General features: G+C 39.8%; 2 protein-coding genes across 3 annotated transcripts; one reads left to right on the forward strand and one right to left on the reverse strand.

The window, feature by feature from the left end:
* The first annotated feature begins 8,558 nt into the window (after positions 1–8,558).
* LOC308094233 (ceramide synthase 2-like) lies at positions 8,559–42,651 on the forward strand. 2 transcript variants are annotated; one of them, XM_080440755.1, is made up of 11 exons: positions 8,559–8,715; positions 11,164–11,352; positions 22,588–22,705; positions 26,769–26,887; positions 28,890–28,947; positions 34,313–34,363; positions 34,481–34,573; positions 35,534–35,662; positions 37,459–37,568; positions 38,897–39,053; positions 40,361–42,651. In XM_080440755.1, exons 1-11 carry the CDS (start codon positions 8,699–8,701, stop codon positions 40,586–40,588), a joined length of 1,269 nt encoding a protein of 422 aa, XP_080296881.1. In that variant the 5' UTR covers positions 8,559–8,698; the 3' UTR covers positions 40,589–42,651. The 2 variants fall into 2 exon arrangements, with proteins under 2 accessions (XP_080296881.1, XP_080296882.1); XM_080440756.1 differs by having other exon boundaries at positions 8,559–8,705.
* Positions 42,652–46,153: 3,502 nt separating this feature from the next.
* Positions 46,154–57,789, reverse strand: LOC308094234 (C-C chemokine receptor type 3-like). The gene is made up of 8 exons (XM_080440757.1): positions 57,717–57,789; positions 53,188–53,318; positions 52,439–52,667; positions 51,310–51,493; positions 50,572–50,674; positions 48,389–48,514; positions 47,010–47,214; positions 46,154–46,351 (listed from the first exon to the last, which is right to left on the reverse strand). The coding sequence occupies exons 2-8, from the start codon at positions 53,296–53,298 to the stop codon at positions 46,218–46,220; spliced, it is 1,092 nt and encodes a 363-aa protein (XP_080296883.1). The 5' UTR covers positions 53,299–53,318; positions 57,717–57,789; the 3' UTR covers positions 46,154–46,217.
* Between the last annotated feature and the right edge of the window lie 14,300 nt (positions 57,790–72,089).

Here is a 72,089-nt window from a genome sequence, read left to right on the forward strand (position 1 = left end):
CTACAGTTACTAACAACAACTTACATTAATCGTTTTGACACAAGCGATGTCTTAAGCCATGGGAACTGTGTTTGCATTCAAGATAAGGACGGAATGCAAAGAAGCTCTGCGCTCACACGCGCACAACCTTTCACTATGTCTTTTCCTACATGGTATAATGGTGGTTTTGTGGGCACACATCTGTCGTCAGGGCGCTGTGTCTTTGGTTCCATGTCACTGATGGAAACAGACATTGATTGATTTTTTTTGGGTTTGTTATTTACCCAGGGTAGTAGCTGAGCACAAGTGCTCATTTTCAGCAACGCCCCTGCACATAGAAACACACAGACAGACAAACAGACAGACAGACAGACAGACAGACAGACAGACAGACAGACAGACACATTAAAACCTGGGAGCTGACTAGTACAACCACAGTCTTATGCTGTTGGCCACTAAGCAGCTCCACTGGAGCAGTTGGGGTTCAGTGCCTTGCTCAAGGGCACTTCAGCGGTGTTGGGGAAGTGGTGAACATTCACTTCCCCACCCAGATTTTTCCTGGGAGTCCGGGGATTCGAACCGGCAACCTTCCGGCAACGAGGGCGCTCCTCTAACGTTTAGGCCACCACTGCCCGATTGATTGAATACTTTATTTGACAGAAATGCAAACAGCACGAGTACAGTCATACACTTGGTCTTTTGATTGATTGATTGATTGATTGATTGAATACTTGATTAGCAGTCTGCAAAAAAAAAGCACAGGAAAGTATAGTTCAATACAAGGTCTGCTAAGAGGATTTTAAACCCAAGAAAGCCTATGGCTAATTTCCTTTATACTCCTTTAGACAGAGCAACTGTAATGTAATGTACTCAATTCATAGAAACATTTAATGACAGACAAATATACACTACTATGCAAAAACATCATATAGACAGTTTGAAAACAAAAATAAAAATATGTCCAGTAAACAGTTTGAGGGGGGTGGGGGGCGTTGACTTTTACAGGGGCCAGTTTCGAATTGTAGCTACCTGTAAGTGCTCTTTTAAAGTGGTTTTGAAGGAGAGTAAGGATTCACACTCCTTTACGACTGTTGGTAAGGTGTTCCATTTGTGTGGCATAGTAGGAGAACAAATTTAACCCCTTGTTAGAGCCACATCTGTGTTGGAGGTGATTAGTGGAGCTCCCTCTGGTGTTGTGATTGTGGACTTGATTGGGGTTTGTAAAGTATTGGGTGTCTTTGTGGTGTAGTGTATCGTGTAGACCAGCTAGGGCCTAGCTGGTCTACACGATACACTACACCACAAAGAGGCAATGGGCCTAGCTGCTAGGCCCATTGCAAGTCTAAAGGGATGACACCAAAACAATCCTGTGGACTTGTTTCCATTGAGGTCAGCCAGGGATTAAGAGGTTAAAACAGATACGAGCGTGATTATCACTCTGGTTTGTGTATGCTGCAGACAGACAGACAGACAGACAGACAGACAGTGATCAGTCTTAGGTTTGGATCCGTTTAGCTGCAGGCGGTTCACACACTCCTGCCCCCCCCCCCCACCTCCCCCCCTGCTGTGCTCCCTACTAAATCATCTGCATTTCCATACATACAAAATGTCTTCCAATGTGCCGATCTACAAGCCCATCGCAAAGTGTTGTGAGATTAGAGATCTGCTATTTTCGATATTTTTGGTATAATTCAAATTCAGGAAAAAAGACAGCTGAGAGCGCTGGTTTTTTTAATTTTTACTATGGGTTCCCAGATTGGTGTTCAAGTGGTTCATTCTTAAAAAAAGAATGTTTTAATAGTAATAATAAAAATGTAAAAAAGTTCCTATCACATAAAGATTTGACGGCCACCCTGTAGTAACTCTGAGGACCTCCTGGGGTCCCGGACCCCCTGTTGAAGACCTGTCTGCAGATCTCTTCAGGACTTGTCTTCAGTGTAAAGCACTGTTTCCCAAAATTTGGACCCATGTTTGGGTCACAGACTAATTTGTATGGGTCGCGAGTAAATGCCCCTTAATTTTGCAAATTAATGATTTTGTATAGGATCTCCTCTCTGGTCAGTAAGAATACTTTGAGGACTCTAACAGGAGCACTCATCCAAGGTCACTTCGACTATGCATGCACCTCATGGTACCACAACACCACCAAATCCTTAAAAACAAGGCTCCAGACATCCCAAAACAAACTGGTAAGGCTACTTCTTGGCCTTACATCTGCGACTCATCTAACCCCTGCTCATTTTGCTAGGGTCGGATGGCTCAGGGTTGAGGACAGAGTACAGAGTAAATACGAAATACGTAAATGAACACAATGCAACACAAATGTGGAACGCCCTACCAACAGTCGTAAAGGAGTGTAAAACCCTACTCTCCTTCAAAACCGCTCTAAAAGAGCACTTACAGGGGGCTGCAATTCGAAACTGGCCCCTATAAGAGTCAAAGCCTAGCACCCCTCCCCTCGAACTGTTTACTGTACATACGTTTGTTTTTAAACTGTTTTTATAATGTTTTGCATAGTAGTGTATATCTGTCTGTCTTTAAATGTCCCTATGAATTGCGTACAAAAGGCAAGCCTAGGCTTTCTTGGGTTTTAAATCCTCTTAGCTGACCTTGTATTGAACTGTTTCCCTGTGCTTTTTTTTTGCAAACTGCTAATAAAGTATTCAATCAATCAATCAGCTAAAAGGTTTGGGAACGACTGCTGAATGCTGTAAATGACATGTAGCAGATTGTATCTGCTGGCTGGCTGCGTACCTGCAATGTGACAATGATCAGCCACCACTAGAGGAATGTTGACACCAGCATGACAATGCTGGTGTTATCCACACACACACACAAATACACACGCACGCACATGCGCACGTGCACACACACACACACACACACACACACGCGCACACGCACACGCGCACGCACACACGCACACGCACACGCACACGCACACGCACGCATATCACCACACACTACCAGCCAGGGTGGGGGATGGGAGGAGGGCGGGCTGTGTTTGTTAGTGTGTGTGTGCGTGTGTGCGTGCGTGCGTGCGATTGTTTGTTGGTTTGTGTCAGTGTGTCACACACACACACACACACACACACACACACACACACACACACACACACAGAGGCATATCAAACAGGTAAAGTGTACCTAAGGTTTGCTGTGAGAGCTGTGTTTACTAAACACAACAGACCTTAACCACTTCAACCCTATGTAGGCCTACTTCCCCCTGGTGACTGACTCTGTTTTCACTCTACACTTAATATCTTGGCTGAAAATCGCAGATCTACAAGCTCACAACGTGCCGCGCTGCGGCAAGAAATTGTTGCTCCATTGATAAGACACAATTAAAAATGTGCTTCTCATTGACGGTGAAACAGCTCTCAATGTCACTCTTTTACCCTGTAAACGAACCCAAACAAAGCCCATTCAGACAGTAGAACGCCACACAACCCAGTACTGTTTTTTTTTAACCCTTTAAGACCGGGAACGCATCTGTGTCATTTTAAGATTTCTTTGGCTCTATAAAAATAGCAGATATACAAGCTCATGGCGCGGCACTACGAGCTTGTAGATCTGCGATTTTCAGCCAAGATATTAAGTGTAGAGTGAAAACAGAGTCAGTCACCAGGGGGAAGTAGGCCTACATAGGGTTGAAGTGGTTAAGGTCTGTTGTGTTTAGTAAACACAGCTCACCATGGAGGTGATGTGCATACAGCGACGTTGTCATGCTGGTTTAACTATCTGGAGAGCAAACCTTAGGTACACTTTACCTGTTTGATATGCCTCTGTGTGTGTGTGTGTGTGTGTGTGACACACTGACACAAACCAACGCACGCACAGCCCGCCCTCCTCCCATCCCCCACCCTGGCTGGTAGTGTGTGGTGATATGCGCGCGTGTGTGCGCGCGCGTGCGCGTGTGTGTGTCTTTTTTTTATCGTGAAAATTTGTGCAAATCTTTAGTTTGAATATATATATACTTTTTTAAAGTGAACGTTTTTAACTCAAATCTTTGCTTCTGGGGATTTTACAAATGTCTTCTAAATCCTTTTTTTCCTAAAGTTTTTTTTTATTTTATTTTTTTACTTATGTTGCTATATTTTCATTGGTTTTCAAACTTTTTTTATGTCAAGGACCCCCAAAATAATATGTATTTGTCCGCAGACCCCCTCCCATCTAAACATATTTTGTTCCAGGGACCCCCAGAAGCAAAAATTTGAGTTAAAAATGATTTGCACAAATTTTCAAGATTTTTCTAAAAATAGCAGATCTACAAGCTCATAGCGCGGCACTCGGTGCCGCGCTATGAGCTTGTATATCTATTATTTTTTAATAGCCAAAGAAATCTTAAAATGACACACATGCGTTCCCTTCCCGGCCTTAAAGGGTTAAATAAAAATGTCAACTTTCTGTAGATTTTGCTATTTTTGTCAGGAAGAAAACCCAAACTGGATCTGCGATCTGGATCCACAACTTAAAATTGTAATATTTGTAATCATCGATTTCTAATCAATGGAGCAATGTTTTTGATTTCTTGTCCACCTATGGAGTCACATCATGGCAAGGTAACTACACAACCCAAACCTCTACCAATGTGTTCGTGCCCTTTAGGTGGTTAAAGTCCTAGAAATATTCTGGATAATCACTATGGGTTTGGGGACATCACCAAGACCTGGATGGATAGCAGAGTCTTAATCAGTAGACATTAACACTTTCAATAGGCTGCATACAGTGGTGTAAAGTAACCAATTACATTTACTTAAGTACTGTACTTAAGTACAATTTTGAGGTATTTTTGGGCGGTGAAACCGCCCCTATAAGTGAGATTTGGAAAAATGTACATTTTCCTGCGCTGTGATCTGGGCCCAGGAAATTAGTAGAATTATCCTGCGCTGTGATTGGCCAATCACAGCCTATTCAGGACTGTGATTGGCCAGTGTCACATGACACATGTGCATAGCCCTATATAAGCAACCATAACTTGAAAAAAACCAAAATTTGGTTTTTTTCAAGTTATGGTTTTGTCCATCATAAAGAGTGTTTCAATAAATGTATTTATCCTTTGTACATGATTGATCGACTCCATTCAGTATTGTGATTAGCTAGCAAGACACCGCCCACTTCACACAGGGTGTGATTTTTTTTTACTTTACTGGAGTATCTCCAATTTTCAATACTTTTACTTCAACTCCATTACATTTCAGAGGCAAATATTGTACTTTTACTCCACTACAATGATTTGAAAACTTTTTTTACTAGTTACTTTGTAGATTTGGATATTTATTACAAAACACACATCAAAAACAATCATCACTTCAGCCCTATATATATTTCGGCCTTATGAAAATAGCCGATCTATAAGCTCACAATGCGTCGCGATGCGACGCATTGTGAGCTTATAGATCGGCTATTTTCAAAATAATTGTATACATTTGAAAACGTGCCAAATGGGACATTCTGCATAATGAGTATAGCCTACTTTCTACTTTTGGTACTTTAAGTACATTTTGATGCCATTACTTTTACTCAAGTAGATTTTTAATTCCTGACTTTAACTCCTGACTGTAACAGAGTATTTCTACATTGCAGTGTTGATATTTTTACTTAAGTAAGACATGTGAGTACTTTTTCCACCACTGGCTACATATTAATTCTAACAAAGACATTATGAAAACAAGAGACATAATACGAACATTAATTAGTCGAACACCCTTCCAAAGACTATTTCCAGTGTGTTGGTTTTTCAAGCTTTGGCTAGACATATCAGTGGAATTGTATTGCCTTAGGAATAGCTCGAGGGCCAAGTTTGTTTAAAGGTATTGTGAGTGATTTTTTTTGTGTTAAAATAAGTGTCAAATAGCTCTATATCGTGATAGTGCTCATTGTTTGTTCAGTAACAGGAGTCTCCCCGTCTCTCTCCACCTCTTAGATAAATAGAAGACACATTTTCAGGTTGGGATACCAATTCTATCCAATCAGGACTCAAACAGGAGACAGGATAAATAAAGCGGAATTGGAAGTGTTGACACAAAGACACAATCGGAGCTGGAACCTTATACACATTGTCAGCAGTGGTGTAAAGTAAGTAAGTAGCTACATTTACTCTGTACTGTACTTAAGTACAGTTTTGGGGTATTTTTACTTCACTGGAGTATTTCCAATTTTCACTACTTTTACTTTTACTCCACTACAATTATTTGAAAACTTTAGTTACTAGTTACTTTGCAGATATAAATTATTATATTATAAAACATACATTAACCACTTTAGCCCTATTTTATACACAGGCTATTTGAAAATAGCAGACCTACAAGCTCACAACACGTCACATCGAGACGCGTTGTGAGCTTGTAGATCTGCTTATTTTCAAACATTTTAGTACTTTAACTTTTGGTACTTTAAGTATAATATTGATGCCAATATTTTGGCATCAATATTTTTTACTCAAGTAACTCAAGTAACATTTTGAACACAGGCCTTTTACTTGTTACAGAGTATCTTTATATTGTGATATTGCTTTTACTTAAGTAAAATATCTGAGTACTTATTCCACCTCTGTTTAGCAGACACATTTTAACCAGAGTGTAAGCAACGTATAATCATATACATGCAGAGAGGCAGCGTAGAGCCTCAGTGAACTAGGATCACAGGTAAACCCAGAAACTAGCATCAGTCTAAACAATAAACTATAAAAAAATATATACTCTGTACATTGAAACTATATAAGCTATATAGGATGCCAGGTCAACAATGAACCTGATATCTGTCTAAATAAAATGCCATCTAAATTGCATTTTAACCTTTGCATAAGACTGCATGGTCGTCGGGGCTATAGGTCAAGCGCTAGAATACATACAATAACCTTTGTAAAGGTTATTGTATGTACACACACCAGTGGTGGAAGAAGTAATCAGATATTTGTTATAGTAATTATAGTAAAAGTAGCAATACCACAATATAAAAATACTCTGTTACAAGTAATATATTTGCCTCTGAGATGTAGTGGAGTAAAAGTAAAAGTATAGACAATTAGAAATACTTCAGTAAAGTAAAAGTACCTCAAAACTGTACTTAAGTACAGTACTTGAGTAAATGTACTTGGCTACTTTACACCACTGACACACCCACCCGCACGCGCGTGTGCGCGCACACACACACGCACAGGAACAAACACACACACACACACACACACACACACACACACACACACACACACACACACACACACACACACACACACACACACACACACACACACACACACACACACACACACACACACACACACACACACACACACACACACACACATTATAACATGATATCTTACATTTAAAACAGATAAACACCTACACGGTAAATCATAATGTTATTCAAAATAAAAATGACATCATACACTAGTTCATAATTAGATGAACACACTAGGGATTTTTACAGTGCAATGCTGTGGGCTATTTATCTCCATTCAGTATAGCCCCGCCCCTGTGTCTCTACAAGAAGCAGTGTTGCCATGTCTGCTTATTATAAGTGACTTTGGGCTTGTTTTTCTGTAAAGTTTGCTTGTAAATATTATTGGTTGGATTGGAGGATTTTGGGGGCTTGTTCCTAAAGTGTAGTTACTTATTTGAGCTTGCTTCCTAAAAGTTTAAACCACTGTTTCTCAAATATGTTCATGTCAAGGACCCCGAAATTATTTGTCCGTGTACCCCCATCTGAAAATGTTTTGTGCCATTAACAACACAAATCTTGTACGGGGTGTCCCACCCCGTACAAGATTTGTGTTGTTAATCCAAATGTTTAAAAATCTATTTTTCTTTTTTTTTTTTGAAAATCTCAGATCTACAAGCTCACACTGTGTCGTGATGCATTGAGAACTTGTAGATCTGCTATCTTCAAATAGCCATGTGGCTTGTTATAGTCGCTTCTTTTGGGCTCGTTTCCATAGATGTCGTTGCTTGCAGTGGTGGAAAAAGCACTCAAATGTTTTACTTAAGTAAAAGTAACAATACTGCTATGTAGAAATACTCTGTTACAAGTAAAAGTCCGGAATTCAACATTTATTATGTAAAAGTACAAAAGTATTGGTATCAAAATATACTTTAAGTACGGATTATGCAGAATGTCCAATTTCACAAGTTTTCAAATGTATAAAATGTATGAAACAAATGTTTGAAAATAGCCTATTTACAAGCTCACAATGTGTCGCACCGTGCCACATTGTGAGCTTGTAGATCGGCTATTTTCAAATGGCCGGAATGTATATAGGGCTGAAGTGGTTAATGTATGTTTTGTAATAATAATAATCAAAATCTACAAAGAAACCAGTAACTAAATTTTTCAAATAATTTCAGTGGAGTAAAAGTACAATATTTGCCTCTGAGATGTAATGGAGTAGAAGTAAAAGTACTGCAAATTAGAAATACTCCAGTAAAGTAAAGGTACCTCAACATTGTACTTACTGTAGTTACTTTAACACCACTGGTTGCTTGTTTCTCTCGCAAGATCTGGCAACGCTGACAATAAGCTCCCAGCCACCAGAGTGAGCAACCCATTACATACTAGGCTACTGTGAGAGACAGACAGTGTTACTACTGTGTTATTACTGTCCTGTCCTGTTCTATAGCCTATAGGATGGATAGATGAATAAAGGATGCTATAAGGACATAGAACCATCTCTGGACTAATACATCTGTTCTTCAACACTTTAGACTTTTACAAGTATATGCAGAGTGAGTTCATGTATGTTTATTCTTCTTTTAGACAGTGGTGGAAAAAGTACTCTAAAAGTACAAAGGTATTGGTATCAAAATGTACTTAAAGTACCAAAAGTAAAAGTGCTAAAATGTTTGAAAATAGCAGATCTACAAGCTCACAACGCCTCGCGGCGTTGTGAGCTTGTAAATTTGCTATTTTCAAAGAGCCTAGGTATAAAATAGGGCTAAAGTGGTTAATGTATGTTTTATAGTATAATAATTGATAATTGCAAAGTAACTCAAAATCGTCCTTATAGTACATTACTTGAGTACATGTACTTAGTGACTTTACACCACTTACTTTACACTCCCTTTAGTGACTTTACACCACTTACTTTACACTCCCTTTAGAAAAAAAAAAGCTGGCAAGGGGAAATAATAATAGTGTAGGCCTATTTAACTTGGATTTAACCACTATACACCCTCTAGATGGAATAGATTTAGTAAACTGGGACTGGAATCAGCTTTTTTCTCTCCATCTACACCAACATCTCTCAGACAAAAATAAATCTACAAGTTCACAACGCGTGAGCTTGAAGGTATATTTATTTTTTGGCTTAATATTCCCCCCCGGAATATGTATGCTGGGATTCAAGTAGCCTTGGATCTATAGTCCTGAAACATGATATGAACTTTAACCTGGTGTTTGCACTTTAACCCCTTTTTGGTCCGTAGGCCCTACATCACATAAACGTTCATATTTCAAATATAAAGTGCTACCCCATGTTCACGGAATTATGTACGGGCCCTCAAAAGTAACCGTATTTTGCGTATTGTAAAAAAAAAAAAAAAGTTAAACCGATTGGTGGCCATTTTTTCCATTTGCTCTCAACGACGCGACCCTATCGGTTGGGAGGTGTATTGCACTTTCATACATTATAACTCTATGATAAAATGGCCACCAATCGGATTAAAACGCTTTTGTATTAAACAATACGGAAGATATGGGTAATTTTGAGGGTCCGTACATAATTTCAACATCCGTGGCCATGGGGCAAGCACTTTATATTTGAAATCTGAACGTTTATGTACATGTAAGGACTGAAAAGGGAGAACGTGCAAACAGCAGGTTGAAGTTCACCCATGACGTTATTCGTGATAGACGACCGTCGTGTGATCCCATGGCTACCTATCATTCAAGACTATCATATTTGATCGAGTCTGACTTTTGCTTTCATCTCGATCAAATACATCTATGATAGTCTTGATCCATGGTTATAAAGTCAAAACTTCTCTTCCATATCCAGCTTTTGCTTTTTTGATATAGGAACACGTTTTAAACCCGGCATCGTATCGTTATGACGTTCGTTTTGCATGTTGTTTAAGGCTTATGATCTGCCATGCATGTGAGCAGATGCAGACATCTCTCCGGGACTGTAGCATTCAGTTATCAGATCAGGACACGCAACTCGTTGCTACACCAGTGACAGTGTGATGAGTGAAGGTGCACGTGTTGCCACGCACACGCGCAAGACAGCAGATCTGTATTCAGCACTGGCACTGCTTATGCTTTTAATAATAGACATTGGGCAATTTGCCTAGTGTTTGCCTAGCCAGCCTACTTCAAGTGTTTTCTTTTGTTAAAATGAATGTTAAATTATTTAAGACTCATTTAATAAGTTATAAGTTATTTAATTTAAATATGTGATAGTAATATCATTGCTATAAAGTTCAGTAACAGCTATAGCTCTCCCGGTCTCTCCAGCTCTTTAATAAACAGAACATGTAGCCTACATCTTTAGGTCGGGAATGGATACCCATTTTATCCAGAGAGAACTCATACAGGATACACTAGGAGGTGACACGAATAAAAGAAATGAGCAGACAAAAATTGGAACTGGAACACTATAAATTTGAAGCTGATGAAATGGGTTGTCTTTCCTGATTGGATGAAATTTGTATCCCGACCGGAAAATGTATTTTCTGTTCATTTAAGAGCTTAATTATTTATGATCACTATGGGGATCAATGAAGATCAAGCTATAGCAATCCTGTCTGTCTGTCTGTCTGTCTGTCTGTCTGTCTGTCTGTCTGTCTGCCTGTCTGCCTGCCTGCCTGCCTGCCTGCCTGTCTATTGAAATACAAGTAGAAGGAACACAAAAAAAAGTAGCCTGCCTATCATATTGTTTTGGGCATAAATCTCCATATTGAAACTTTTTAATTTAATTATTATCCCCGTAAATTAATATCCTACTTCATCACACTACACAGCGTCACACAAAAGTAGCAAAAATAGCAGATCTACAAGCTCACAACGCAAATTGGAAATACTCTAGTAAAGTCAAAAGTAAACCAAAATTGTACATGTACTTAGTTTCTTTCCACCACTGGTTGCTTGTTTCTCTCGCAAGATCTGGCGACACTGACAATAAGCTGGTATGTGACTCTCTCTAACCTCTCTTGCATTGCTCTACATGTGTGATCCTCCATCCAGCATGGTGGTGGTGGGGGTGTGGCGGTGGTTGGAGGACCTGGTGTGGCGGCAGGAGTACTGGCTGCCTCCAGGGGTGAGCTGGGCGGACATGGAGCGGCTGGCCCACTCCGAGAGGCCCATGCCCCGCGACCTGCTGCTGGTCCTGCCGCTGAGCCTGGCCTTCGTGGCCCTGCGCTACATGTTTGAAAGGTAAAAACGCTGTCACAATAATAGGCTCTATGCACAGCAGCCATATTGGAAAGACATTGGGCCTCTTCTTACTTCCCTAACAGGTGTTACCAATAATACTAATTAAGGCTCTGTTCCATTCTGGTCAAACAGAGTCAGGGGGCTGATGTTGTGCATGTTGGCTCACTGGAAACACCAGTGGGTCTCAAAGTGTGGACCCTCATGGTTCCTTGAGGGGGTTCCAAATGGCCCCTTACGGGTGTGCAACTCTGAGAGTGTACAAATGGAACCAAATGGTTCCACTTGTACACTGATCAGATCACTGATCTTGTAGATCGTCTATTTCTGTAGAATGTTTGCCTGTTATGACATGCCTCTTAATAGGGATGCCGGGGTTCATGTGGTGAGCATATTTGTCCTTTCCTCATTTCTGCTTAAACAAAGCGAGCATCCCACAGCTGTCATTATAGTGAGTTATGGCTGTGCTGACATTTTCAGATGATTTGACTACGCTGCTAAGCGCAGTGATGGATGAAGTACTCAAATGTTTTACTCAAGTGAAAGTATCAATATTGCAATGTAGAAGTACTCTGTTACAAGTAAAAGTCCGGAATAAAAAATGTACTTGAGTACAAAAGTATTGGTATAAAAATTTACTTAAAGGAGCTACACCATGAATTTAAAAAAAATATTTGATATTTAATATCATATGGTGTATGTCCCTCAAACCTTTTTCAAAAGGTTTGAGCCTAAATCATCACTCAGATATACTCATCCCAAGTCAATTGTCTCTGGCTTATACAGCGCTTTCAGCTGCAATACCAAAACGTCCTCTTGGGCAGGGGGGGGCTACTGAGCAATTCTGTCTGTTAATACAAAAAAATATTTAAAAAAAATATCAAAAAAAAGAAAAAAAAAGGAAAAATTCTGCATAAAAAGAAGCATCTAAGAAAAATACAAAATCGAAAAAAAAACACTTTGAACATTTTTGAACAATTCCACCAAGTGTTTGAGGTGCCTGTTTCACCCACTTCCGGGGGGCGGAGCCAAAATCCGAGCCCGAAGTATTTGTTCGTAGACCCCCACTTAGGGGGGGTAGAAAAAGTTTCGGAGCGATTCGGGCACTTTTCATTTAACATTGGGTTTGCCATCAATAATGTTTGTGACATCATAAACATTTCCATTCTAAGATCGCCTGTTCAGACACGCCCATTCTGGAAATCCATGAAATGAGAATGAATGACTGAATTTGAAAAAAAAACATTTTTTTGGGTACAAGAGACACTGGGGACCACAAAAAATACAAAAAAACAAGAAAAAAGTGATTTTCATGGTGTAGACCCTTTAAAATACCAAAAGTGAAAGTACTAAAATGTTTGAAAATAGCAGATCTACAAGCTCACAATGCGTCGCATATTGTGAGCTTGTAGATCTGCTATTTTCAAATAGCCTAGGTGTAAAATAGGGCTGAAGTGGTGTATGTTTAATAATGTAATCATTTTTATCTGAAAAGTAACTAGTAAAGTTTTCAAATAATTGTAGTGGAGTAAAAGTACAATATTTTCCTCTGAGATGTAGTGGAGTAGAAGTAAAAGTATAGACAATTGGAAATAAGTAAAAAATACCTCAAAGTTGTACTGCTTCATTTTACTCAAGTAGAATAGCAATACTACAATGCAGACATACTCTTGTTGACAAGTAAAAGTCCAAAATGTATCTTGAGTAAAAGTACACACAAGTATCGGCATCAAAATATATATAAGTACAAAAAAGTACTCATTATGAATGGCCTATATTGAACAACTTTTTTCAAAAATAGCCGACAAGCTCACGACGCGTTGGGGGCTTGTAGATTGGCTATTTTTGAATGGCCGAAACATAATATAGGGCTCAATTGATTAATGCATGCTTTGTAATAATAATAATCAGAATCTACAAACTAACTAGTAACGTTTTCAAATCATTGTAGTGGATTAAAAAAAGTACAATATTTGCCTCTGAGATTCAGTGGAGTAGAAGTATGAAGTATTAAAAAAAAAGTATTGACCTACTGTAGGCCTACTCAGGTAAAGTAAAATCATCACAAAATTTTACTTAAGTACAGTACTACTTGAGTAAAGGTACTTAAATACTTTAGTTATGGCTGTGCTGACATGTTCAGAAAGCCGGTATGATTTGACTATAGGCTGCAGAGCAACTGCACGCGTCGTTTGTCAAACACAACAAACGACAGTGGATTTGACTGAAAGCAGGCGCGCGCATGGGTGTGTGTGTGTGTGTGTGTGTGTGTGTGTGTGTGTGTGTGTGTGTGCGTGTGTGCGTGTGCGTGTGTAAGTGCGTGCACGCGTGTATTACTATACTTGTGAGGGCCACATGTCCCCTCAACTATATTTAGTAGAATTTGAGAGATACACATTGTGAGGAGTATGGTCCTAGTCCTCAAAAGAGAAATGGTTGTTTTATGGTTAAAAGTGTTTCTTTGTTATAGGTTCTAGAGGTCAGGTTAGTTGTGCGGGCAATGTCACACAACGAAGAATAGCCGATCTACAAGAGCTTGTAGACCAAGCTATTTCTAGCTATTTTCAATGCCATCCTATGTTGATGATAGTAATACAAACCTGTGTGTGTGTGTGTGTGTGTGTGTGTGTGTGTGTGTGTGTGTGTGTGTGTGTGTGTGTGTGTGTGTGTGCGTGCGTGCGTGCGTGCGTGCGTGCGTGCGTGCGTGCGTGCGTGCGTGCGTGCGTGCGTGCGTGCGTGCGTGTGTGTGTGTGTTAGAGCTGCCTGTGAGCAGGTGTTGTGGCAGGTTATGTATTGTTAGCATTAGCACCGGTCTGTAGGGAATAGAGATGCATACAGACAGACCAGCGTTGCCATGTCTGCTTGTTATAAGTGACTTTGGTCATGTAAATATTGTTGAGGGGTTTTGTCGGGCTTGTTTCTAACTTTCCTTATTTGGGCTTCCTTCCCAACGTTGTTTAAACCAGCGGTTCTCAAACATTTTCACGTCAAGGGACCACCCAAATTATCATGTATTTGTACGCTGACCCCCCATCTGAAAATATTTTAAGCCAGGGACCCCCCCCCCATACAAGAATTGTGTTGTTAAAATGTTTAAAAAAATATTCAAACAATTGCAACATTTATTTGAAAATAGCCACGCGTGCGCGCGTGTGTTTGTGTTTTTATGTGTGTGTGTGTGTGTGTGTGTGTGTGTGTGTGTGTGTGTGTGTGTGTGTGTGTGTGTGTGTGTGTGTGTGTGTGTGTGTGTGTGTGTGTGTGTGTGTGTGTGTGTGCGCGTGCGTGCGTGTGTTCGTGCTCGTGCTCGTGCTCATGCTGCCTATAGTTGCTTCTTTTGGGCTTGTTTTCGTATACAGACCTGGCCGCATGTTTCTCTCGCAAAACCTGGCAACGCTGGCTGCAGACAGACAGTGTTGTATTGTTAGCATTAGCACAGGTCTGTAGGGAGCCACCTGCTCTATAATAACACCATGCAACCCTCACCCTTAATTACATCTGTTTTAGTAGCAGAGAAGTCATGTATCATCAGTGGTTCTCAACCTTTTCAGGCCGTGACCCCCAAAATAATCATCTTTGAACCGGGGACCACCCACAATAATCATATTTTAAATGGGGACCACCCACAATAATCATTTTTGAACTGGGGACCACCCACAATAATCATTTTTGTACTGGGGACCACCCACAATAATCATTTTTGAACTGGGGACCACCCAAAAGAATCATATTTGAACCTGGGACCACCCACAATAATCATATTTGAACCTGGGACCACCCACAATAATCATATTTGAACTGGGGACAACCCACAATAATCATTTGAACATGGGACCACCCAAAATAATCATATTTGAACTGGGGACCACCCAAAATAATCCTATTTGAACTGGGGACCACCCAAAATAATCATATTTGAACTGGGGACCACCCAAAATAATCATATTTGAACTGGGGACCACCCAAAATAATCCTATTTGAACTAGGAACCCCCCAAAATAATCCTATTTGAACTGGGGACCCCCACTTTGAGAACCACTGATCTACAGTAGTATCTATCTGTGATGTGGGCAGTGTTCCTCTGGGAAGGAGACTGGTGCGATTAGCATGGTTCAAGTCCAAAGATAACACAGCAGATAAAACATCAGCTATGCATGGCATCTGCATGAGCACACACACACACACACACACACACACACACACACACACACACACACACACACACACACACACACACACACACACACACACACGCGCGCGGGCGCGCGTGCACACGCACACGCACACAAACACACACACACACACAACGTGTGAGCTTGTAGATCTGCTATTTACAAACATTTCAGTACTTTTACTTTTGGTACTTTAAGTATATTTTGATGCCAATAGTTTTGTACTTTTACTCAAGTAACATTTTGAACACAGGCCTTTTACTTGTAACAGAGTATTTTTATATTGTGGTATTGCTCTTTTCACTTAAGTAAAATATCTGAGTACTTCTTCCACCGCTGGTAAAAGGTCAAAGTATAAAGGTGGAGATCACTATCTGCTCTGCTCTGACCACGCTTATCGTTCACCCTGCATGCTTTGTTATGCCTACTTAAGCAAACAATAGGGTCATTAAAAGGTGTTACATGTTAACATAAATTATGCCTGGGTGGTGAGACCAATGCGTGTGTGTGTGTGTGTGTGTGTGTGTGTGTGTGTGTGTGTGTGTGTGTGTGTGTGTGTGTGTGTGTGTGTGTGTGTGTGTGTGTGTGTGTGCACGTGACGCGTTGTGAGTTTGTAGATCTGCTATTTTCAAAAGATTTTTTTTACATTTTATTCATTTGAAAACTTGTGAAACGGGACATTCTGCATAATGAGTACTTTCTACTTTGGGTAATTTAAGTACATTTTGACACCAATACTTTTGTACTTTTACTCAAGTACATTTTGAATTCCGGACTTTTACTTGTAAGGGCTCGGTCCCACCGCACTTTTATTGTACCTACCGGGCGGAATCTGCCTTTGCTCTGTCAATGTAAATGTGTAGATTCAAGTGAAAGATGCGCAAGACCATGAATCCACGCATTTGCATTCACAAAGCATTGGCAGATTCTGCCCCATAGGTAAAATAAAAGTGCGGTGGGACCGCGTCCTAACAGAGTATTTCTACAATGCAGTATTGATACTTTTACTTAAGTAGTTGAGTACTTTTTCCGCCTTACACACTGTTTGTGCTGAGTCAACAACTTATAGAATGCATGTACTTCTAGACTAGAGGCAGTGCTGCTAAAAGCAAAAGAGTATATTCAAGTGTTTGATCCAAAGCACATTGAATTGCCTTGTTGTTGAAACGTGCTATACGAATAAACTCGCCTAATGCATATCAAAATTAGCCTGATTATCAGCCTGAAGCTGCGTGGAGCTTCTGTCTGAAATTGGCTGCAATGTCCGCGATTACCAGGGGGAGGGGATTCAAATTGCCCTAAACCAATCACAAGAGATCCACGGATCCGCCTACATCTGACGTCATCGCACAGCTTGTTTTAGCAGATATTCGCTGATTGGCTTGTCGTTAGACCACCCCCACCTCCGACTCTGATTTGATTTTGATTCTTCGACCGTGAAAAGCCATAGGCTCACATTATGACACCAGACCAAGAGGAGCTCACAGAGAGTGGGCGGGGTCTATGGTCTGGAACCAGGCTATATCAAAATGGGAGTCTTTGCAATGCAACAAGGTTGAGAATCACTGGTCTAGAGAGCATTGGTTCTCAAAACGTTTTTCATGTCAAGGACCCCCAAAACTGTAAATGTATTCGGCTGTGGACCCCCATCTGAAAAGACTTTGTGCCAGCCAGGGACCCCCAGAAGAGAAGATTTGTGTTCAGACTTTTTTTATTTCGTTTTTTTTGCCGATCTACAAGCTCACACAACACGTGTCACACTGTGACCTTGTAGATCGGCTATATTTTTTAATAGCCAAAGTATAACATATGGTGGTTTAACAAGTGGTTAAAAGGATTCCTGGAGACCCCCTGGAACCCCTCTAAGGACCCGTGGGGGTCCCCGGACCCCAATCTGATAACTATAAATAAAAAACATCACGTGGGTGCACCTGGGACGTATCATCAGTGTTGTAGCCTGGGGTCGACGGGTGTTTCGGCTCTCTCAACATACACCCTCGCCCAGGTGACCCAGCTGAGGTTGATCCAAGCCCCCGACTCACGTCCCAGTAGCTACCCACGGTCAGTCCTCTATAGGGAAAGACGGGGCCACTCAGTCCGCTTCTCCGGAACTACTCTGCCAGGACCGGGGGAGAGGAGAGGCTCTGGCACGTGGAGGGACTAGGCTCTGTGGATGGCCTCCAGGCCGGGCTCCTTCTCCTCAGTCTCACCAGGTCCAGGACCTGAGCGTTGCACCAGACTCCCCGCGCTCCAAACATTAAATTCTGGCGTGATGGTGTGTTGGGCCGTGGTGGTACTGCAGGCTCCACTTGCGGCTTGTAGCAACTCATAATGTAATAATGGCTCATAATGTAATAACGGTTCATAACGTAATAACAGATCTATCTATAATGTAATAATGTAATAATGTGTTACATTATAAATCTCACGTAGCCGCTTATAATGTAATAAAAGTTCATAATGTAATAATGTCTCATATTGTTGAGAAAAGTAAAGTGTTACATCATAATAATCATTATCAGTATCATGGTCAGTATCAGTATCATGGTCAGTATCATGGTCAGTACCATGGTCAGTATCATGGTCAGTATCATGGTCAGTATCAGTATCATGGTCAGTATCATGGTCAGTACCATGGTCAGTATCATGGTCAGTATCATGGTCAGTATCAGTATCATGGTCAGTACCATGGTCAGTATCAGTATCATGGTCAGTATCATGGTCAGTATCAGTATCATGGTCAGTACCATGGTCAGTACCATGGTCAGTATCAGTATCATGGTCAGTATCATGGTCAGTATCAGTATCATGGTCAGTATCAGTATCATGGTCAGTACCATGGTCAGTACCATGGTCAGTATCAGTATCATGGTCAGTATCATGGTCAGTATCAGTATCATGGTCAGTACCATGGTCAGTATCATGGTCAGTATCAGTATCATGGTCAGTATCAGTATCATGGTCAGTATCATGGTCAGTACCATGGTCAGTATCAGTATCATGGTCAGTACCATGGTCAGTATGATGGTCAGTATCAGTATCATGGTCAGTATCATGGTCAGTACCATGGTCAGTATCATGGTCAGTATCAGTATCATGGTCAGTATCATGGTCAGTACCATGGTCAGTATCAGTATCATGGTCAGTATCATGGTCAGTACCCTGGTCAGTATCATGGTCTGTATCAGTATCATGGTCTGTATCATGGTCAGTATCATGGTCAGTATCAGTATCATGGTCTGTATCATGGTCAGTTCCATGGTCAGTATCATGGTCAGTACCATGGTCAGTACCATGGTCAGTATCATGGAGGAGCATTTTTTCTAGTTACATAATGCAGTGTTATTACATTATGAGTGGCTACGCAAGGTTCTTAATGTAACACATTATTACATTATGGGCTCATGATTTTATGACATTATGAGCTGATTATTATATTATGAGCTTTTATTACATTTAGTTTATTACATTATGAGCTTTTATTACATGTAGTTTATTACATTATGAGATTTTATTACATTTAGTTTATTACATTATGAGCTTCAATTACATTTAGTTTATTACATTATGAGCCGTTATTACATTATGAGTTGCTTTAGCAACTCATAATGTAATAACGGCTCAACTCATAATGTAATAACGGCTCATAATGTAATAAATTTACAGTAATAAAAGATCATAATGTAATAATTAGCTCATAATGTAATAAAAACAACAATTTGAGCCGTTATTACATTATGCACTGTTATAACATAATGAGGGGCTACGCAAGGTTCTTAATGTATCACATTATTACATTATGGGCTCATGATTTTATTACATTATGAGCTGATTATTACATTATGAGCTTTTATTACATTTAGTTTATTACATTATGAGCTTTTATTACATTTAGTTTATTACCATTATGAGCAGTTATTACATTATGAGTTGCTACAGCAACTCATAATGTAATAACGGCTCATAATGGTAATAAACTAAATGTAATAAAAGCTCATAATGTAATAAACTAAATGTAATAAAAGCTCATAATGTAATAAACTAAATGTAATAAAAGCTCATAATGTAATAATCAGCTCATAATGTAATAAAATCTTGAGCCCATAATGTAATAATGTGTTACATTAAGAACCTTGCGTAGCCACTCATAATGTAATAACACTGCATAATGTAACTAGAAAAAGTGCTCCTCGGAGCACAGGTCTCCGCCAGGTCAGGTAGGTTATTGTGGCCTCCTGGTGGCGCTTATAATAGGCCAATGTGAAAAGGGTGCCATTTCTTCTTAGGCCTTTCAATCGGACACTGCATTCATGATTTGAGGCATTTTGTACCAAAAATGTGTTTTGCTAAATTAGACCTGCTGGTGACGCTATAACAGGAAAATCTGAAAATTTGGGGGCAGAGGTTCGGCTTTGGCATCCAGGGAGTGTGTGTGCACAGTTTCGCAGCGGACGGACGGACGGACGGACGGACGGACGGACGGGGGTAAAACATACTCTCTTGCCATGCCTTTCGGCCTGGCGGAGACAATAACGGCTCAAATTGTTTCCTGGCAAGTATGATGGTCAGTATCATGATCAGTATAATGTCAGTATCATGTACGTATCATGGTCAGTATCATGGTCTGTAGAATGTCAGTATCATGGTCAGTATCATGGTCAGTATCATGGTCAGTATCATGTCAATATCATGACAGTATTATGGTCAGTTTAATGTCAGTATCATGGTCAGTTTAATGTCAGTATCATGGTCAGTATAATGGTTAGTATCATGGCCAGTTTAATGTCAGTATCATGGTCAGTATCATGGTCAGTATAATGTCAATATAATGGCAGTATCATATAAGTATCATGGTTAGTATCATGTCAGTATCATGGTCAGTATCATGGTCAGTATCATGGTCAGTATCATGGTCAGTTTAATGTCAGTATCATGGTCGGTATCATGGCCAGTATCATGGCCAGTATCATGGTTAATTATGGTCAGTATCATATCAATATCATGGTCAGTATCATGGTGACCATGAAACTGACCATGATACTGACCATGGTACTGACCATGATACAGACCATGATACTGATACTGACCATGATATTGACCATGGTACTGACCATGATACTGACCATGATACTGACCATGATAATGACCATGATACTGATACTGACCATGATAATGATACTGACCATGGTACTAGCCATGATACTGATATTGACCATGATACTGACCATGATACCGACCATGATACCGATACTGACCATGATACTGACATGATACTGATACTGACCATGATACTGACATGATACTGACCATGGTACTGACCATGATACTGACCATGATACTGACCATGATACTGACCATGATACAGACCATGGTACTGACCATGATACAGACCATGATACTGATACTGACCATGATACTGACCATGATACTGATACTGACCATGATACTGACCATGGTACTGACCATGATACTGACCATGATACTGACACTGACCATGGTACTGACCATGGTACTGACCATGATACTGACCATGATACTGATGCTGACCATGATACTGACCATGATACTGATACTGACCATGGTACTGCCCATGATACTGACCATGATACTGATACTGACCATGATACTGACCATGGTACTGACCATGATACTGATACTGACCATGATACTGACCATGATACTGACCATGGTACTGACCATGATACTGATACTGACCATGATACTGATAATGAGTATTATGATGTAACACTTTACTTTTCTCAACAATATGAGACATTATTACATTATGAACTTTTATTACATTATAAGCGGCTACGTGAGATTTATAATGTAACACATTATTACATTATTACATTATAGAAAAATCTGTTATTACGTTATGCGCTGATTATTACATTATGAGTTTTTATTACATTTAAATTATTACATTATGAACCGTTATTACATTATGAGCCATTATTACATTATGAGTTGCTACACGGCTTGCCTGAAAGGCCCTCCTTAACCCATTAAGACCTGGAACGCAACTGTGTCACTTTTTCATTTGAGCTAAAAAGCATTATTTTACACTTTGGCTATTCAAAAATAGCAGATATACAAGCTCATAGCGCGGCACCGAGTTCCCCCGCTATGAGCTTGTAGATCTGCTATTTTTGAAAAATCGTGAAAATGTGTGCAAATCTTTGAATATATATTGTTTAAAGCGAACTCTATTCTTTGCTTCTGGGGGTCCCTGGAACAAAACATTTTGAGATGGGGGTCGGCGGCCAAATACATATCATTTTGGGGGTCCTTGACATGAAAAAGTTTGAGCACCACTGATATAGAAACATATGTTTTACAGAAAACTGTTGGGATTTAGAAGACATTGTAGAATCGGCTTCAGGTCTTAATGGGTTGAAGGCCTCACCGTGGGTTTTTTGGGCTTCTTCCTCGTGGAAGACACGACCCATACTGCTCCAGGGTGCAGCATGGGTCCAATCTATAAAGAACATCTCCTGGGAACGGTGGAATGCAAAATATTAGCTTAGTCAGTCTTGTCGCTTGTGTTTATGTTGCCCCCCAGGCAGTGGTGTAATGTAACTAAGTACATTTACTCAAGTACTGTACTTGAGTAGAACTTTTACCGGATTATTTCCAATTGTCTATACTTTTACTTCTACTCCACTACATCTCAGAGGCAAATATTGTACTTTTACTCCAACTTTAGTTACTAGTTACTTTGCAGATATAAATGATTACATTATAAAACATACATTAACCACTTTAGCCCTATTTTATACCTAGGCTATTTGAAAATAGCCAATCTACAAGCTCACAATGCGTCGCATCGCGACGCGTTGTGAGCTTGTAGATCTGCTATTTTCAAACATTTTAGTACTTTAAATACATTTTGATACCAACACTTTTGTACTTTTACCCAAGTCAATTTTGAATACCTTACTTTCACTTTTAACAGAGTCTACTTCTACATGGCAGCATTGATACTTTTACTTAAGTAAAAAAAAAATGTACCTTTTCCATCGCTCTTAGTCAGTCTTGTGTCTTTTGTGTTGACGTTGCCCCCCAGGTACGCGGCCCCGCCCATGGCCAGGTGTGTGGGGGTGAGGAACAGAGTGCAGGTGACGGCGGCCCCCTCCCCAAAGCTGGAGGCCTTCTACACCCAGCAGAGCAGGCAGCCTACGCAGGTTTGCTCTCACAACACCCACATAATATACTCTTTTGGCCTCAGGGCACCCCCCCTGTAAATAATGTTTACATTTATGCAGTGGTGGAAAAAGTACTCACATTTTTTTACTTCAGTAAAAGTATCAATACTGCAACATAAATATACTCTGCTACAAGTAAAAGGCCTGCATGTGTTCAAAAATATTACTTGAGTAAAAGTGCAAAAGTATTGGCATCAAAATACTTGGAGCACCAAAGGTAAAAGTACAAAACGTTTCAAAATATCAGATCTACAAGCTCAAGCGTTGTGAGCTTGTAGATCGGCTATTTCTGAGATGTAGTGGAGTAGAAGTAAAAGTATTGAAAATTGGAAATACTCCAGTAAAGTAAAACATACCTCAAATTGTACTTAAGTACAGTACTTGAGTAAATGTACTTAGTTACTTTACACCACTGCATTTGTGGCTAACTCCCTGTCTGTATGCTGTCCTGGCGGTCCGGATACAGAGGACAGATGTTTGATTTCACTGACACATTAATGCATTTTATGTCATATTTACATGCCTATTTAAGCTCTGACATTTAAGTGAAATGTAGCCTGGTATTACCAGATTTAGCACATATTAGACGGAAATAAATCAACAAAGGTTTTCACTGGCCGAGTGAGCTTGTAGATCAGGAATGTTTGGCAAAGACATTTGGTGTAGATCGAAAAAGAACGCATGCAAGTACAGTGCAACTCAGGTCCATTTAACGACCAGTTTAAGTGGTTAAACTGAAGTGATGGTGATGAATTCCAAATATTATCCAAAGTGGCAGCCCTGGACTTGAGTCACGGCACCCTAGGGTGCCACGGCACCCACTTTGAGAAACCGTGCTCTCTGTACACGAGATCACAATATACTCATGACACTGTTAACATTTGCATATGTAAAGATTTGTTTTATTTTATTTTATGAATGTTTATTTTATTTTTTCCCCAAACAAAATGATATACATTTAATGAAAACATGAATTGAAAAAACATGGCCCCCAAGGACTTGTGTTTTCAGTGAATCTGAGATGGTTTAAATGGAGTTTGGAGTTACAATGGGTTTGTATAGGAGAGTGCGTCTGATAAAATATCAAATATCTAAACATTGAATGAAGCAAATTTAAAAACTACCTGGGGTGAAATACAAAAGCCAGAGTAGACGTTAACATAGTTTTGCCAGACAACTATTACAGACTCTGAATGCTATATACTGTAGAGTCTGGAACTACACCTTTACTTGAGTGGAAACACTCAAGTAAAGTAAAAATACGTCAACATTGTACTTAAGTACGGTACTTAAGTAAATTAGTAAACTTTCCACCACTGTTCAAATGCTGTAAAATGCTGACCCTGGGAGCTGAGCTCCCAGATGTCCTATGCATTCGTGCAAATTGGAAAATAAAGTCTGTTCTATTCTACTATATTCTACCCCCTGAAAGGCGAGAAAAAAAGCTGTCATCTGTAAAGTATCTTTACATTTATTGTATTTTTTATTTCCATTTCTGATAAGCAGCCAGCTCTACAGGTTTCGATTATTTTGATTTACATTAGGACAGTGAAAGTTGTTAAGCGTGTGTGTGTGTGTGTGTGTGTGTGTGTGTGTGTGTGTGTGTGTGTGTGTGTGTGTGTGTGTGTGTGTGTGTGTGTGTGTGTGTGTGTGTGTGTGTGTGTGTGTGTGTGTGTGTTTATAAATATTGACAGTGGTGTAAAGTAACTAAGTACATTAACTGTACTCAAGTACTGTACGTAAGTACAATTTTGAGGTATTTTTACTTTACTGGAGTATTTCCAATTTGCAGTACTTTTACTTCTACTCCACTACACCTCAGAGGCGTTGTGAGCTTGTAGATCTGCTATTTTCAAAAACATTTCAGTACTTTTACTTTTGGTACTTTAAGTAGGCTACATTTTCATACCAATACTTTTGTACCTTTACTCAAGTAAATTCTTAATTCCGGACTTTTACTTGTAACAGAGTATTTCTACATTGCAGTATTGATACTTTTACTTAAGTAAAACATTTGAGTACTTTTTCCACCACTGATAATAAATACATTAGATGCATTGGAACACAGGTTCTTTTTTTTTCACCATTTCCTGAAAAGTCGTTAAGTTTTAGACACACAAGGTTTGGTTTCCACCTGCCATGATTATGTAAAACCCCCCTCTAAAATCCTTGGGTTATTTCTCGGAGAGATCGGTATCACCTTCACCATGCTACGTGACTTGTGATGGCAACACAGTGCTAGACACACATCCTTGTTCCTGAAAACCCAGAGCCTGGGGGTAATGCACGCACGCACGCACACACGCACGCACGCACGCACGCACGCACGCACGCACGCACGCACGCACGCACGCACGCACGCACGCACGCACGCACGCACGCACGCACGCACGCACGCACGCACGCACGCACGCACGCACGCACGCACGCACGCACGCACGCAGACAGACAGACAGACAGACAGATGCACAGACAACTGTCTGTCTTTGTACGCACGCACGCACACACGCACGCACGCACGCACGCACGCACGCACGCACGCACGCACGCACGCACGCACGCACGCACGCACGCACGCACGCACGCACGCACAGAAGACTGTCTCTCTTTGTAACACACACACACACACACACACACACACACACACACACACACACACACACACACACACACACACACACAACGTAGCCTCGTATTTTGGATTCAATTCAAATATCCCTCAAGCACCATCGTCACTTGAAATGTAAACTTGGTGTAAGTGATTAAATAAAAGTAACAGGTGTGTCTCTCCAGCTCTTTAGTAAACAGAAAAACACCTCTTCAGGTCGTGATCATGGGGTGGATTACCACACAGGCCTAACAGGGCCCTTGAAGCCCAGGGCCCAAAGAGCTCAGGGGGCCCCCTAAGCCATGAGCCTTTTGTGTGAATTGTTGCTGTTATTAACTTTACGTTTCTTGTCTAAGGGTTTAGTCATTCATGTCAATAACAGAGGCCCAAAAGACCTAAAGCTAAAGGAATAGCCTAAACATTCACGTAGTAGATGTCACGAGAAAGAAATGCCAGTTTCTCTATAGAACTTTGCAGTTGTTCTCAAACGTTGTTTTCAAATGTAAAAAAAAATAACTTTGAAAATAGCAGATCTACAAGCTCACAATGTGTTGCATCGCGAGGCATTGTGAGCTTGTAGATCAGCTATTTTCAAATGGCCGAAATGTATATAGGGCTGAAGTGGTTAACGTATGTTTTGTAATAAGTAAAGTAACTAGTAAAGTAACTTGTAACTAAAGTTTTCAAATAATTGTAGTGGAGTATCTTTTGATAATAGCAGATCTACAAGCTCACAGCGTGTTGTGATGTGACACGTTGTGAGCTTGTAGATCTGCTATTTTCAATCAGATGATGTATAGGGTTATAGTGGTTAAACTTATGTTGATGCTACAGTGACTAATTCTGCTGGGGACCCCCTGTCAGTGGTGGAAAAAGTACTCACATTTGTTACTTAAGTAAAAGTATCAATACCGCAATGTAGAAATACTCTGTTACAAGTAAAAGTCCAGAATTCTAAATTGACTTGCGTAAGTTGTCCCAGGGACCCCCCACACAAGATGTTGTTAAAATGTTTCGGAAATAAAATAAAATTGAAAAAGTGTTGTTGTTGAAAATAGCAGATCTACAAGCTCACAACGTGCTGCATCGCGGCACAGTGTGAGCTTGTGGATCTGCTATTTTCAGATAGCCTGTGTACTGTATGTAGGGGATAAAGTGGTTAAACTGATTTTGATGCTATATTAATTAACACAAGGTGAACTCCCCCGACCCCCCTCCCCCTGGGTCCGTTTAGCGGCTTCCAGGGGGTCCCCAGCAAAATGAGTTAATATAGGTATGTATGTAATGTATGTCGCCTCTGTTGAGGCGACATACATTAAGCATTACATTTTTTTTAAATAGCAAAAGTAGGAGACGCTGTAATCTGATTCATTTACAAACTGTGTTTTTGAGAAATGTCTCTTATGTCTCTGTGTCCTCCCCCCCCCCCCACAGAGCCAGATACTGTGTCTGTCCACACAGTGTGGGAAACCCCAGAGGCAGGTGCAGGCCTGGTTCCGTCTGCGCCGGGATCAGGACAGACCCTGTCACACCAAGAAGTTTGGAGAGGCAGCGTGAGTGCATCATTGTTATTATCGTTTTTGTCGGGCAGAAACCTCTCATCTCCATATTCTAACTTTTTAATGTTTTTTCATAAATTAACGCCCTTCTTGATCATACTACAGCGTCACACAAAAGCATCAAAAAGTAGCAGATCTACAAGCTCGTAGATCTGCTACTTTTTTATGCTTTTGAATTTGAATCCTGAAAAGTAGCCTCACAGTTTTGGACATGAGGTTTCCACCCGACAGAGACAATATCATTAAAACACGTCTACGCACATTTCCTGGTTGAACTCGGTTCATTTCCTCAATGCGACAAGTTCCTTCTCTGCCAACTGTAAAAACCAATGGGAAAAACCCATTAAAAACCCATTAGTAATGTGCCTCCATCAAATGCTACCATCACAAAAAAATGCACTTCCTGTTAGGTATCTTTTTGTTCTTTTCCTGCGTCGATAAATTATTTCATGGTGTTAAGTTCGTTCCAATGACCTTTAACATGTCAAAATGGAGGCTACAAATATGCAGTGGTGGAAAGTACCTACTGTATAGCCTACTTAACACACCTGGAACGCATCTGTGTCATTTTTTTTATTTGGCCTAAAAAGCATTATTTCATACTTGAGCTTGTAGATCAGCTATTTTTGAGAAATAGTGATTTTTTTTTGGTGCAAATCTTTGAATATATACTTTTAAAGCAAACTCAAATCTTTGCTTCTGGGGGTCCCTGGAGCAAAATATTTTGAGATGTGGGTCCGCGGCCAAATACATATACATTTTGGGGTCCTTGACATGAAAAAGATTGAGAACCACTGACATATTAACATAGGATTTAGAAGACATTTTGTAGAATCTGCCTCAGGTCTTAATGGGTTAAAGGTAGGGTACGTTTTTTTATTTGGTTAAAATAAGTGTTAAATAGCTCTATATTCTGATACTACTCATTGCTACAGAGTGTTTGTTCAGTAAAAGGAGTCTCCATGTCCCTCCTGCTCTTTATTAAACAGAAAATGCATTTTCAGGTCAGGATACCAATTGTATCCAATCAGGATAGAGAACTCAGACAGGATACGGATTAAACAAGTGAAATTGGAAGTGATGCCACAAAGAAATGATCAGACAAAATTGGAACTGGAACACTAAGCTGATAAATGGGTACTCTCTCCTGATAGGCTGACATTTTGTCACCTACTGTATACCTGAAAATGTATTTTGTGTTTATTAAAGAGCTGGAGAGACATGGAGACTCCTGTTACTGAACACACACTAGTCTATAGTAATGATTACTATGAGAATATAGAGCTTTAACCTTTTAACAAAAAACCTTTAGTTTTCACCTGAAAATATCACTTACCCTACCTTTAAGTACAGTTTTGAGGTACATTTACTTGAGTATTTCCATTTTCTACTACATACTTCGACTCCACTACATCTCAGAGGCAACTAATATGTTATAATAGTTTTTAATAGTTGCAGATTTAGATTATGAATATAAAACCTGCATTAACCACTTAAGCCTTATTTCATACTTAAATTACACCTGCACGTTGTTTGTTATGCCTTTCAAGCCGGGAACACCTCTGTGTCATTTTAGTTGTTGCTATACAGTATATATATAGCAACATTATTTGTTTTATTTATTTATTCAGAAAACTTAGGTCAGGATTTAGAAGGTATTTTTTCAAATCGGCCTCAGGTCTAAATGGGTGAAGTCATTAGAAAACAGCCAATCTACAAGCTCACACTGCATCACTTTGCAACACGTTATGAGCTTGAAGATCAGCTATTAAAACATTTTAAAAAAAAATTAAACATTTGAGTACTTCTACTTTGGTACAGTTAGTATATTTTGATGCCAATAGTTTTGTACATTTACTCTATTCAAATGTTTAATACAGGCCTTATAATGACATTGCTGGTATTAAGTAGGCTACAACACAAAACAAAAAGCAACAACATCTGAGTACTTCTTCCACCACTGAAAAGTACTTTTGTATGCTTTGCCCTCATACAGCTGGAGATTTCTCTTCTACATCACTGCTTTCCTGGCTGGGCTGGCGTGCTTGATAGATGTAAGTATTCATTCAAATACATTTATTATATTGTTGCTCTTGGGCAGAACCTCATACCTCCATATTTTAAAGGATATACACCATGAATTAAACAAAAAAATATATATATATATATATTTAATATCATATTGTTTATGTTGTCATATTGTCCCTCAAACGTTTTTCAAAAGGTTTGAGCCTAAATCAAGCCTCAGATATACTCATTCCAACTAACTTCTCTCTGGCTCATAAAGCACTTTCACCTGCAATAAAACATTGTCCTGTTTGGCACGGGCGCTATTGAGCCAGTTAGTATGCATGTTATCTCCTGGTTCTGTGTGGAAAAAGTTAAAAAAAAACAAGACCAGGAGACCTGGTTCTGCCAGACCCAGAATAAATTCCCAGTACGCAACACACCTACAAACCACTTTATAAGTGAAAAGCATATATCATTTTAGGCATTTGGTGTGGAGCATTTTATGTAATTCTGGATATTAGAAATTGAAGGTTAGTCATTGATCTAATTGTAAGCTTTGTGTCTTACAGTATATATAGCATCTGTCTTTGTACTTGTGACATAACAGTGATGTCATGAATAGTCCCCTATGCCTATTTACTCATGCCAGTGCCTGAGCTTAATCTGAATGGCCGGACTTCACATGACGTGTCAGCCTGTGTCTATGCCCATGTATGGACGAAAGGGGGACAGACTTTTATAACCCGGTCTTCACATGACGTGTCAGCCTGTGTATGCCCATGTATGGACGAAAGGGGACAGACTTTTATGGCTGGGGCCTAAGGACAAAGGGGGCATGCCCATGTATGGAGAAAACAGGTACAAAACATGCCCATGTATGGACGGAAGGGGGACAGACTTTTATGGCTGGGGCCTAAGGGCAAAGGGGGCATGCCCATGTATGGAGAAAACAGGTACAAAACATGTCCATGTATGGACGAAAGGGGGACAGACTTTTATGGCTGGGGCTAGGGTTGTTCCGATACCATTTTTTCCAGACCGAGTACGAGTACAAGTACTCAATTTTCAGTACTCGCCGATACCGAGTACCGATACGAGTACTTTTTGTTTTTGTTGAGTAACCACTTATTTTACCCCAATTTTGTTACATTTGTTATGCCTTGTACTTGTAATGATACTGTAATGTTCAATTACCACAATAATAAGACTGCTGATTCTTAAGATACTGTTTTTTTTTTTCTTTAAACAGTTTATTTAACTGTAAATTAAGCAGCACACACCGGCACAGCCAACACTGAATTGAGTAGCACAGCCAAAGTACAGTAAGCTCAAAAAGTTTAAAATAAATGCTTAGTTGTCAGTGTCACCTGTTAACTCTCTCTGAGTTATAGTATTTATTAATAATTTAATTTGAATAAATTAAGGTACAAACATGAAACAACTTTTAACCTGTAACTCTCACTGAGTTATGGTATTATTTTAAAGCAACCATGGTCCACATAAAAATAAATAAAAATACAAAATAAACATGCTGTGCATATAAATGGCATCAGGCAGCCTTTGTGCTATCTAAAGACTCTAGTCTAGGTCTCACTCTCTTTCTCTTTTGGAAAGGTAAGTGGCAAGTTCTTTTTGATGAAAATAAGCATCTCTGTATGTTCAGCTGAGAGCCTATTTCTGTTTTCCTCAAGAATATTTGAGGCTGAGCTAAAAAGCCGTTCACTTTCCACACTACTGCATGGTGCTGAGAGGTATTTTTGTGCCAATTGGGCCAGAGTGGGGTATCTCACTTTGTGAGCAAGCCAGTACTTGAGTGGTTTGTCTTCTCGAGGAATTGTGGCCTCTGCAAGGTATGTCTCTAGCTGGATGGCAGCAGTCACTGGAGTACTGCTCAGTGATTCTTGTTCTTCTGCAATTTCGTCAAACATACTGTCCAGACTGCTGCAGGGCTGGTCCCTCCGTGGCCTTCTGACAGGTGGCTCCTCCATGTCCTCGTGGTCCCTCTGTTGTGGATCCCCACCAGAAAGTTTCTGGAGCTCATTTGTCACCATCCCCTTGGCCAGCCTGGCTGTGTTGGTGTCTGAGAAATACCGATCCTTGTATCTACAAAAAAGAAGAGGAGAAAAGAGAGAATCGGACAGTTTAGTTCACAATACTTTATGTCAAATCATAGGCAACATTTAACTACTTGGAGGTGTTTTTAGCAAGCAACAATACATTTGTATCGAGGGAAAGAAACAAAACTACTGTAGTATGCATTAAATGCCATTAATATCAGGTGGACTATAAATGATTTACTTTTTTAAATATGCTGCCTAGTGCCTACTGACTCTTTTATTTAAGGTAACATTATGCACATTTTCCCTCCTTCAAACTTAATAGCCATACATGTACTGTAAATTAAGAGGACATTTGTATTTATTTTTGACATAGATTATATAAGACTATATTAGTTACCTTGCATCAAGTATGGTTGCAATGCAGTAGAGTGGATTGTCCTCTGTGTCCTTAAAGCGTTTCTTCACAGCTTGCAGCAAGGTGTCCTTCATTGTTCTTATTCCACGGTCCTCCTCTGTCTCTCTGTCCAGCAATCTCTTAAGCACCGTCACAGCGGGGATCACTTCTGCCGCTGTTGTATCAGCGCAGCGTGTGTTGTTGTGCGTGTGTTGTTGTGCAGCCAGCGAGCCAGCTGCACGCAGGATGTAGAACAACACAAACTTGCATTCCAATGGTACGGCGCCATCTGCGGGCCGTGTCACTGCAATAACATGTTGGCAACTTGTTAATGTTTTGGTATCGGGTAAAAGTATCGGGAGCTTTACCGAGTACCGATTCGAGTACACAAGTAGCGTATCGGGCCCGAGTACCGATACTGGTATGGGTATCGGAACAACCCTAGCTGGGGCCTAAGGACAAATGGGGCATGCCCATGTATGGAGAAAACAGGTACTCATGTAGGCCGACCCCTTGGGTCTGGCAACAAAAAAAGGAAACAAAATAATAATAATAAATTTAAAATATATATATATGTATATATTTTTTGGTTGGAACTGAAGAATGGGAGGGATTGCACCCTGACGTGACGTCACGTCAGGGTAAAAATCAGTTTGGCCTGTTTTGAGACCAATTTACAGAAAACCCCAGATTTGCTGTGAAAGCCTGAGTGTTCAAACTGGGGTATTTTTGGGGATAGAAGAGAGGTAGGGGAGACCAAAAACACACAAAAAAGAAGAAAAAGTTAAAATTCATGGTGTAGTCCCTTTAACTTACTTTTTCTCCCCGTAAATGAATGCCCCACGTCGTCATACTACAGTGTCACACAAAAGTAGCAAAACTAGCAGATCTACAAGCTGAAAAACGTGTCACGATGCGACGCGTTTTGAGCTTGTAGATCTGCTGTTTCTTTCTTTTGAATCCTGAGAAGTAAAAGTTTGTGACAAATTAGGTTTGCACCCGACAATAACGATATTATAGTTCACAGTTCACGATATTATAGTTCATTTCCAAGTATAGCCACGCTGCTTGCCATGCCTTAACCCAGTGTTTATCAACCTTTTTTGTGCCAAGGCACACCTGGCATAGCCAAAAGATCCCAGGGCACACCTAGATATACGGTATATATATATAATTATATATATATATATACGGTATATACACACACACTAGGGGTGTGCCGATACACTAATTTCACGAAACGATACGATACGATATTGGGCACACAACTTCGATACGATAGGCACTTTTTTATTATGAAAATATATGGGGGAGAAAAAAAGCTAATGCAAACAAATATTTCTGTTTTTGCATTATTCAGACATGCAAACTTGTAGCTTTTCAGCTTCCACTAGCCGTTTTGAATCCAAATAGGGCAATAGTGTGACACCTGACCCAAAAAAAAACAGCATGTTGTCACCCTTTTCAACCCGGGGCTGTTTGCATGCCTGATTATTATTATTGTAAAAACATGAGCGTCCCAAAATTGGGACGTTTGCCAGGGTTGATAAACACTGCCTTAACCCATTAAGACCGGGAACGCATCCGTGTCTCATTTTTACATTTATTTGGCAATTAAAAAATAGCAGATCTACAAGCTCATAGTGCGGCACCGAACTATGAGCTTTTATATCTGCTATTTTTGAAAATTAGTGAAAATGTGTGCAAATCTTTGAATATATAAATATATGTTTTATATTCTGGGGGTCCCTGGAACAACATAATTTGAGATGGGGGTCTGCGGCCAAATACAGATAATTTTGGGGGTCCTTGACATGAAAAAGTTTGAGAACCACTGATGTTATAGCAACATAAGGATTTGGAAGACATTTGTAGAATCCCCAGAAGCAAAGATTTGAGTTACAAATGTTCGCTTTAAAAATATATATATATTAAAAGATTTGCACACATTTTCACGATTTTTCAAAAATAGCAGATCCACAAGCTCATTGCGCGGCACTCGGTGCCGCGCAATGAGCTTGTGGATCTGCTATTTTTGAATAGCCAAAGTATAAAATAATGGTTAAAGTGGTTACACAGATGCGTTCCCGGTCTTAAAGGGTTAAGGTGTTATCAGGTTGGTTAGACAGCCACAGGGAAACAAGACAAACCAGTCGATACTGGATACATGTGACGACAGCTCTATCTCTCCATCAGTGTGTGTGGGGACGCATCGATTAACGCCATCGATTCAAGCTCGAGCTTGTAGATCTGCTGTTCTTTCACTGTGCGACGCTATCAATATAGCAAAGCATAACATAGGGCATAGGGTGGTTATAAAGCCTGCACCATTCTAAGGTGAATGGTGGTCACACGAATCAGTGCACGTTCCGATTGGCTATGACTGAATTCCAATGTTTGTGGGCCCTGGGTAGGCAACCCGGCCTGGCATTGTAAATGGTAAATGGTGGATTTATATAGCGCTTTTATCCAAAGCGCCTTTACATAGATTGTGCATTACATTCACCCATTCACACACACATTCATACACCGATGGCGGAGGAAACCATGCAAGGCACCAACCTGCTCATCAGGAGCAATTAGGGGTTCAGCGTCTTGCTCAAGGACACTTCAACACTAACTCTGGGGGAGCTACAAGCTCCAAGCTCACTGACAAGCTCACTGAGCCACTGCCGCCCCCAGCTTTTGAGCTTGTAGATCTGCTATTTGTGCTATTTTTTATAAGAGTGAAAGTGACAGTGGTTAAGTGTGTCTGTGGGTTTTATAAATATTGAACCAATGACATGTATTAACAAGTGCTTAGATAATAACTCCATTGGAACCATTGGAACACTGCCTCTTTTATACATGAAAAAAATAACGGTTTTAGACAAGGTTTACACGTTGTGTTACTGTGTTGTTATCATGTATATCATGTGAATCCTAACAGAAAGCATCGTTTCTGCCCCTCTGTAGAGACCCTGGTTCTGGGACCCCAAGGAATGCTGGAGGCACTATCCACTACAGGTCGGAACATGACAGATAATTCTGCTTCCTCATTCTCACATGTATCACTTTACAAACTGTTTACATCCTCTACGCCACACACGCATCGGTTAATGAATGTCTTTCTTTTCCCTACAGCCCATGGAGAGAGTCCATTACTGGTACTACATGTTAGAGCTGGGTTTCTACACGTCTCTGCTGCTGCGCATCTACAAGGACATCAGGAGGAAGGTATGAAGCAGCACACCCTGCTTTAAACCAGTCACCTTTTTCACCTCAAGGACCACCGGTTTGATATGCATTAGGCCACTGGTTCCCAAACACTCTTTCGGGACCAATTTGTGGGTCGTGGACACATTTTTGTGGGTTGTGAGGAAATTTCCCCCCTTCTTGTTTCTTTTTTTTCATTATTATCATTATTTCAAAAGAATTTCATATATACAATAAATGTAAATAAATTCCATAAATTCCACGAATGTAACTTTTAAGAAGTGAAAACACGATTGTTTTACGGAGTATCATTTAGGCTTAAGAACCTCACAACCAACACGAGGCAGACACATTTAAATATGTAATTTGTCCACAGACCGGGCAGAATGAAAGTTTTCCCATCCGATTTTTTACCATTGTGACAAAATTTAGACCAAATCGTCTCTTCTAAGCAGCGTAAAAATGCCCTGAAATAGATATGATATGTGAAATATGCCGCATTCATTTCGATCGCAAATTTTGATTTAGTTTTACTCATAGCCATTTAGTTTTAGTCATATTTTAGTCATCTGAAATGTTTTACTTTTAGTCTAGTTTTAGTCGACTAAATCTACAGTTGATTTAGTCGCCCAAAACATTTTGGTGGGCAGTGATGGCGTCGTAATGCCTGATTTATACTTGATAGGCGATCTATAAGCTTGTAGATGCCTATTTTCAGAGTGCGACACCAACCATTGATAAAATGACTTGTCTTAGCATTACTGGATCTCTTCTCCACTAGTCCCTTCCTAACATTTTAGTGTAGTTTTTATTCGTTCATCGTCATAGTTGTAGCGATCACAGCTTCGTTTTTATTCAAATTTTGTTTCGTTTTCGTCAGTGCGAAAAAAGGTAGTCGGCAGCCATTTTATTTCCGTCATAGATTTAGTCGACTAAATTAACAATGGAAATATGTTATATGTTTTGTTTGTTTTCCATCAGGATTTTAAGGAGCAGGTGATCCACCACATCGCCACCATCTTCCTGCTCAGCTTCTCCTATTGTGCAAACTACATCCGTGTTGGAACCCTCGTTATGTTACTGCACGACTCCTCTGACATTGTGCTAGAGGTAATACACGCACACACGCACGCACGCACACAAACGCACGCTCATGTAATGTTATTCTCAAATGTTCTTATTTTAATTTCAAGGACCCCCAGTTTGATAGGCCTATGCATTAGACCAGTGGTTCTCAAAGTGAGGTCTGGGGACCCCCAGGGTTCCAGGGGGGTCCCCAGCTAAATGTGTTGATGCAGTATCACAAACATTTAAACACTTTATCCATATTGTATACATTGGCTATTGAAAAATAGCAGATGTGCAAGCTCACAGTGCGGCACTTCGTGAGATTCTGCTATTTTGGAAAAAATCCCCAAAATATCGAAAAGGTTTGGTAATTGTTTTTACATAAAGCTTCTCTTCTGGGGGTCCCTGGTACAAGACATTTTCAGATGGGGGGGGTCCGCGGCCAAATACATACGACTAGAATTATATTTGATCTTTCGGCGGGATCGTACCGTCTGAGTTACAGACCTGTAAGGGTCCATTTGGACCCCTGGTGGTCCCCGGACCAGACCTTGAGAACCAGTGATGTAATATATTATTTACATACAGTCATATGCTGCTCCATTATGCTGTATCCATCTTTATTTCAATTTAAAAAAAAATTTCACTATTTTAGATCTTCAAATGTATAAATCACACAAAAGCTTAAGAAGAAAAGAAAACATAAAAGAAAAGAGCATATATACAAATCTTAATTTCTAATCCTGGTGGCTTTTTGCTGGTGAAGAAACTCAAGCTGTTAAAAAGTACACTTCTGCCATCTAGTGGCTCTTTTGTGTAACTGCAGTGTGCGCTCCACATCAAACAGCAGGGTCTGTCTCTCCAGCTCTTTAATAAATAAACAGAAAATACATTTTCAGGTAGGTGACACAATTTCAGCCAATAAGGAGAGAGTACCCATTCATCAGCTTCATTTTTTTATAGTGTTCCAGTTGCAATTTTGACTGCTCAGTTCTATGTGTCATCACTTCCAATGTCACTTGTTTAATATGTATCACTCTCCTGATTGGATACAATTGGTATCCCGACCAGAAAATGTATTTTCTGTTTAATAAAGAGCTGGAGCGACATGGAGACTCCTGTTACTGAACAAACACTCTATAGCAATGATTACTATCAGAATATAGAGCTATTTCACGCTTATATTAAACAAAGAAGACAGTACGGCAGAAGACAGTTTCAAGACAGTATGGCAGTACAGTAACACAACCATGCTAAAAGGGATAAACCAAAGAAGCCCCATGGGCCTTGTTTCTTTTGTGTGGTGGAAAGTAACTAAGTACATGTACTGTACTTAAGTACAATTTTGAGGTATTTGTACTTTACTTGAGTAGTTCCAATTTCCAATACTTTTACTTCTGCTCTCCACTGCATCTCAGAGGCAAATATTGTAGGCTACTTTTACTCCACTACAATTATTTGAAAACTTCAGTTACTAGTTACTTTGTAAAACATACATAAACCACTTCAGCCATGGCTATTTGAGCAAGCTTACAACGCGTCGCGACGCGTTGTAAGCTTGTAGATCGGCTATTTTCAAATATTTTGTATACATTTTGAAACATATAAAATGGGATATTGTGCATAATGAGTACTTTTACTTTTATTACTTAAATATATTTTGACGCCAATACTTTTGTACTTTTACTCAAGCACATTGTTAATACCGAACTTTTTACTTGTAACAGCATTTCTACGGGTGGTATTGAGTACTTTTTCCACCACTGACTGTTTGAGAACCACTGTTGTCACTGTGTGAGGTCAGAGGTGTGACATCATCATCCTCGTTGTCATTCCAGTCGGCCAAGATGTTCAACTACGGTACGGGATGGAGGAAGCTGTGTGACAACATGTTTGTCATCTTCACCGTGGTCTTCCTGCTCACCCGCCTGGTGATCTTCCCCGCCGTGTAAGATGCTGTCTCTGTCTGTTCACGTCCATTTTGTTTTACTGACACTAGTTTTAGGAATGATACGTGGTGTGTGTGTGTGTGTGTGTGTGTGTGTGTGTGTGTGTGTGTGTGTGTGTGTGTGTGTGTGTGTGTGTGTGTGTGTGTGTGTGTGTGTGTGTGTGTGTGTGTGTGTGTGTGTGTGTGTGTGTGTGGGGGGGGGAGAATGGGGTCAAAAGTAACAGTATTTACATTTTCCTTCATAATTCACAGAATACTTGAACTATGCTAGTCATCTTTTGTAGGTATAATATTACAATTGGCCCAGGTCACTGTGTTACAATTGCCCCCGATCGGGCAGCCATGATGAAATCCCATATTCTAGATAGAAACACCTAGATTAACATAGGCTGCTGGCGTTAATTTGTGACCAATAACATAGAGATACAATTCATCTATTTAAATTAGGTGTCATCTTAACTTTAGACAGTAGAAGGAAATGAGATGAAATGATCATTCTACCCTTTCTTTACGCAAAGCGAGGACTCTACTGAGCATGTGCAGAAGAAGTCTCACCCATCTAGCTTGTTTCTGATTAGAATTATTGAGTGTGTTACATTTGCTACTGACATATTTTAATGTTCAGGACTCTTTTAACCATTGGCTAAAGGTGTCTTAATAAAACCCCCAAACTAGCCTCCAGTGATGGCAAATAGGGTTGTAGTTGACGTTTATGTGATGTTTTATAGAATCATAACTAGGCCTGGAATTTCATCATTTCAGGGGCAAGGCCACTTGGCCATTTTGTGAGGGCACAAAGGGGGCAGGAAGGCCATGAAATAGAACAAGATTTTAGTCCATTGAAATAATTAATTGAATTTAAGGGTTAAGGATGATTTATTTTAAATGTAATATGTAGACTATCTACAGTGAAATAAATAAATTATGGTATTTACAATCTGATCCATGATCAGCCCTGCACCAATCAAAGTTACTGGATTGGTTTAAAGATGACTCAGGGGGATAATAATTCAGAATCTCAACAAAAGACACTGATGTCTACATGACAAGAAAGACACACTGGTGTCTACATGACAAGAAAGACACACTGGTGTCTACATATTGAGAAGAAAGAGACAGAGGAGAAAGTGGTATACAGTCAGCTGGGGCATTAAGGCCACTGTGGCCTCAGGGCATGCCATTTTTTTAGAGGGGCACAAGGCCAAACTGAGGGGCAACGACGGCCATGGCCTTCGTGGCCTCCCTGAAATTCCTGCCCTGCAATCACTGTGTTTATATGATGTTTTATAGGATCATAAGAATCACTGTGTTTATTTGATGTTTTATAGGATCATGAGGACCACTCTGTTTTCGTCTATGGAGATCTTTCAACCGTTTCCTGGTTACTACTTCTTCAACGTTCTGCTGATGGTGCTCCAAGCGCTCCATGTCTTCTGGGCTGGCCTCATCTTACGTATGGCCTACAAATTTATCTTCTTAGGCAAGGTAAGGGTTCATGTCAAACATACGCTAATGGCAACACCTTATAAAAGCTGTCCATTTCCATTTAACCCTAGAACACTAACGATGAAAAATAGGCACACCATCACTAGCGTTGGGTATGTTTTACCCAATATAATCAATTCTATAAAAAAAATTCTCATCAAAATATATTAAAGTACAACAATACATGGCAAATTGAGGTACTCTCCTTTAATATTTCAGCATGAAATTTCACAAAAAAGCAACAAAATTGGTGAAAAATGTGGGTAAAAAAAATTAAATCCCCCAAAAATACTAAAGGAGCTAGGAACTTCCTTTGGTCCACCCATTCCTGGGACACGTGAGCCTTGTCCAGTGAAGGCACAGTCTAATTGCATGAGCTGACCATTGTGGGAGTACGGGATTTTTGTGTACCCTCTACCCTCTATGAAATTCTCCCGAAGGCCTGCCTGTAGAAATAAACAGGGATGGGGGCAGGGAAACAAACCTAACTTCCATGATGTCAGTGAGCATCCTGAAGGTAGCCAATATGAAAATCACATAATTACAATTGTTTGGGTGAAATCCACCCATGGTTAGTGTTCTAGGGAGGTACATTTTTTAAAAACTTTTTTAACTAGTGTCCCACACGAGTGACACACTTTCTACTGTTGAGCTACAGTAAGGGAGAGAGGTCTTTTGGGAAGACTACATACTGTATTTCCGTTTGACTTTGACACAATACCTCTTGTGAACCACTAGGCGTCATACCAGACCACAGTATCTACATGTCTCAATAGAAGAGTATAGGGAGACCACCTGTAAGCACTGCAGTTGACAAGCATTGCGTCACATTGTGAGCTTGTCGATCTGCTATTTGCAGCAAAAGCTTTCCCAACAATAGCAGAAAACAGAAAAGACTAGTATTGAGCCTTGTGGGACTCTGGTTACCCATATGGGGTTTAAGTGGTTAAATGTTATGATGATCAGTTTTTTTTATTATCTAGTCTCTGTCTTGAATGCATTTTCTATCAATTACGAAAAGGCATTGAATTCATGAATTCTTTTTTGTTTTTGTCGCATTCCTAAGCCAATAATTTGATGACCCTTTGAGTGTCCTACCGGGTACAATAGCATCTTTCCGCTGGTAAACAAATTATTGGCTCAGGAATGCGACAAAATCTCCATACATACAAATCTCCATGAATTAAATATTTCATGGGGTGTGTAATTGATAGAAAATAAGTCATTTTTTTTGGGTGAACTACTCCTTTAACCTGTTAAAACTCATCATAATGATAACGCTACTCCTGTCCGCTCCTTCCTCCAAGCTGGACAAGGACGAACGCAGTGACGAAGAGAGCGAAGAAGAGGAGGAGGAGGAGGAGGAGGAGGAGGACAAAGACAAAGAGAGGGAGAAAGACAAGAAGGAAGGCTACGGCTGGGAGAGGACAGAGTCTCTGAACTGCAAGCTATCCATGGTGTCCTCCAGCTGTGTGCTGCAGAACCTGGCCAACCACCGCTCCTCTGCCGCCCACAGGATGAGGAAAGCTCAGTAGGAACACTGACAACTGGAGAAAAATAAACTGTGGTGTAAAGTAACTAAGTACATTTACTCAAGTACTGTGCTTAAGTAAAATGTAGCTGTATTTTTTTTACTTTACTGGAGTATTTCCAATTTTCAATACTTTAAAATGTTTTACTTTTACTTCTACTCCACTACATCTCAGAGGCAAATGTTGTACTTTTTAGTTTTTACTCCACTACAATTATTTGAAAACTTTAATTACTAGTTACTTTGCAGCTATAAATTATGACATCATAACCATCATCATTAACCACTTATTATACCTAGGCTATTTGAAAATAGACGATCTACAAGCTCACAACGCGTTGCATCGTTGTGAAATTGTAGATCTGCTATTTTCAAAAATTTTAGTACTTTTACTTTTAGTACTTTAAGTATATGTTGATGCCAATACTTTTGCACTTTTACTCAAGTAACATTTTGAACACAAGCCTTTTAGTTGTAACAGAGTATTTTTATATTGTGGTATTGCTACTTTTACTTAAGTCAAATATCTGAGTACTTCTTCCACCACTGTTTAAAACCCTGAAGAAAGCTCGGTCCACAATGTTTTCACTGAGGAAAGTGAATAGCAGAAGTTTAAACTGTGTCTGGGAATGGTGCCAGTGTGTGCTTGTGCTACTCAAGGGTTTAAATTGTTGAAAACAAAAACACAGAGTGGGTGACATTTTCCTAAAGACTTAAAGGAGTAGTTCACCCCACAAAAAAAAACTTATTTTCTATCAATTAGGCTACATACCCCATGAAGCCTTGAATTCATGGAGATTTTTATGGTTTTGTCGCATTCCTGAGCCAATAGGAGACTCCGACGGTCATCAAATTATTGGCTCTAAAACTAAAAACTAAAAACTAAAAACTAAAAAAATCTCCATGAATTCAAGGCTTCATGGCGTGTGTAATTGATAGAAAATAAGTAATTTTTTGGCTGAACTACTCCTTTAAGCCCAATTTACTTCTTTGTATTACAAATAGGGGGAAATAGCAGGCGTACGATCTCTAATTTTCACTATTTGTTTTATTTTGGGAAAACAAATAAGAAAACAATATTTGTACAAATCTTGACAATAATGTTGACCAATCTTTACACATTTTAATAAGGTTTAACGTGGCTTACATTTTGAATTAAATTGTTATATTGTGATGCTAGTGAGAGAAAAAAAAATACATATCAAAAGGATTTTTAAAATGTATTTAATTCAGTCTGACCAGAAGCAGGGATAAAACTTGAACGAACAGAGGGGGGATGTCAAAAGCAGAGGCATAGATCCCCCACTAGATAATCCACCCCTGACCGTAGGCGTTGAGACATATGATAGACGAGTGACATTATCACTCTGTCTGGATGTTAATACTGTAGGGCAGACTGTTGAACAGCGTGTTTGCAGAGGATGGTTGTGAATACCCTCGGGGGTTACAATGGGACCAGTATGATTCTGCATATCGCAACACTAGATATTTTATTGTACATCAAATAGCGTCACAACAAAGCTTGTACTGTACATCACCGTAAAGGCAACCCTCGCTTCCATATTTCAAACACAGTTTATTTGTTTATTATTTATTTGTACAGGTTGTATATTGTTAAGATCTACTTTGTTCAGTCCCATGTTATTGTGTCATAAGTGTTTGCATTTTCCCTCAAAAGGCTATTGTTTGCGTCAGTGTCAGTCAGTTGGTAAACTACCAGAATAAACTAACTTTTTCACGCATAACAATAGCTATCTATATTTGTTGTAGTACATAAACCGGTATTCTAGTAATATTTACATGATATTGTTTTTGTTTTATGGAGATTAAACCTAATGATTGGATTGAAATAATTCAGTGGAGAGTGGTGTGTTTTGCATGGCTCTACAGTACTCGATGTGTAAACTCCAAGATATTACAGACCGACATGAGCAACTGTACGTGGTAAAGTTTGACTTGTGTGCTTTGGGATGTTAATAAAATGCAGTGGTGTAAAGTAACTAAGTACATTTACTTAAGTACTGTACTTAAGTACAGTTTTGAGGTATTTTTTACTTTACTGGAGTATTTCCAAATTTCTGTGCTTTTACTTCTACTCCACTACATCTCAGAGGCAAATATTGTACTTTTACTCCACTACAATTATTTGAAAACTTTAGTTACTAGTTACTTTGTAGATTTTGATTATTATTACAAAACATACATTACCCACTTCAGTCCTATACATTTCGGCCAATTGAAAATATCCAATCTACAAGCTCACAATGCGTCACGATGCAACACATTGTGCAAATCTTTGAATATTATATATATATATCTTTTAACAAACATTTGTAACTCAACTCTTTGGGGTCTGGGGGTCCCTGGAACACAACATTTTGAGATGGGGGTCCGCGACCAAATACATAATAATTTTGGGGGTCCTTGACATGAAAAAGCTTGGGAACCACTAATATTATAGCAACATAAGGTTTTCAGAAAATGTAGATGCGTTCCCAGATTGAATGGGTTATGGATCCACGGAGTGAGGAACGACTCCAGTTTTGCCAGCAGAGGGCGCTTGAAGCACAGTAAGTAAAAAAATAATTATGGGAAGATTTACCCAAAATGTATGACGACTATCAACAGTCATTATTAAAGGACCACTTCACCCATTGTTCATTATAAGATTTAAGAAGACACCATTTCTGTCGCAGATGTGACGTATAGGGGAGCCTGGGGACAAAGTAACAGGGGGCAAACGTAACACACTCAATAATTCTAATTAGAAATAAGCTAGAGGGGTGAGACTTCTTGTGCACATGCTCAGTAGGGTCCTCTCTCTGCCTATGGAAGGATAGAATGATTATTTCATCTCAGCAGAAGTTTTCAACAATAACAGATTTTGAGTTGTAAACGAACATTTTTGAGTGTACGGTATTTTATTTCTGCTGTCTAAAGATAAAATGTCAGCTGATTTAAACTTAGATGAATTGTATCTCTACAATTCATGAACTCGGCTCTAGGCTCTTCGGCTGGCAGAGGGAGTGTAGAGCCCAGGATTAGTTAGACAATTAACACTGGGTGAAAACATGGGTTACAAAATCGTGGGATAAAACAAAAAGAAAAGAAAAGAAAAGAAAAACAAAATAATAATTGTAATTATGTATATATTTTTAAACCGAACATTTGTAACTCAAATCTTTGCTTCTGGGGGGTCCCTGGAACAAAATATTTTGATATGGGGGTCCGTGATTGAGCACCACTGATATTATAGCAACATACGGTTTTCAGAAAACTGTTTTAGATTTAGAAGACATCTGTAGATGTGTTCCCGGATTGAATGGGTTAAGGATCCACATTAGTTGCCAAAAAAGGGAGGGAGTGAGGAACAACTCCAGTTTTGCCAGCAGAGGGCGCTTGAAGCACAGTAAGTAAAAGATTAATAATGGGAAGATTTATCCAAATGTATGACTATCACAAGTCAGTTTTCAGTCGTCTTGTCTTTTTTCTTTCTTTCATTCTTTCTTTCTTTCTTCCTTTCCTTCCATTTATTTCTGTTTTCTGTTTATTAAAGAGCTGGAGAGATTTGGAGACCCCTGTTACTGAACAAACAGTCTATGGTGATGATCACTCTCACAATGTAACGCTATTTAACACTTATTTTAACAACGGCGACATTGAGTTAAAAAAAACAACCATTAATATTCATTCTTGTTTGATGAGCATAACGCCCACCCCCCCCCCCCCCCAAAAAAAAATAAGAAAAAGAAAAAGAAGGGAAACAAAAGGTCAGAATGTATCTTACTTTTATTATTCATTGTAAATTAATGACTCATTCTTTGTTAGGTTTTATTATAAAATGGTTGTCTATCTATGCTTGTATAATTGTAATGCTCTCAGAGTTAAATTGTAGTGTAGAATGGGGTCCCAGAAATAAAAATAAAATAAAATTAAAAAAAGTATGAAATGGTGGTATACAGTAGGTGGCCTAATACACCAGACCCACAAGTGTGTTACTGCAAAGCCACGCCCCTTTTGGGGGGGATCCTCCCCACTGTAACCCAATGCTATTAGAACCACATTAGCTTAATATTTTTTGACAGTAGTATCCTATATTTTATATTGTACAATAATCTATTTCTGACATCCTGGAAATATTCTGAGCATTTCCATACTAACTTGATCATTTTTCGATGAGTATTTGTTGAGAAAGAGAGATTTGTTTGACTTTAGCGTATCTTGACAGATTACTCTCATTCTCAACAAATACTTATCAATCAATTATCAACTTAGTAGCCTATGGAAATGCTCAGAATATTATTATTATTATTTCCAGGTATAATCAAAACAAATATTGGATAGAGATGCCAAATGATAAGAGCTAAGTTAGGTCAGAAGTTAGGTCAGAAAAAAGTGAAGTTATCAACAAACTATAGTATAAAAGATTGTCAAACATTGAGCAAATTGTCAAATTATTGTAGAGAATTTTCACAATATTTATACTGTGAAACCAAGTCAAACAAAATTGTATAATTGTGGGGGGGGGGGGGGTCGTGGCCTGAAATGATTGTGAAAAAATCGTGAAAATGTGTGCGAATCTTTGAATATAGGGAAGAGCCGCCACGATTGTAACGCTTCATGGTTGTAACATGCAGGTTTTCTCTTGATTGGTCAATGCCATCATAACGTCATCACATCAGTATGTGACCAGTGCTGTAATGAACGTGCCCAGGAAGTACATAGTATATTCATCCAGGCTAGAGAAAGTCATCGCAGAAAAACTGATTTATCTCAAAGTTGGTAAAACATTTCACCTTGAGTATCTTCTACAAATCTTTCCTTTAATGTTGCTGAGCTAAAATCCACATGGTTGTCTGCAGTCTGCATGTATCTGTTCTTCATCAGTTTACATCGTTTTATTACGCTATGCACGTTCGTTCTGTTCTGTAAACAAAGCCAAAGCAGTGGAGCGCAGAGCGGCCCGATTGTAACACGCATCTGTTTAGGTGTAATCAATAGATTTTCCCATGGAATTCACTCAAACTGCCATCCGGTAAGATTTAATAAATGCCTTATGTTTGATACATTATCTTATCACATCCTTGGTATGAAACAATGTAAAACAGTTGCTTGAGATAAATAATTGATTTAAGCTGAAAACGATTTGTTTAACGCTGTTTTTTAGCAGTGTTACATTGTTACATTAGTAAAATGTAACATCAGAACAGCGTCCACTTTTGGTTTAATAACTCACGACCTGTTTTATCAATTGAAAAACTTTAAGTGGTTTATGATAGCGGACATGTGTAGGTCCTTTGCTTGAAAATATTACATATGTAGGTAAAAAGATCGCTGAGTAAAATAGTGAAACGTGAAAAACGTTACAATCGTGCAGGCTCTCCCCTACATATTTTACATTTGTAACTCAAATCTTTGCTTCTGGGGGTCCCTGGAACACATTTTTTTGAGATGGGGGTCCACTGTCAAATACATATCATTTTGGGGATGACATGAAAACGTTTGAGAACCACTGCTCTAGAGAGTATAAATGACTCTTCACAGGTCACAGGTGGTATATATGGGGGGTCTTCACAGGTCACAGGTGGTATATGGGGGGTCTTCACAGGTCACAGGTGGTATATGGGGGGTCTTCACAGGTCACAGGTGGTATGGGGGGTCTTCTGCGAGGTGGACCTGCTGCTCTGGCTGCTGAGGCTCATGTGTCGTCTCAGACAGGGGATCTTCTTGGCCAGCAGCCTCCTGAAGTGGCTCTGGAACTTCTTACCTACAAACAGTGGGGGGAGTAATTGTCCGGTATTTATAATTTGACTTGAGTGAAAGTAAAGAAAATGTATTGGCTCATTATACATAATGTCCCATTTCAAAAGTATTCTTTCTATAGTTCATCTTTAGAAAATATCCGATGTACAAGCTCATAGCGTGGCACAGAGTGCCGCGCTATGAGCTTGTAGATCTGCTATTTTAAAATTGTGAATATTTGTAACTAAAATCTTTGCTTCTGGGGGTTCCTGGAACAACATATTTTGAGATGCGGGTCTGTGGCCAAATACATTGTCATGTTGGGGGTCCTTGACATGAAAAGGTTTGAGAACCACTTATATTATAGCAACATAAATAAAAATTCAAAAAAAAAATCCCCAGAAGCAAAGATTTGAGTAAAACTGTTTCGCTTTTAAAACATATATATATTCAAAGATTTGCACACATTTTCTGACATTTAAAAAAAATAGCAGATCTACAAGCTCATAGTGCGGCACTCGGTGCCGCACTATGAGCTTGTAGATCTGCTATTTTTGAATGGCCAAATAAATCTTAAAATGACACAGATGCGTTCCCAGATTGAATGGGTTAACAGAGTATTAAGTATAAAGCATTGAAAAAATGTAAAGTACACAAGTAAATGTACTTGGTGGCGTTCTTACCCATGAAGGTGTAGAACACTGGGCTGATACAGCAGTAGAGGTAGGCCACGTTGCGCGTCACGTACAGATAGTAGCCCAGTGTGTCTGACTCTCTGCACGACACAGTGTTGTTGGTAACCGTAGAGATTCTAATGGCCTGCAGGAGGATGACCGTGTTGTAGGGCGTCCAGCAGGCAAAGTAGGTGAAGACGATGATGAAGATGAGCTGGATGGAGTACAGGGTTGTTATGGTTACGACAAATGGCCCCTGCCCATGTATGGACGAAACAGGTACAAAGCCTCATGGTACAAAGCCTCCATACATGGAGGAAACAGGTACAAAACATGCACTACGTCACGGCTAAGCCGGACTTCCCATGACGTGTCAGCCTGTGTATACCCATGTATGGACGAAAGGGGGACAGACTTTTTTTGGCTGGGGCCGGAGGACAAATGGCCCCTGCCCATGTATGGACGAAACAGATACCCATGTATGGACGAAAGGGGGACAGACTTTTTTGGCTGGGGCCGGACGACAAATGGCCCCTGCCCATGTTTGGACGAAACAGATACAAAGCCTCATGTAAGCCCGACCCCTTGGGTCTGGCAACAAAAATGAAGCTGATAAATGGGTACTCTTTCCTGATTGGCTGAAATTTTGTCACCTACCTGAAAACGTATTTTCTGTTTATTAAAGCACTGGAGAGACATGGAGACTCCTGTTACTGAACAAACACTCTATAGCAATGATTACTATCAGAATATAGTGCTTTAACCTTTTAACAAAATAACTTTTTGTTTTAACCAAAACTTCACTTACCCTACCTTTAACTGTTAAGCCCTGTTGTCAAAAATCTTCTACAATATCTACACGGTGACAAAGCATCACCATCTGCTATTTTCACTAGTTTTGCTTTTTGAATCTCACCCCTGAGTACATAGAAAAAAGAAAACTAAACCAAAAAATTACTGAAATAGCCAAGCCCCTTTTAAAAACCAATCCTACTACTATAATTGAAATGACCTCCAAAAGTTCATCCGGGGTAAAAGCACGTACGATCGCTCCACTTGCCTCCAAACTTGCCACAGACTGTTGATCAGTGCTCTGGCTAATATTTAGGGTTTTTTTCCCCGCCTTCAATGTACTTACATATTGTACAATTAATATAAAACTACATTTTAACATTTTAGCCACAGCATCTTTCCTTCTTTTTGGCCGCAGCAGCTTCCCATCTCCATATATGGTCATATCAGTTGGATCACTGGTGCAACGTAGCTGTGATGTAGCTGATTGGGCCTAGATGTGAGGGCCGCGAAGCGGCTCAAGCCTCTAGTTAAAACTAACTGAAATTATATATATTTTTTTTGTCAAAACAATATAAAGAAATAACTGTAACAACCTTGATGGAGCGACACTTCTCCTTCATCCGTGTGGACATGATGCGGACAGTGATGCTGACGTAGCAGAACATCAGCATGCAGAGAGGAAGCAGGAAGAACACCAGGAACTGTTGGTAATAAGTCGCCTGCAGGGGATGGAGAGGAACTGTTACTCTTTAGTACAGGTGGTTAACAAACTATGGGGGTCCCCCAAATGATTTTGGGTGCGTCCCCATGCATAGGATTTGCTTAAGACCTGAGGCCGATTCTACAAATGCCTTCTAAATAAGTAGCTCTCAAACATTCAAGATTTTTCAATTAGCCACATTGGCCAAATTGTCAAATATTACCCATATTATATTATTATATATATATTACCTAAAAATAGCTGATCTACAAGCTCACAATGCTGTGAGCTTGTAGATGGGCTATTTTCACAATATTTCTGTGGTATCGAGTCAAACTAAATGTAATGCCTCAACTGCTACAATTCAAAGTGCTTGTCAGGGGGGGGGGGTCCCAAGTTCAGATATGATAATTTTGGGGGGTCCCAAGTTCAGATATGATAATTTTGGGGGGTCGCGGCCTGAAAGGTTTGAGAACCACTGCTTTAGTACAGGGGTCTTCAACGTTTTTTTTTTTCGGGCCAAGGACCCCGAAGCTGAGAGAGAGATGAAGCCGCACCGGAAGTCTCGCTAGACGAGATTTCAATCTTGTCTAGCCAGACTTCCGGTGGGGCACATTCAAGACAATCACCTTGCATAGTGTTCTGTCACTATGAACGTCAGATCTCACCAAAAAGCTATTAAAATATGCGCAAGGCCCATTGGCGCATATTATTTTTTGCTGTGACAGACCCGGGATGGAGTTATGACATTTTTCTACTGTACCATTCATCCTAGGATATCATAACATCGTAGAAAAGGTAAGAAAACTGTGGGGCAAAATTCCCCTTTAAACCCTCAATATTTATTAAACCTATGGCTCTGTACTTGGTCTGCTCTTTTTACCCCCTACACCACATTTCCTGTCTAAAAATAGCAGATGCAAGCTCACAACACGCCACAACGCTGTGAGCTTGTAGATCTGCAATCTTTGGCAGATGTTCCCCCCAGAATAGGGATGCTAGTAGGGTTTAGGTGGTTGATGTAAAAAAATAAAATAATAGTTATTAGCAAAAAAAGTTCCTATTACACAAAGACCCCAACCACCCCCCTCCCCATGCATATTCACTTTAGCCCTTCATAGAGCACCGAAGTCCTGACGTCACTGCCAGTAGAGGGCGCTTTTCGCAGGTTCGTGGCTTTACTTTTTCTATTGATATCCTCATTGGGGAATCTTAGATCACTTCATATAAGAACTGTGTTCCAAAAATAAACACACCACCCTGGCGTTTTTACTCATATGGATATGAAGCATCAACTGAAGGTGTAAATGTACACATTTACCCACAGAGTAACACAATACAAACACTAGAAACGAGTCAAACAAACCCAAAGACTACATTTCCCATGAACGCGGCTGCAGTGGGGACAGTGATTTCAGACCCGGAAGTAGTAGTTCTTAAGACTTTTAAGGCAGAATTAATTCCATTTTCGCCAGAAACAGGCTGTATCAAATATGAACGAATATCATAAACGATGCAGAGCCACCTCCCTGACAAAAACGCCGGGGTGGTGTCTTTATGTTTGGAACACAGTTCTTATATGACGTAATCTAAGATTCCCAAATGGGGATTTCAACACAAAAAATAAAGCCACAAACCCGCGGAACAGCGCCCTCTAGTGGCAGTGACGTCAGACTTCGGTGGTCTATACTTCAGCTATTAAATAAATATCAGATCTACAAACTCACCATGCATCATATTGGAACACATTGTGAGCTTGTAGATATTATGCTATTTTTGAAAAAGTTTGACTTTACTTTTACATTGGTAATGAAAGCCAGTGGTTCTCTGGAGACCCCACAGGGGGGGTTTCCAGGGGGTCCCCTGCTAAATGTGTTAATACAGCATCACAATTATTTTAACCACTTTATCCATTTTTACGTGACATGCTTTTTTAACACATTCGGAAAAATCTAAAAAAGATTTTGGCACATTTTGAATAATCTTGGATTTTTTAAAAACTCAAATCTTCTGTTCTGTTTGAGAACCCCTGCTGTGTAAGCACATTTTAATGCCAATTCTTTAGTAGTATCAGACCTGTCTCCAGCGGTCGATGACCTCCTCAGAGTATCCCGTCTCCTCACACATCAGGCCCTCTCCATCGTCCTTACGTACGTTCTGCAGCACCAGCTCTTTCAGACTACAATCACAATCACAATGCAGTTTTAAGGACAGTGGAAGAAGAATAGACATATTGGACAATGCCTCTCCACCTGGGTGTGTGGGGGGGTTGGGGGGGGGGGGGTACCCCAGATGACAGTAAAGTGACAATTTAAGGACTTTTAAGACCTTTCTAATACCTAAAAAAATAGGAGAATAATCTAAATGAAAAAAGACAAATACTTCATCAAAAGTAATCAACAAATTATACCATAAAAACTGGTCATACATTGGCCAAGTTGTCTTATAATATAAGAAAGATGCAAATGTTGTGAAAATAGCTGATCTACAAGCTCACAACGCCTCGCAATCGGCCATTTTCACAATATTAGTTTTTCAATATTTATGTTTGACGCTTTCAAAGATAATACGTGTGTTTTAATGTGAAGCTGAAAAATATTTTTAAGTATTATTAAGTCTTTGTTTTCTGGAGAAACTTTCAAAAGGTTGGACAATTTTTTTTTAAATCAACCAAAATACAACATTCATATTGTTTGCACCAATGTGCATACGTAGGCCTAATGAATCAATAATAAGAATGCACTTATTTTCTTTTTTTAGAATTCTGCATCTGAACCTAACCCACCAAAGACAGTAAAGTAACAGGTAAGGTACCTGGCTAAAATGCTGATGCACCAGACTACCAGTGACGCACAGACAGCGTAGGTCTTGGTCCTGTTCTTGGCAGCCTGCACAGCGTGAACCACAGCCAGGTACTGGTCCAGCGTCATGAGAGAGAGGAAGAGCACGGAGCTGTAGAAGCCGATGAAGTACACACTGCTCACCAGCTTACACAGCACTGCATCAAAAGACCAGAGGATTAGTTACATTTACCAATGTGGAAAGCAGTGGTTTTCAACTTTTTTCATGCCAAGGACCCCTAAATTGATATACATTTGGCCGCGGACCCCCATCTGAAAATGCTTTGTGCCAGGGACTCCCATGAGCGAAGATTTGAGTAAAAAATGTTCGCTTTAAAAATATAAATATATATTCAAAGATATGCACACATTTTCAAGATTAAAAAAAAAATGCAGATCTACAAGCTCATAGCCCTATGAACTTGTATATCTGCTATTTGTATATAGCCAAAGCTAAGTGGTTAGAATGATTGTGACGCTACATGTGACGCTATGTGACGCTATGTTAACTAATTTCGCTGGGGACCCCCCCCCCCCCCCAAGGACCACTGGTGGTCCCCGGACCAGTGGTTGAGAACCACTGGTGTAAAGTAACTAAATACATTTACTCAAGTACTGTACTTATGTACACTTTTGAGGATTTTCTTTACTTTACTGGAGCGTTTCCAATTTTCAATACTTTTACTTCTACTCCACTACATCTCAGAGGCAGATATTACATGTTTTACTCCACTACAATTATTTGAAAACTTTAGCTACTAGTTACTTTGTACATTTTGATTATTATTACAAAAAGATCTACAAGCTCACAATGCGTCGCGATGCGACGCATTGTGAGCTTGTAGATCTGCAATTTTCTAATGATTTTTATTTGAAAACTTGTGAAATGGGACATTCTGCAGAATGGGTACTTTCTACTGTTGATACTTTAAGTATATTTCGATGCCAATACCTTTGTACTTTCACTCAAGTCAATTTTGATGACCGGACTTTTACTTGTAACAGTATTTCTGCATTGCAGTATTGACTCAAGTCAAATATTTGAGTACTTTTTTCCACCACTAACTAAAACTTGAGCTGTCAAAATGGACGCTGGTACCCACTTCTGCCAAAGATCCACTCAGATGAATGGTAGGTGGCCCAGAAAGGAAGGCTGGAGGCGAACAGGAGGTTGGAGAGGACCAGGTTGAGCAGGAAGATGTTGGTCATCTTGCTGAGCTTCTCAAACTTGTAGATGATGAAGAGGACCAGCCCGTTGCCCAGGTAACTGAGCAGGAAGGTGGTATAGTAGAAGATGGGGATGAATCTGGCTCCGAACTCGTTGACGTGGACCTTGGGGACAGTGGCGGAAAGTAACTAAGTACATTTACTCAAGTACCATTTTGTATGTTTTTTTTTAAAATTTGTATTATTTACTTTACTGGGATATGTCTAATTTTCAATACTTTTACTTCAACTCCACTACATCTCAGAGGCAAATATTGTAATTACTAGTTATTTTGATTTAGATTATAATTACAAAACATACACTAACCACTTCAGCTCTATTGAAAATAGCCGATCTAAGCTCACAAAGTGTTGCAAAGCGACGCTTTGTGAGCTTGTAGATCTGCTATTTTCAAAGGATTTTATACATTTGGAAACCTGCGAAATGGGACATTCTGTATAATGAGTACTTTAACTTTTGTAAGTGTAATTTTGATGCCAATGCGTATAAGCTTGTAATCCTGGGCGCTGCTGAGCTCATGCTTCTTTTGATTCATGAGGAGTTAGCAGACCGCTTCTTACACATGGTGGTATTGATACTTTTACTCAATTAAAAGAAATGTGAGTACTTCTTCACACCACTGACCTTGGGACAGTGGCGGACGGGTTCATCCTCCACTATGGATGGGTCGTCTGTGGTGTTGTAGAGGTAGTCGGACATGTTTTTGAACAGGTCATACATGTCATATTCGTCCATGGTTAGACGTTGGTTTTAACCTGTAGGAGAAAAGGACAGAGACACAACCAAAGTCACACCACTCCAGTCACTGTGATTGTAGCCGTGAAACGGAGGCAGCGCTCCATGGCACCGCTTGTTCAGCGGACACTCGCTCGGGAGCGTCTCACCAGCCTCACCCGCACGCACACGCGTGCACACGCACGCACACGCACACAGTGAGGGAAAAAGTACTATTTTTTTTTACTTAAAGTAAAAGTAAAAGTATCAATACTGCAATGTAGAAATTACAAGTAAAAGCCCGGAATTCAAAATGTACTTGAGTAAAAGTACAAACGTATTGGTATCAAAATGTACTCAAAGTACCAGAAGTAGAAAGTAGGCTACTCATTAGGCAGAATGTCCCATTTCACAAGTTTTCAAATGTACAACATGTATAAAAATCTTTTGGAAATAGCAGATCTACTCACGATGCGTCGCATCGCTACGCATTGTGAGCTTGTAGATCGGCTATTTTCAAATGTATATAGGGCGGAAGTGGGTAATGTATGTTTTGTAATAATAATCCAAATCTAGTAGTAAGTAACTAGTAACTTATACGTTTTCAAATAATTGTAGTGGAGTATAATATTTGCCTATGAGATGTAGCAGAGTATAAGTAAAAGTACTCAAAATAGGAAATACTCCAGGTGAAGTAAAAAATGCCTCAAAATTTTACTTAGGTACAGTACTTGAGTACATGTACTTAGTTACTTTACACCACTGCACACACACACACACACGCACGCACACGCACACGCACACGCACACGCACACGCACACACACACTCACACACACACACACATTTGAATTATGTATTTGAATCCACAAATTAATATGAATTTACAGGGAATCAAATGTAACGAGGTCAGACAGTTCATGGTGTACATCTGTAACCAAAGTTTGTAATGGTTCTAAGCAATGGTTGGTAGACTTTGAATGTTATCCTGGAAAGCCTGGTCCATGTACAAATACAAATAGATGAACATTCTGTGCAAATGGCATTCTACAAGCTCATAACATGTCGCAATCAGCCATTTCTGCTATTTTACGTATACAACAACGTAGGATTTAAGTGGTTAAAAAGCCCCTCCAAAGACGTAACCTATACTGGTCTATAAGCTTGTAGATCAGCTATTTTCACTACTTCATTACGTTTTTGGAAGTACAAGGTTTAGCTACAAGATATTTGAACCCATTCAGACCGGAAACGCATCTTGCGTCATTTTAGATTTGAGCTATAACTATAACTATTTTATACTTTGGGCTATTCAAAAATAGCAGATATACAAGCTCATAGCGCGGCACCGAGTGCCGCGCTACGAGCTTGTAGATCTGCTATTTTTTTTTAAATCTCGAAGATTTGTGCAAATCTTTGAATACAAACAAATCTTTGCTTCTGGGGGGTCCCTGGAACCACATATTTTGATGGGGATCGGCGGACAAAAACATAATTTTTGTGGGGTCCTTAACATGAAAAAGATTGAGAACCACTGATATAACACATCACAAGCTCATAGCGTGCTATGAGCTTGTATATCTGCCATTTTTCGAATAGCCATAGAAATCTTGAAATGACACATTTGGGTTAAGGGTGGCCATAGCTGAGCGGTTAGTGAGCCCGCCTGGTAAGCCAGTAGTTCTATTTGTCCCAGGTACGGTTCCAGGCCAGGACAGCGATGTGTGTCCCTGAGTAAGACTCTTACCCCTAATTGCTCCCTGCGCGCCATAGAATGGCTGCTCACTGCTCCTAGTTGTTACAGGAGGACACATTTCACCTATCTGCTAATATACAGTGAAAAAAAAGAAAAAGAAAAAAAAACACCCCAAGGACTAGGGACTATTCTATTGTATTACAGGCATGTGAACTTGTCACCTTTCGGTGACAAGAAAGGTTCGGTGACAACCTTTCGGTGACAAGTCGCTGAATAGAAACAGAAATAAACCGCCTACATTTGTGTGTACAGTACATCCGATGAGTTTTTGCTGGGGGTGGGGGTTTGTGCTCAGAGCAAAAGACGGATGCCCTCCCACTGAATGCTAAATTGTGATGCATGCCTAGTCAAAGTGAAAGAGTGATGCGTGCCCACAGGGGTCTGGGGGGAGTGTCCTCTTTGGATAGAAGGCTGCAGCTGGCTATAACTGTTTCATCATGACATATAGTCTTCCTTCCTGTTACCACTCATTCATTTAGTACATTGAAACATTTGTTGTTTGTATCTTGCTATGACAACGAAGGAAGCTGTCGCTCAGTCAGTTGGTCTGTCTGTCCTACATATTAACGTTAAAGGTTTAATGACATTCACTTTTACACCACATTCAAAGTCTTTGTCCTGGTCCTTCAAAAGTGTACAAAAAGTTTTAAGTGAAAATTCCATTCCAGTGATCCATGGCAGGTGTTTTTCTCTCACATTTCTAAAGCCTTTTCAACTGCAATGAAAAAAGAAATCTTTGCCTGCGGGTGTCGCTGGTGAGGGATTTTGCCTGTCAATCATCGCCTCTGCTCCGCCCCCCCCCAAAGGAAAGGATAGGGGAGGGGAGGGGCGAGGAGGAGAGTGGGCGGGATTAATCGACTGTGACCTCACTGTCGAAGGGCCAAGCTCAGATTACTTGTCAGCCTAATTATTCAGAAAACCCCAGACCACAGAAAATACACTGAATGTTCTAAGTTCAGGTTTTTTGGGTGTAATTGAGGTCATAAAACCCCAAATAAAACATTGAAAATAAAAAAAGTGAAAATGAATGTCATGACACCTTTAAGCTGCTAGTTGCAGCTTCAGGCACACTATTATTATATATTATATTATATATATATATATTATTTTTATATATATTTTTCCCTATGTTCCCCGGGTTATGTTCACCGGTTAGCAAAGGGGTTAGGGTAACGCTTTAAAAAAAAAAGTTGTATTAAGGATCCCCATTAGCTGCTGCCATAGCAACCAGCTAGTCTTCCTGTGGTCCACATAAAAGACATACAAACAAATACAGTTGTAAGCGGGGAACTTTCTTGTAGGCTAATAGCATTACATATATGTGTCCCAGTGCTTTTCAATCTGCATGGTGTCCAAATATTGGGAATGTCATTGTCAAGATTCTTCAAGATTATATAGTTATTATTTAGTCACACACTCTTGTTAATACTTGTCTTTGACACACACACACACACACACACACACACACACACACACACACACACACACACACACACACACACACACACACACACACACACATAGATCAGCTATTTTCACTACTTTTGCACACTTTTATGTCCAGTGGTTGACAATATACTCAAGTATTGAAATTTACAGAAAGTACATTTTCAGAAATATTGAAAACACCTACAAGCTCACAACGATTCACACTGTGTTGTGAGCTTGTAGATCAGATATTTTCACTATATTTAAAATAAGTTTTAAAGAGTCCAAGAGTCCCTTCCTAGGAAAGTGTCAAACGTGCAATATTCCTATTTGAAATGTAGCGTTAAGTTAAAGTCACCAGCTTGCAAAAAATAACAAAAACAACAACAAATACAAATGCTAACTTTCCTCCTCTACCCTGGATTTGAAACCGGTTTCCTGCGTAAGTGCTGAATGTTTTACCATTAAGCTAATAGAGCCTGCCTGCTTGCTCAGGGGATACATTTAATCTTGACCTTTGGGTAAAAATTTGTGTCAGATCATGTGTCTAGGTGAGACATGACCTTTGACATGATCTAAATAATATTAATATCTGGGATTTATATAGCGCTTTTCTAAGTACTCAAAGACACTTCACATGTCTGTGGGGGCCAGGGGAGAGGAGAAAAAATATATAAAAATAAACGTCTCAATAGAAGAGCAGGGAGACAAAATACAACCAAGTTATATTGAATTAACATCAGTGGTGTAAAGTAACTAAGTATATTGACTCAATCACTGTACTTAAGTACAATGTTGAGGTACTTTTACTTTACTGGAGTATTTCCAATGTTCAGTACTTTTACTTCTACTCCACTAGATCTCAGAGGCAAATATTGTACTTTTACTCCACTACAATTATTTGAAAACTTTAGTTACTGGTTACTTTGCAGATATAAAACATACATTAGCCACTTTAGCCCTAAATAGCCGATCTACAAGCTCAGTGAGCATATAGATCTGCTATTTTCAAACATTTTAGTACTTTTACTTTTGGTACTTTAAGTACATGTTGATACCAATACTTGTGTACTTTTACTCAAGTACATTTTTACCTGTAACAGAGTGCTTCTACATTGCAGTATTGATACTTTTACTTAAGTAAAACATTTGAGTAGGCTACTTTTCCCACCACTGATTGGACAAAATTGCATTCTATTCATAAAAAAATCTAATCTTCGTCTCGTGTATTTAAAATAAAGTGTGCGTGAACTCACCAGTGCAACGTAACGGCCAAGACTGCGCGTCAGGAGCTGTGAGCTTCTTGCTGACTGAGTGAAACTGCTCTAGTGTTTCACCACAGCACATGATTCAACGCTAAAGAGGAATTAACTTACTGACATTGTCGTCATCGTGGAGATGAGCAGCACTCAGTTTTCACACCTCTGTATGAGCACATTAAGACACGACACATTTCACTGCATCGTTCAACTGGCCAATTTACCCATTAAGACCTTCTACAAATGCCTTCTAAATCAGTAGAGAGAATGTTTCTGTGTGTGTGTGTGTGTGTGTGTGTGCGCGTGTGCGTGTGCGTGTGCGTGTGCGTGTGCATGCGCGTGTGTGTGTGTGTGTGTGTGTGTGCGCGCACATGGACCCAGCAACACTATTTATCAGCCAATGGGAGGCTCAGAGCTGCACTGCGTCAGCATCCGGATGCTGACACAACACAACACAACACAACACAACACAACACAACACAACACAACACAACAAGCTAGATCCGAAGGGTGGGTTTGCTCGTATAAACCCAACTAATATCAGTCAAGTTGGTGTAAAGTAAACCAATGGTTGTCAAACTTTTCAATTTCACCTCCATAACTCTCAGAGTTACAGACCTGCAAGGGTCCATTTGGTTCCAGTTGTACACTCACAGAGTTACAGACCTGTAAGGGTCCATTTGGTTCTGTTTGTACGCTCTCAGAGTTACAGATTTCTAAGGGTCCATTTGGTTCCATTTGTACAATCAGAGTTATAGACCTTTAAGGGTCCATTTGGTTCCATGTGTACACTCTTAGAGTTACAGACCCGTAAGGGTCCATTTGGTTCCATTTGTACACTCTTAGAGTTACAGACCCGTAAGGGTCCATTTGGTTCCATTTGTTAGAGTTACAGACCCGTAACGGTCCATTTGGTTCCATTTGTACACTCTTAGAGTTACAGACCCGTAAGGGTCCTTTTGGTTCCATGTGCACACTCTCAGCGTTACAAACCCGTAAGGGTCCATTTAGAACCCCCTCAAGGAACCCTGAGGGTCCCTGGACCACACTTTGAGAACCACTGGTGTAAGCCCATGCAGGGACATGGAAGTATGTCGCAAACTGACAACAATCAAAGAGGTTATGATTCATCTGTGTTGCAACAAAAGAACATCCATAGTTAAAGGGATATTTCACTTTCAAACATGATTGTGGTCGTTTTAACGTCTACTCAGGCTTTTGTGAGCACCCCGGACAGTTTTTATGTTGCTTGATTGAGTATTAAGATATTTGATATTCATTTTATCGGACACCCTATATACAAACCCATTGTAGCTTCAATCTCCATTTTCACCATGATAGATTCATCGAAAACACCCGTCCTTGGTGTTGGTGACTCATACCTACACTCCTAATACGTGAGGGGGGCATATTTTTTAGATTACTTTTTTCATTAATGTCATTACATTTTTTTATTGCAGAATTTTCTTTTCATTTTCCCAATTTATTTTTAAGACAATACATGAAAAGAACTGGTGTATTCAATTAATCTAACATGGTTCAAATGGAGTTTGAAGTTACAATGGGTTTGTTTAGAAAGATGTCTGATAAAAGTTATATCAAATATCATTGTGTTAACTGACTCTGAAATAAAATATAAAAAATTAAGTATAAGCAAAAGCTAAATAAAAACAAAAATGAACAATGCAAATACAATGTAAGGTCATCTTTGTTTTAGTATTTTCCACCATAATAAGTGATGTTGTGCATTAGTTGATCCTATACTATTTCACAATTATAATTACTCTGCTGCCACGTGCCTGAAAAATTGGAGCAAATATTATACTTCTTGCAAATATTCATCTTTACGGAGAAGTTGTTAAGGCTTTAGTTTAAAGTCAGTTCAAAGAAATTAAAATGACACTAAAGTTATGTTTTTAGTTTCCTTTTCATTTCCTTGAACTGACTTGAAACTAACACCTTTCCAACTTCTCTGTAAAGATGCCACCATATCCTGTCTGTCCAACATTAGGAAGTAAACAAAGACGCACCTGCTGCCTGCACTCGTTAGCTTTACTATTGCATTATTTTGGGAACCCAGATTTAAGTTCCTGTTAAGCTCAAATTACATCACAATTCTGTACTATAAACCGAAACTTACAGATAACAACCAACTATTTATTTGTATTTTTATTATCATTAGAAATTATTATTATTATTTGTAAAATGTTCAAAATCAAAGCAAAAGGGCATCAGTGACAAAGGGCCCCCTCTGCACGTGCCTGGCTGTAACCCTTCCCTCTGAAGCAGTGCTTCTCAAACATTTTCATGTCAAGGACCCTGTGTCATTTTATGGATTATATACAAAGGACCCCCAAATTAATTAATTAATTGGCCTCGGACCCCCATCAGAACATTTTTTTTTTGTCAGGGACCCCCACACGAGATTGGTGTTGCTAAATTGTAGATCTGCTATTTTCATCATGATGCTATATGTTTACACATTTTGCTGGGAACCCCCTGGAACCCCATCAAGGACCCCTGGGGGTCCCTGGACCCTGGTTTGAGAACCAGTGCTCTGAAGGCCAATTTACTGGGTGAAGGGTCACTGCATTATGAGTGATCACTTTAATCCTCTGATGAAACACTTCTGTCCTGATGGGAGTGGTCTGACAATATGTCCCTATCCACAGCACGTGAATGGTTTGATGAAAATAACCATTTATGTGGGACATGAATGCTTATGCCAGTCAAAAATAACAGATCTACAAGCTCAAAACGCGTCATAAAGTGCCACACTGTGAGCTTGTAGATGTGCTATTTTCAAAACATTTGAGAAAAATCTTGAAAAATGTGGAATTAGGAACATAATGTTCTCTTTCTCTCCCTGGCATGACTTTTCAAATGGTGGTCCATGGCCAAAACACATCAATGTGTGGATCCTTGACATGATTTTTTTTAGGAGAACCACTGGTATATTTCATGTAATATTAGGACAATGAATGCTCACGTCTTATGCAAGCATATTAGTGTGTTTGTGTGTGTCAGAGGGTGGGGGCTCTCTGTGATGCGCAGTGTGTGTGTGTGTGTGTGTGTGTGTGTGTGTGTGTGTGTGTGTGTGTGTGTGTGTGTGTGTGTGTGTGTGTGTGTGTGTGTGTGTGTGTGTGTGTGCGTGTGTGCGTGTGTTGTGTGTGTGTGTGTGTGCGCATGTGTGCGTGTGAGTGAGTCATAAATTACTCCAAAAAAGAAGAAGTATTGATAAATGCTGTATGTAAGAATGTAGTCAAACTGTTACTTTTCTGCAAAAAAATAAAACCTTTCTTCCAATGGAGCCAATGCAGTTATTCTTTGGTCACTAAGCTCTTAAATACAATAAAACACACACACACCCACACACTTAACCAAAAATAGCCGATCAGCTATTTGTGTTACTTTTGTGTGACTCTGTTGTATGACGAAGAAGGGCATTCATTTATGAAAAAAAGAAAATGGAGATTATGGAGATTTAAGGTTTTCTGCTCGACAGTGACGATATGAGTCATGACTGAGTTCCTGCTGATGAAGCAGGAACTCATTGTTGTGGGCAGAAACATTGCATCTCCATGTCGTTTTTTCTTTCATAAATTAATACCGTTCTGTACTTGACATGACGGTCGAAAATGTGTTTTTGAAAAAAAAAAAGATCTTAAATGTGTGTGTGTGGGAAAAGTGTTAAGAGCGTGTGACTAAATGATAACTAAAGTGGAACACAGGTTCTGTTATTTTTTTCATTTACTGAAATGTAACCATTTTAAACGAGGTTTCCACCCAACAGAGATGATATGATGTATGGTATTATATATTTCAAGTTTCAGTTTCATATGCACATTATGCCCATTGGGCCAGGGTCTGTAGACCTATTAATAACCTTTTAAACCCTTGAATGAGCCCAAGAAATAAGTCATTCTCATGTTGATTTTGATCCCTGTAAGGATGTCACTAGGACATTAATAATCAATGTTTAAAATACATTTCTAAAATACACTGTAACATCTTTTGACGTTGCATTTGACGTCTTTGTGACGTGTCATTGCTCCGTGAGAATATTCTCGTTGATAGCGTTCTTTAGAAACAGCTGTGGTTAATATTCAGCTGTAATTCTTGGGTCATGTGGTTTCATCATAATGTGGCTGGGGAAGACCCAGCTTGTGATAGTCTTCATAAATAGCAGCCATATTGGCGATAGCGTACATTAGCCTAGTTAACTCTTTGACTGCCACTAACGAGGAACCTCGTCAGTTCGAGTTTTGTGTTTTCAGTGGGTCTCCAACAGCTGGCCCCTGTTATCTACCCAATGAATGATGCTTTCACTGCCTGATGACGACAGACCCGGAACTGACGTCATTTAACCCATTGAGACCGGGAAAGCAGTCATTTTACGATTTTATTTGGCTATTCAAAAATAGCAGATCTACAAGCTCGTAGCGCGGCACCGAGTGCCGCGCTATGAGCTTGTAGATCTGCTATTTTCAAAAAATCTAGAACATTTGTGCAAATCTTTAAATATGTATATATAAATTTTAATTCAAATCTTTGCATCTGGGGGTCCCTGGAACAAAATATTTTGAGATGAGGGGGGGGGGGTGAAATACTATCATTTTGGAGTCCTTGACATGAAAAATGTTTGAGAACCACTGATATATAGCAACATAAGTTTAAAAAAAAAAGAACATTTAGAAGACATTTGTGGAATCCCCAGAAACAAAGATTTGAGTTAAACATTTTCGCTTTGAAAAATATACTGTATATTTAAAGATTTGCACACATTTTCACGATAAAAAAAAAATAGCAGATCTACAAGATCTACTTGCAGATATAGCAGATATATACTGTATATCTGCTATTTTTTAATAGCCAAATAAATTAAAAAAATTACACACAGATACGTTCCTGGTCTTAGTGGGTTAAAAAAATAAAAGCTTGTTTACTTCCTGTTTATTTCCTGTGGGGAAAGGCCTATATAGGCTATAGCCGTTCTCCGTGAGGACGGCGGTCACGGAGAATATTCCATGATTTTTCAAAGGTACAGTAAAATCTGTATAATGTTAGTGAGGTATCTAAAGGTTCTCAAAGTGGGGTCTAGGGACGTTGAGGGGGTTCCAAGATGAGGAACAGTTTAAACTCTTTAAAGGTTCAGAGTCCCGTCTACCAGTGACATCATCAATGGGGAATCCAAGCTAATAGAAACTGCAGGCTATCTGGAAAGTTGCAATGCAATAAAAGAAGCCATTGTTCTCGTGTTAATAAAAATCTAAATAAAAAATGTGAAATCTTGTTGGAAAAAAAAATCATGCCTAATGATGATGTCACTGGTAGACAGGTTTCTGGACTGTCCACAGCCCTCCTATGAGACACAGACCAAGTAGAACAAAATTGTACCATTTTATCATGAGTATTAGTGAGGACCAATTATATGAAGATAGGTTGAAAAGCTTTAACTCTTTTTTTATACTTCGGCAATTAGACAATAGCTGATCTAATAAGTAGGTCGCCACGGAGTGGCTTATTGTCGGTATCAGCTTATAACAAGCGGGAGTCTGTCCCCGGTACTGTCTGTCTATCAACCATATGAATTGAACAGAAAGCTTGGACCTGCAATTAGGGATTATCATGACTTTGATTCTAGTGCCACCTCCTGGTATCAGTTTAGATTAATTCTTAATGATTGCTTCATAAACACAATTTGTGTGCACAGTCACACTATGGTGGGACAAATTCATATATCTGTTCAACCTTTATTGTGAAATCTGTCACCTGTTCTTTCTTCCATAAGATTATTTCGTTTACAGTCCGATCGAAAACAGCTGATTCACATGTTACCTTTTTCACCTGTCCCTTAGTCAGCTAGAATATGTTGGTGTGGTGTGCTTTAGTATAGCATGACATCAGTGGTGTAAAGTAACTAAGTATATTTACTCAAGTGTTGTACTTAAGTCCAATTTTGAGGTGCTTTTGCTTTACTGGTGTATTTCAAATTTTTAGTACTTTTACTCCACTACATCTCAGAGGCAAATATTGTACTTTTACTCCACTACAATTATTTCAAAACATTAGTTACTAGTTACTTTAAGGATATCAATTGTCACAGCTTTGCTCTAGGCCGTGACAAACATTAGGGAGGAGACCAGGGTGAAGGTATAAAGTAAATACATATTTATTGAACAAGACCTAATGACAAATAACTAAGGAGGTATTAACAGAACATGGTAAGAACATATGAGGTGTGGAGTCAGTAATCAGTAGTGTAGATGTGGATGTGTGAAGCATGGTGTAGTGCGAGGTGGGTGGATGGAAAGGAAGAACATAATCATAACTAGAATTGTCGCAATTCAGGGCAATTGCAAAGTGTGGTTGCGCCGACGCCGGTCGCGGGTTCGCTGCCGCTGGGACGCGAGGAATACGCCGGGAGGAGTACCGTCGTAGGCTGCGCCAATTACATTGTCACGTCACTCCTGAGATCACTTGCGTTTCTTTTTGAGAGGATTGAACCCCCCAAAAATCATGTTTTTGCATCGAACGGTTACGTTTTGGGCATTTGTGGCGCCCTCTATGGGTCAAAGTGGAAATTATTTTGGGGATTCGTTGAGTAAACCACCCTCGACATGTGATTCAAATTTGGGATTGACCGGACGTTTCGTTCGTGATTTGTAGCATTTTTGGTAAAACGGGCCCCTCCCACTAACTTTGGAAGCCATTTACGGACGAACGGTAAGGACTATCAAAATGCCGTTTGGATATGTTTATCGCATGGGCCCAGAGATCATGTGTACCGATTATTTATTTTTTTTACCGAAAATATATGGGAGGAGGAGCTAAAAGTGTGTTTTGAAGAAAATTCAAAATGGCGGAAAATCTTAACCTGACGCAAATGGGCGTGGCCTATATGGGGAGTTGCGTCATTTGGGTCAAGGGTGGTTTACTGAACGAATCCCCAAATTCGCAACTCCCCACTAACTTTGGAAGCCAATTACGGACGAACGGTTTTTTTTTGTTGAAAACGGCAAAACAAAGGGTATTTATTAAATATAGTATATCATATAATTAAATGTAAAATTTAAAAAAATCACAGAAAAAAACGTTTTATGGTCATGATTCATGTCATGTCATGATGGCTTGATTCGAGGCTTAAATTAATAGATATAAATATTTTTGGAAATGTCAATGGGAAAAATGCATTGAGTTGTTCCTTCCGGCACCACGAAAAACCAGGAAGTGGGCGGGAACTGCGATGCTCTATAGGGCAAGAGTTAGTGCAAAGCATCACACCCACACCCACCCAGACTATGGGCATCACACAATTATTACATTATAAAACATACAGTACATTAACCACTTTAGCCCTATTTTATTTGAAAATAGCCGATCTACAAGCTCACAGCGCGTCACAACGCGACGCGTTGTGAGCTTGTAGATCTGCTATTTTCAAACATTTTAGTACTTTTACTTTTGGTACAGGTAAGTATATTTTGATGCCAATACTTTTAATCAAGTAACATTTTGAACACAGGCCTTTTACTTGGGGGAATATACTGTACCTTGATAAATTGTGTGCAGGGGCAGTTCTCCTGGCTGGCGGGCCGGAGGATTGACTGTGTGACGAGAAGTTCCTATAAACCCATTAAAGGAGCAGTTCACCCCTGGAAGAACTTACAGTCACTCAATGTTAATAATATTTGTAGTAGACAACAGTAGCACATTTTGAAATGTGCACCCTATGGCCAGAACAATATAGAAGTATGTGTTTTTGACTGGGGTTTGACTGGACTGCTGCATTACTACAATGACCATAATGCTTTGGGGCACTGCCCTTCCTTGTGGGGAGGGGAGGCTGCGTGGGGGTGTGGTCTACATTGTAACTTTCCCCTCCCAGTTCTCACTACAACAACATCAACACATGTTGTTGATGTTGTCGTCAACATCAACCAGTGTTGCCATGTCTGCTTATTATAAGCGACTCTGGGAAATATTGGTAGTTGCGGGTTACCTTTTTTGGGCTTGTTTTTAAATACATAAATAAAATAATTGTGTACTTGTCCATGGACCCTAATCTGAAATTATAATTTCTGCCAAGGACCCCTGTACCAGATTTGTGTTGTTAAAATGTTTCAAAAATATTCCACACATTTAGCGCTTTTTTTCCTCAAGATTTCATAGAAAATAGCAGATCTACAACCTCACAATGCGTCACATCGCTACGCGTTGTGAGCTTGTAGATCGGCAATTTTCAAATAGCCCATGTCTAGGTTTCAAGTGTTCTTGGCATAGGTATTTTCTTTTGGGCTTGTTTTCATAGACCTGGTTGCTTATTTCTCTCATAAGATCTGGCAACACTGAATAGACTTGAATGTTCCGTTCAGCGAAACTATTCAATCTTTGCTGCTGTTGTATTGTGTTCTGTATTGATTGCATCTTTTAGCAAACTAAATATCATGTGTAAATTAGCAGAGTAGCGCAAATGTGTGTGTGTGCGTGTGTGTGTGTGTTCAACATTCCTTCCCAGTTCCCACCATAAAGACAGTCTGGTGCTGGTGACATCCATCTATAGTCGGGACATCCATGGCGATGAGACATAGTCAACAATATAATAATAAAACAAAACGTTTCATACTCATGTCATGTGTGATTCCTTATTTCTGAGAACATAATGTTTCACTGTCATTTCCAGTTATATTCTTTGGACTAAACTTATAGAACACATGATGGCCATTACTTTAGAATCGATGACATGCTAATGTTCAAATACTCTTGTCATACACAGCCTAATCGTTTTTTTTTTTTTTTCTTCAAATGAGACCGTTTCATGCTTTCAATTGGTGTATATGGATAATATTAGGTTTTATTATAGCCTATTGTATCTAAGACCAGTAAAGTTGAATCCAATGTGCTGGGGTCCCCAGAAAAATAATGATTACATAGAAGTAAATACTAACAGAATGTACAAGAGTTTTTCCCTATTATATCTGTAATGCTTACAGTCATGTAATTATGTACCATTCTGCCAAATGAAAGACCATCTCCTATCATGAAACAGTTCAAAAGAACCCTTATAGAATTGGGTGTACATACATTTTGTCATTATAAATGCTTACACAATGTAGAATATACCGATGAGTAGAGCAAGCAGTGTGTAAATGTAACCGTTTTATTTAGAAAAAAAATATATATGGCTGTAGTCCCAGGTCTTCATCTGCAGTTCCTTCATTTTTGCAGGCTGATCACAACTTTCTGTTCTGTCATTGGAAAGAACACATTAGATTAGAGTTGTAGTTTACATGGATATCATCTGACGTGATACCTAATTTATTCTTAGTTGCATGCGCACCAAAAATAGCAGACCTACAAGCTCACAAAGTGTCGAGTCCGCTACGCGTTGTGAGCTTGTAGATCTGCTACTTTCGGGACCCGCCGCCCGCCGACGTCATGAAACTCAGTAGCTCTGAAACATGACAGTCATGGCGGAGCTTCAACCTGATGTTTGCACTTTCTACATGTACAGACCGTACATCTACATAAACGTTCAGATTTCAAATATAAAGTGCTGACCTCATGCCACGGATGTTACAATTTGAATCGGGTGGGTCTAAGTACCAGTATCAATTCATACTTTATTCCAGACACACAGGGGGTCCATATTTCATACAGATAAAAACAAACAGATTAAGAAAGTAAAAAAATAAAAATAGATAAAAACACATAAAATATACAGGGACATACTATTACATACAAATCACACATAAAGACTATTTCTCCAGTGATTCCGTAGTCTGGATGAGTACCGGAGACAACTTTTCCCAGGATTGACTAAATCCTCAATAATACTATTCCTGGACTCATCCAGGCGAGACATGAACCCATACATAGAGTGCCTTAAAAGAGCCTCACAGGTGTGTATACCACTTGTCACAAATAAGTGACTGGCACTATGCCATCTGGGGACCTTAAGTAGAATCCTCAAGGCATCATTGTATGCTACCTTGAGCCTCTGCATACTACCCTTCTTGTATGAGCTCCACAAGAAGGCTGTATACATGGGAGTGCAGAATGCTTTAAATAGAGCACATTTAACAGGATCAGAACACATGCTGAACCTTCGAAGCAGCATATTGGCCTGGGCATAGAGTATGCGGCACTGCCTAGAGATATCTCTATCATCTTGTAGGTTATCAGTAAAGATGTGGCCCAGATACTTAATTTCCTGACACAATGAAAGAGGACTGTTACTTAAAGAAAAGGCTGGAAAAGCCAATTTCTTGTCATCCTTACTTCTCACGATCATGACACTACTTTTTTTTGCATTATATATAATGTCATGATCAGTGCCATACTTAGAGCAAATTTTCAGTAGCTGTTGTAATCCTCCACTGTACAGACTTAGTACAACCAGGTCATCAGCATACATCAGGTGATTGATAATAGTGTTTCCTACCATACATCCCGTGTTGCACATATTTAGTTCAACTGATAGATCATTCATATAGACGTTGAATAAGACAGGGGACAAAATCCCCCCTTGGCGTACCCCATTACTAACAGAGAATTGGGCGGATAATGCATTGCCCCATTTGACATGCATTTTCTGATTTGCATACCAAAACACCAGTAGGCCTATACGTACAATGAGTTTTGGTGTGCCTCTATCAAGCAGTTTCTGAAACAGTTTTAAATGGTTGATCCTATCAAAAGCTCGAGATGCATCAATGAAGCATAGGAAAACAGTAGAATTATGGTTACTGTAGTTGGCAATTAGTTCCTTAAGTGCAAATATGCATAAGTCTGTTCCGTGTTTCTTTTTTAATCCAAACTGGTTATCAGCAGTCAGGACATACTGTAGACTTAAACAACATTAAAAGCTAGAGCAAATAAGTGGGTCTTGAGGAGAGATTTAAAAACCCCAGGACATTCACTCCAACATATTTAGTTTAGTTTGTGTCACTGAAAATGATCCCGGTGCTCCAGATTGTCAGTTAATTTGTATTGATTAGACCTACTTATGACTACCGTAGATTGTTTTACTCTAGGCAGATGTGACTTATTGTCATTGAAATCGAATGCTGCCCTCAGAAGGCATTCCAATGACTATAAGTCACATCTGCACTATGCGTGTAGTGCTCTCTCTGCTGGTGACACTGGGTTAACAGACTGCAGCGTGTATTAGGTGAAAAGGACTTGCTTTGCACCTGTGATGGCTGACTCAGCAGCCACACATAGAGACTATAATGTATGGTAACTCTTCCTTTTGGTTTATATATTTAGTGTGTTTATTTTAAGTTGGACATTATTAACAAGTTGAAATGACATAATTTATTGTTTTTCTGTGACTTTATTTGCATTTGATTTGACTGAGTTTTCTTTGAGTTACCAGTTCTGTGGGAGGTGGCTGACGGTCATATATGGACATGAAGGGCTGGCCAAAGCAATGGGGATCAGCTGCTCCAGATCTAACAGCTAATCTTGAGAAATTGGACTGCACCACAGTCCCTCTGTACCATGGGGTGGGGCAGGGGTTTTGAGTGTGTGTTTCTATGGTAGTCTTTGTCTTTTCCCCCTTTTGTGTTAACAGTGGTCTGACCCATCCCTATATATGTCCACCTCCTGTGTCATTCTAGTTAGTTCAGTTTTCAGTTTAGTTGTTTGTCTGTTTAGTATTTAGTTTAATTTCCTTTTTGTGTTGAGCACATTTGTTTTGTTAAATCATTATTTGCAACAAAATAAAAAAAGAAAAGAAAGAAAAAGAAATAAAAAAAGAGAACAATATTTTAAAACCCACACACCCAAGTTTTCCCTGTGTCTCTCCTTCCGACCAACTCGGTCCCTGACAGATGGTGGCAGTGGTGGGACAACGGTGGAGAGCACAGGTTTATTTATTTTTTTCAATACATTTTTTCCAAACCCTGATGAGCCATGAAGCGTGGCAGAGGAGGAAGACGACCACCAAGACCAATACAGGAGGAGGAGGAGGATAGTCCAGACTCTGGAGCCACTGGAAGGGACACTGGGGAGATCAGCCAAGAGCCAACACTGGCAGACTTGGCCGGTATTGTTCAGGCCCACATGGCAGGTGATGAACCTGATCGACAGGCCGAAGAAACAGTGTCTCCAGAGGGTTTCCCCAGACGTCACTACCTCAGCATGGAGGTGGCCAACCTGTGGATTCTCACACCACACTGGTAGTATGTTGTGAGAGGGGTTGTTGGTGTGAGGCTGCTGACCTGGTAAATGGCTTGTGTCGTCTCTTGCATGATGGACGTGATGGACGCGAGGGACGTGATGTACGTGAGGGACGTGATGGACGTGAGGGACGTGAAACGACGTGAAGCGAGAAGCGTGAAATGTGAAGCGAGAAACGTGAAGTGAGAAGCGTGAAGTGTGAGGGGATCCAGACTGACCATAAAGCCCTCCAGTGGATGCAGCTGATGAAGGACACCAATGGCCGCCGCATCACAAGGTGGTACCTGGCCATGCAACCTTTCCGCTTTACAGTGCAGCACATACCCGGCAAACTCAACGTGACTTCAGATTATCTCAGAGCTCCGAAGGGGGGGAGTGTGTGATGGCTGACTCAGCAGCCACACAAAGAGACTATAATGTATGGTAACTCTTCCTTTTGGTTTATATATTTAGTGTGTTTATTTTAAGTTGGACATTATTAACAAGTTGAAATGACATAATTTATTGTTTTTCTATGAGTTTATTTGCATTTGATTTGACTGAGTTTTGTTTGAGTTACCAGTTCTGTGGGAGGTTGCTGACTGACATATATGGACATGATGGGCTGGCCAAAGCAATGGGGATCAGCTGCTCCAGATCTAACGGCTAATCTGGAGAAATTGGACTACACCACAGTCCCTCTGTACCATGGGGTGGGGCAGGGGTTTTGAGTGTGTGTTTCTATGGTAGTCTTTGTATTTTCCCCCTTTTGTGTTAACAGTGGTCTGACCCGTCCCTATATATGTCCACCTGTGTCAATCTGGTTAGTTCAGTTTTCAGTTCAGTTGTGTTGTTCAGTCCTGTTTTTCTGTTTAGTTATTTAGTTTTGATTTGTTTATTTTGAGCACATTTATTGTTTGTTATCTGTTAAACTATTATTTTGAAATGAAACACAAAAAGAAAGAAAAATAAATACAAAAAAAGGAACATTATTTTAAACAACCAAGTTTCCCTGTGTCTCTCCTTCCGACCAACTCGGTCCCTGACAGCACCATTTACCCTGTTGTTGTGTGAATGAGGTTTGTTGTTGTGTGAATGAGGTTTGTTGTCTCCGCCAGGCCGAAAGGCATGGCGAGAAAGTATATTTTACCCCCTGTCCGCCCGTCCGTCAGTCCGTCCGTGTGTCCTGTCCGTCCGCGAGCAGCTATTCTCCGGCACTGTTGGCCCGGTTGCTGCGAAACTGTGCACACACACTCCCTGGATGCCAATTCAGAATCTTTGCCCTACATTTTTCACATGGGCCTGTTATAGCACCACCAGGAGGCCGATTTGTGCAAAAAAAATAAAATATTACTCTTACTGATTTTCTCCAAACGTCATGCAAATCGGTACACAGTATCTCCATAGTTATGTGATCAACACGGATCTGTCCGATTTCCCATATTCCATCCTCATTGGCTACGGTTGGCTTCCAAAGTTTGCAGGATTGGTCAGTTGGTTTTGAACAAAATGCCTCAAATTATGCACACAGCGGTGGGCACGGTGGCGCGGTCGGTAGCGCTGTCGCCTCACAGCTAGAAGGTCCTGGGTTCGATTCCCGCCGGGGACGCTGTGGGCGCTGGGGGCGTGTCTTCTCCTCCGCGTCATCAGCGCCCATACCCTAGGAGGGGTTGGCAAAAGGGCCTACTCTGTGTGGAGTTTGCATGTTCTCCCCGTGTCTCTCAGGGTAGTTAATACCCTCACAAAAACATGTAGTAATCCTGGTCGCTATATCGCCTCCCCCATGACAGCCGGGGCGCCTGATGGAGGAGAAGGGAACTGGTTGGAATAACGTGGAATAACGAATAACGTAATCTCCAAGTGGGGACCTTATTATTGGTTATTGCCAGGTTATTGAGCCTCTCTATGGACTGTATTAGCTGAATGAAAAGAGTTGGTCTAAAGTTTAAATGGGTCTAAAGCCCTTGCCAGCTACCTCTTTTTTAATCTCTTCTTTTCTGGCAACCCGATTTACAATCAAAATGGACCAAAGTGCTGGAACAAGGCCTGTGCAACAACATAGTCACAGGACATGCAAACATTTTAAATATGAAAAAATATATAAGATATACTGTAGACTTAAACAACATTAAAAGCTAGAGAAAATAAGTGGGTCTTGAGGAGAGATTAAAAAACCCCAGGACATTCACTCCAACATATTTAGTT

Source organism: Gymnoscopelus braueri (assembly GCF_963280865.1).
Source record: "Gymnoscopelus braueri genome assembly, chromosome: 10".
Classification (NCBI taxonomy): domain Eukaryota; kingdom Metazoa; phylum Chordata; class Actinopteri; order Myctophiformes; family Myctophidae; genus Gymnoscopelus; species Gymnoscopelus braueri.

Bases quoted from the DNA above. Each gene is read 5' to 3' on its own strand.
- LOC308094233 (XM_080440755.1), top strand. The intron at 22,706-26,768 runs GTTTGCTCTCAC...CCCCCCCCACAG, and splicing joins AGAGCAGGCAGCCTACGCAG to AGCCAGATACTGTGTCTGTC. The intron at 37,569-38,896 runs GTAAGATGCTGT...GATGTTTTATAG, and splicing joins CTGGTGATCTTCCCCGCCGT to GATCATGAGGACCACTCTGT.
- LOC308094234 (XM_080440757.1), bottom strand. From the start codon at position 53,298: ATGGACGAATATGACATGTATGACCTGTTCAAAAACATGTCCGACTAC. The intron at 50,675-51,309 runs GTACCTTACCTG...TTGTGATTGTAG, and splicing joins TGCATCAGCATTTTAGCCAG to TCTGAAAGAGCTGGTGCTGC. The intron at 46,352-47,009 runs GTAAGAACGCCA...CACTGTTTGTAG, and splicing joins AGTGTTCTACACCTTCATGG to GTAAGAAGTTCCAGAGCCAC.